The 72,089-nt window shown below is 36.0% G+C and overlaps 3 protein-coding genes across 5 annotated transcripts; 2 read left to right on the top strand and 1 right to left on the bottom strand.

Annotated features, from left to right (window-relative positions):
• Window positions 1–33,440: 33,440 nt before the first annotated feature.
• LOC140143578 (uncharacterized) lies at window positions 33,441–40,171 on the top strand. 3 transcript variants are annotated; one of them, XM_072165397.1, is made up of 4 exons: window positions 33,441–33,932; window positions 38,292–38,372; window positions 39,102–39,179; window positions 39,905–40,170. In XM_072165397.1, exons 1-4 carry the CDS (start codon window positions 33,526–33,528, stop codon window positions 39,984–39,986), a joined length of 648 nt encoding a protein of 215 aa, XP_072021498.1. In that variant the 5' UTR covers window positions 33,441–33,525; the 3' UTR covers window positions 39,987–40,170. The 3 variants fall into 3 exon arrangements, 2 of the variants coding, with proteins under 2 accessions (XP_072021498.1, XP_072021497.1); XM_072165396.1 differs by having other exon boundaries at window positions 39,099–39,179; window positions 39,905–40,150; XR_011857770.1 differs by lacking the exon at window positions 33,441–33,932 and adding an exon at window positions 34,343–34,461 and having other exon boundaries at window positions 39,099–39,179; window positions 39,905–40,171.
• Window positions 40,067–57,641, top strand: LOC140143553 (uncharacterized). Its single transcript, XM_072165376.1, has 7 exons — window positions 40,067–40,122; window positions 41,352–42,044; window positions 47,823–48,022; window positions 49,404–49,569; window positions 50,844–51,659; window positions 53,797–54,066; window positions 56,949–57,641. The coding sequence occupies exons 1-7, from the start codon at window positions 40,067–40,069 to the stop codon at window positions 57,211–57,213; spliced, it is 2,466 nt and encodes an 821-aa protein (XP_072021477.1). The 3' UTR covers window positions 57,214–57,641.
• Window positions 57,642–59,008: 1,367 nt separating this feature from the next.
• LOC140143552 (uncharacterized) lies at window positions 59,009–62,104 on the bottom strand. The gene is made up of 4 exons (XM_072165375.1): window positions 61,487–62,104; window positions 60,005–60,172; window positions 59,537–59,683; window positions 59,009–59,118 (listed from the first exon to the last, which is right to left on the bottom strand). Exons 1-4 carry the CDS (start codon window positions 62,028–62,030, stop codon window positions 59,009–59,011), a joined length of 969 nt encoding a protein of 322 aa, XP_072021476.1. The 5' UTR covers window positions 62,031–62,104.
• Between the last annotated feature and the right edge of the window lie 9,985 nt (window positions 62,105–72,089).

Raw genomic sequence — 72,089 nt, 5'->3', positions numbered from 1 at the left:
CTCCTATGTGTTTGTGGCCCCCGAACATGTTTAAAACGTAAATGCCAACCAGTTACATAAGAGAGTTTGCTTTAAATATGTTCAGGGGCCAATGACACATAGGATGTTTTTCCCACCCAACGATGTTATAGGGTGATATCTTTAGTGCTTCACCCAGCAAGTGAAGGGGTGGGTGGCCGTAGAGCCGTCTCTTACTCAGAGTGCAGTGGGTTTTTGTCTTTGAAGAGGACAGACCAGTTGAGATGGAGACTGCCAAAGTGAGTGGTGGCCACTTTTGCAAAAAGTACATATTTCTCCTTTGCTCAATCGCACTTGCTTGACTTTAATTTCCCCTTCTTCATCATCACTGTCATCGGCGCCTTCTTCACCATTATCTTCTTTTTCCCCAGCATTCCATTTCTGCTGCAGGGTACCGTTAATACCACTGGTGTTGTTTCCTTCTTGAGGGCGGTCTCTTCCTCCCTGCCGTTACTACCGACCGTTCTTTTGCTGCCGTGTATGCGATCCTGTTATTTTTCTCAGCTTTTCTTAATTCTATGCTCCCATTCTTACTACTTTTTTTTCTACTGTTAGTTTAGTCAGTGTTCCTATTGTCACTGTTGACATTATTGGCATTGCTATCATTACTTCCTGTACTGCTGCTGCCGTAACATCCGAAGATGATGGGTTCATATGTCGCCTTCATCTTTGCGCACAGGTAAGTCGCCTATACGCAGCTCTTCTTCAACAATGGCATGGTCCTCATTTCTTTTGCTGTTGAAGTAGTTGTCTTGGTAGCATGGTCATTACCATTTATTATTATTTTTTCATCATTGTTCGTTCCTTTGAACCCATAGGCCTATTCTGATTAGTCTAGCCGAGCGGCGGCTAGACTCCTGTTTCCCAGTAGTTTCTTTCTTCTTCTTCTTCTTTCTTCTTCTTCTTCTTCTTCTTCTTCTTCTTCTTCTTCTTCTTCTTCTTCTTCTTCTTCTTCTTCTTCTTCTTCTTCTTCTTCTTGCACAGCCGCCATCGGCGCTGTGCATTCTTTTTACCGCGTTCTTCTTTCTTCTTCTGTCAACATCATGTCAACATCATTAAATCAGCCATCGTAGCCACATGCTTTCAGCCATGTTGACCATACTTGGTCAGTAGAATCGTTTGGTGGTGCCACAGATGTCACATGACCAACTTCCGGTCAAATGTCATCCACTTCCGGTCAATGGCCAAAACTTGGATTTTCACTAAAAATGCTACTCCTCCCACATATTACATAGCACCGTGACGTCACTTACACACATGCATCATCTATAGCCAGTGTCTAAAAGTTCCTCACAGAATTGGGATCAAAGGTCATTAAGGGGTCACTTCCGGTAAAAGTCTGAAAAATTTGTAAAAAATATTCAAAAAATCACTGTCTTTACAAATTACATAGCAGAGAGTCGCCATTAGCACACATGCATCATTACTAGCTAGGGTCTTTAGGGTGTCTACAGTTTTGGGGTCAAAAATCAAAAAAAAATTAAACCCGGTCAAAAACCAAAATTATCAAAAATGTTTGAAATTTTTTATCTCAAAATGTAAACAGACCAGAGTAATATAATCATCATACATGAATCAGTGTTACCTGATGTATGCATGGTATTTTTATTTTGGGGGTCAAAGGTCATTAAGGGGTCACTTCCTGTTTTTAGCTAAATAACTTCAAGAATTTTTATCTCAACAACTAAACATAGTAGAATTTTTTAATTAAAAATGGAACAATGCATTTTGTCGGTGTACATAAGGGTTTTTTTATTGAGGTCAAAGGTCATTAAAGGGGTCAAAAGGTCAATCATAAATTAAAAAAATCAAAATCCATGTATAAGTTCCTATTAAGCTGAAATTCACCAGGAATATTCCTTATGACATCCTAAGCACTATGTAATATTTTTGCGGGGTCAAAGGTAATTAAGGGATCACTTCCGGTTCTCACAGATTCATTTGTCACTGCTGGCTGTGCATGCTCGCGGTCGCAGGCGAACGCAATCAGATCTCGTTCTTTCTTCTGTCAACATCATAATCAGCCAGCGTAGCCACATGCTTTCAGGCATGTTGACCATACTTGGTCAGGAGAACCGTTTGGTGGTGCCACAGATGTCACATGATCAACTTCCGGTCAAATGTCATCCACTTCCGGTCAATGGCCAAAACTTGGATTTACACTAAAAATGCTACTCCTCCCACATATTACATAGCATCGTGACGTCACTTACACAAATGCATCATCTATAGCCAGTGTCTACAAGTTCCTCACAGAATTGGGATCAAAGGTCATTAAGGGGTTACTTCCGGTAAAAGTCTGAAAAATTTGTAAAAAAATTCAATAAATCACTGTCTTTACAAATTACATAGCAGAGAGTCGCCATTAGCACACATACATCGCTACTAGCCAGGGTCTTTAGGATGCCTACAGTTTTGGGGTCAAAGGTCATTAACGGGTTACTTCCGGTCAAAAACCAAAATTATCAAAATTGTTAAAAAAATTTTATCTCAAAATGTAAACCGACCAGAGTAATATAACCATCATACATGAATCAGTGTTACCTGATGTATGCATGGTATTTTTATTTTGGGGTCAAAGGTCATTAAGGGGTCACTTCCTGTTTTTAGCTAAATAACTTCAAGAATTTTTATCTCAACAACTAAACATAGTAGAACTTTTTAATTAAAATTGAAACAATACATTTTGTCGGTGTACATAAGGTTTTTTTTCCATTGAAGTCAAAGGTCACTAAGGGGGTCAAAAGGTCAATCATAAATTAAAAAAAAATCAAAATCCATGTATAAGTTCCGATTAAGCAAATTCACCAGGAATATTCCTTATGACATCCTAAGCACTATGTAATATTTTTGCGGGATCAAAGGTAATTAAGGGATCACTTCCGGTTCTCACAGATTCGGGATCATAACTCATTTGTCACTGCTGGCTGTGCATGCTCGCGGTCGCAGGCGAACGCAATCAGATCTCGTTGCACAGCCGCCATCGGCGCTGTGCATTGTTTTTACCGCGTTCTTCTTTCTGTCAACATTTTGCAGACCCCCCCTCTTGAAATTTACAAATTGCTCTAGCTCCGACATACTTTCATGGATTTCAACCAAACTTAGACACACTCATCACTGGCACTTGCTACAAATGTCACATGATCAATTTCCGGTCAAAGATCATCCACTTCCGGTCAATGACCAAAAACGTGATTTTCACTAAAAATGCTTCTTCTTCCACATATTACATACCATCGTGACGTCACTTGCACACATACATCACCTATAGCCAGTGTCTAAAAGTCCTTCACAGAATTGGGATCAAAGGTCATTAAGGGGTCACTTCCGGTAAAAGTCTGAAAAATTTGTAAAAATATTCAAAAAATCACTGTCTTTACATATTACATAGCAGAGAGTCGCCATTAGCACACATGCATCGCTACTAGCTAGGGTCTTTAGGATGCCTACAGTTTTGGGGTCAAAGGTCATTAAGGGCTACTTCCGGTCAAAAACCAAAATTATCAAAAAAGTTAAAAAAATTTTTATCTCAAAATGTAAACAGACCAGAGTAATATAATCATCATACATGAATTAGTGTTACTTGATGTATGCATGGTATTTTTATTTTGGGGGTCAAAAGGTCATTAAGGGGTCACTTCCTGTTTTTAGCTAAATAACTTTAAGAATTTTATCTCGACAACTAAACAAAGTAGAATTTTTAATTAAAATTGGAACAATGCATTTTGTCGGTGTACATAAGGTTTTTTTTTCATTGAGGTCAAACGTCATTAAGGGGGTCAAAAGGTCAATCATAAATTTAAAAAAATCAAAATCCATTTATAAATTCCGATTAAGCTGGAATTCACCAGGAATATTCCTTATGACATCCTGAGCAGTATGTAATATTTTGCGGGGTCAAAGGTTATTAAGGGATCACTTCCGGTTATCAACAAAACCGCCTGGTGGCTGTGCTCGCGGTCGCAGGTGACCGCAACCAATCAGATCTCGTTCTTCTTCTTTCTGTCAACATTTAACATAATTTGCTCTAGCTCCTTTATTATTTGACCGATTATGACCAAACTTGGGCACAAGCTCCACTACCCCAGCCTTTACATTTGACATGACCCATTTGGGGTCAAACGTCATGCATGAGTAATTTTGGCTAAAAATGTGATTTTTACCAAAAATGCTTCTTCTCCTATAGATTACATGGTACAGTAATGAGTTTTATACATTGACCTTGGCTAGAGCCGGGGCCTATGGGGTCCTCACAGATTTGGGGTCAAAGGTCATTAAGGTGGTATTTCCGGCACATAACCAAATACCTTCAAAATGCTTCTTTTCCTACAGATTCTATGGTACAGAGATGCGACTGACACATATGCATTGACATTAGTTGGTGTCTATGGGGTCCTCACAGATTTTGAGTTCAAGGTCATACAGGGGACAAAAATGGTTGATTACTGTAAATCACTTTAAAATTCAATATTTTCTGCATATTACGTGCTGTGATCATCCGAATAATGCCAAAAGGGCTCTAGCATTATGTTCATATACGACTGTAATCAGATTTGGCTTAAACATGGAGGAGGGTCTGTTTTGGGGTCAAAAGGGTAAAATTCTAAAGTTTGTCCGATTGAAATGAAATTTAGTATATGTGATCTTGATATGATTCAAAATATATTGGAGGTCATGTCAAGGTCAGCAGAGGTCAACCAAAGGTCAAAAGGGGTCAAGTTCTAAAGTTTGTCCAATTTAAATGAAAATTAGTGTATGTGATCTTGATATGTTTCAAAATATAATGGATGTCATTTCAAGGTCACCAGAGGTCAACCAAAGGTCAAAAGGGGTCAAATTGCAAAGTTTGTTCAATTTGCATGGAAATTAGTATACGTTATGTGGATATGATGCAAAATATGTGGTGAAGGTCATTTCCAGGTCATCAGAGGTCATTTCAAGGTCACGGCTAGACTTCGCAGCCTTAGGGGAGAGCGGGGAGTGTTCGCCCTATTTTTTTCTGACCAGCCTAGCGATGTCAATTTTAAGGCTAGGGGTGACCTGATTAGCCCATATGAAAGCCCTATGTCTTAGCTATATACGGCCACAATCCCAGAACTATAGGCCTTACAATAGCAACAGGGTAGAGCAAACAAAAAAGTTTTGCAAAGTGGCGAACTTGCCCCATATTGGGGCAGGTTCGCCCATATGGTGGGGTAAGTTCACCCTAAATCACAAAAAAAGGTTTAAACATTGCATAACAATAACATATTCAATGCAAACATTTAACAAGAGTATACAGGGCATTCATTCTCTTCTGGGGAGTCACTAAATTTGTTGCAGGGGTCGGGTCAGGGTAAAATGTAGGGGTCCAAATTGAGCTTAAACGTATCATGCTTACAACTTCGGGGAGATTATGGATTAGGACATAAACGGTGGTATGAGTAATACTGATACCACATAACTTTAAAAAACATGCTTTTCAGTAGTTTTACCTTGTTAAATGGTATAATTATCAATATTTTGCATATTACGCTGAGGGGGCAGGTCCGCCCTCCAGTTTGGGGTAAGTCCGCCCGGGGAAGTTATAGGGCGAACATGCCCCATCCTCAAAAGGGCGAACGTGCCCCTTGTGCACATTTTTGTATTTTCATCAGGGTATGCAAAATACAAAATCGAATAAGGAGTTTATAACTGCATTAAATCTTTGACAAATCCCATATGTTCCCAATACAGATTTCCATTAAAACCATCTGTATTTATGTATCAATGATAATACAACATTATGAATGCAAGAAAAATTACGTTTTAGTGTAATTTTTTTGTTTTGGCTGCAGTTCGATGAACACGTCCCTATATGTCGCGTAGCTAATATGAGAAGTTTATAATAACCTACGTCACCTAATTTTGCCACCACCAAATTCCCCAATAGCCGTAGTGCTGAGAAACAAGGGGTGGGCGAACCTGCCCCCAGGGCGAACACTCCCCGCTCTCCCCTACTAATGATGCAATATATCTAGTTTCATCCTTCATTCCTGTGAAGACCACAATGTTCTTCATCTTGATGTTCATGTTAACATCTCCTCTTCTCTTTTCCTCTCCCCAGTTATGATGACTGTCGTCATCGTTACTATTGATTTTCTCCCAAATAGCAACCATTTTTGAAGTTGGCCAAAATTGTTGTTAAATGTTTCCTAGATTGTTTTTGTATGTCCCCCAAACATATTTGTCACAAATTTTGCACAATTCCAGGGTTAAGACAAACCTTAAACCTTGTTCTTTTTATACACTTCTGATGTTGAATCCGTATGTAACATGTCAATCATTATATTAGTATTAATATAAATTAGTTATCACTTTTGTCGAAACTCCTCGCACTTACCCGACTGAAAACATGGTAGTCGGTTTTGGCGAGGGGTACATTCCTTCATCTCTAACATAAGCGAAGTCAGTTGAATCGTAGTGCAGCAAACAATATAAGACTTTGACATAGTCTTTGAAATCAACTAATAACACGAATGGAAGCCCATTGAAATGTGTATGTCTACTAAGGTAAGTTGACAATATTATTTATAAGGCCTACCCAGTCGCACTGCGGTTTTTAGCGGGATCCCGCAAATGGGGCGTACCTCATCCCATTTTTTCACACTTCTGTAGTAGCAATTAGCACCTCTTGAGTTTTCCGATAAAATCAAGGATCATTAATAGTAGTGGCACCAGTCGCGGTACGCCGCAGTACGACGGACCTCTGCACTGGTGCACATTGAAAAAACAATGTTCATTGTTTACTCTGGTTTAAATCATGGGTCAATATAACTAAAAAAAGATTCTAGGGAGTGTGTGAATGTGTGGGACGAATATAACTGTTTACTGTTACAGTATTAACCATATATTGACAGTATTGGTAGCTAGTGATTTTTGCTTCACAGCCGACACATTGTGTTATCAAGGTGCTGTGTATGATGTATTGAATTCGTGTTGGAGCTGTTTTGGGGTTTATAAGATGGGTCCGAAAATTGGGTTTGATACTTTGATTTACTGATTGTATTAATAATATTAATACCACTGCACGTCGGTCTTTTTACGTGTATGACATACAGATACAATCTACACTTCTTCATGTCAAAGTTTCACAAAAAAGAAACACCCAGTTATGTTATTTCCTTATTTTGTTGAACGGATCACCGTCATTCCTCTCCTAAGCCTTTTTGGAGCGTTTAATAAAAATGGCGCCCAATGAATGTGTGGCAAAAATCGCTTGCCCCCCTTCTCGGATTGCCACAAATTGCCTGCCCCCCCCCATTCCTCTCAGGGTTGGCGATCTTCAACCAGAAAGATTAAGGTGATAACAATGCATTGTTCACCTTTTTCTGAAAACAGATAGCCTAGGCCTATTATGCGTTTGTTGGTAAAAAAATAACTTATAGGCCCCGAATTAAGCCAGGTTTTCCCGGCCCTCGGCCCTCTCCTCCTGTCCAGGCAAAAATGCCATAAGAGTAAAGTTTGTTTCATGTACATACCGTATAGACCCACACCGGTGACCCACACTTCGTTTGCAAGCAAAAACTGATGAGAAATCTTCCAAAATTATTTCCCCGTAGGCCTACATTTCGCTTACAATATGAAAAGCCGATGTAACCCCTGGGGCACTTGTAGGCCTATGTCAAAAGCGTTACGTGGATGACGCATGCATGACCATGCATGGACGTGCGAACTCATGGTCCCTTACGAGATCCCGTGGGGCATTGCTTTGCAGCTCCCTCCCTACCTGTCATGAGCCAAAGCATCCCCGGGGAAGCATGAAGTATCATAATGTCTTGTTGCTATAAACCTCAGCTCACACGAAGCCTGGTCGGAGATATCTGCCTGCCCAGACCTAGCCCTTGGCCCGATTAATATTTCGGAGAAGTTTCACTACCAGGTGCTTCATAAAACGACTTGACATGATCATCGGAAAAAAACATGTTGAAATTTTGAAAACAAGTCTCCGAGAAGGCGAGAATATGTAGCGGGCTATTTACTTCCTTGCCATCTAGGCGCTAGGCCCAGAGGGCCTGATCTAGGCCAATAATTTAGTAGCCTACCATGGCAACAGTTGATGTTATTTCTGGAATGTTGCCAACATACCCTCTATCCCGAGACTAGTATACCAAGACATCTAGTTGTAACCATGTTATTCAACAGGGTACGATGGTCTTTGTGGTCAGTGTCTGGTGTACGTGCAACCAATCACAGCGCTAGTTGGAAACAAGTTCACCTTATTATAATTTTATGAATGGGCTGTTGTCAACATATTACTCGATCCCGGGTACTTATTCCTACTGTGTCTTAATTGATCAGGTTATTATTGGAGTGCCGGGTGGTGTCCCGGGGGTTGGGTGTCAGGCTTATAAATAAATAATTGAGGGGGTCATAGGCAAGCACGTTGTTACATATAGTTTCCGTCAATATTCCTGGCCAATAAGGGGTTTTTCATTTTCTTCAGGGGGGGGGTGTCCCAAATATATATGGGGGGGCATATTTTTTTGGAAAGATTACCAACAATTAATGCAGGGAGTCACAGGATGACCACATATTCAAAAAGACTGGTTTCAATACAATTTTAACCTTTTTAGGGGCCCAGCAAACACAAAAACGTTTTAAAAACGTTTTAAATAAGTTATATTTTGGCTTTTGGTTTAGGTAAAAACGTTTTAATAACATTAAAATGTCGGGTTATATAGAGGCCATGATAACGTTTTAAAACGTTTTGTATGAAAACACACTACAACAATATTTTTTTAATGTTTTCAAAAAATGTTATTGTAAACTATTTTTGCAAACATTTTTGCCAAATGTTGTGTCAATACTTAAATAACATTATGTTAAAATAGTTGAACCCAGCAAACACAGAAATGTTCTTAAAATGTTTTTTTCAAAACCTTTTAATAACATTTAAATGTCGGGTTATATAAAGGTCATGAAATCGTTTTTAAAACGTTATTGAAAATATTTTGGGCAAACATTTTTCGCAAAATATTTTTTCAACCCCAAAATAACATTTTGTTTGAATGTTTTGTATCAAGTTTTCAAGAATGTTTTTGGAATGTTATTAAAACGTTTTTATACCCTTTATGTAACCCGACATTTAAACGTTTTCTGCAAAACATTTTTGTTTGCTGAGCAGTAGATTATCAAAAATGTTTTTAAGGTTATGAAAACGTTTTATACTCTTAATATACCCTTTATATAACCCGACATTTAAACGTTTTCTGACAACCTTTTATAACCTTTTGCGAATGATGTCGAAAACGTTTTGTGTTTGCTGGGGGTAAGGTGTAGGCCTATCGGTGGTGGTGGGTGGGGATCATTTTGCCGAAATAGGGGGGGGGGCGCAATTTTATTGACACCGACTTTTGGAAAAGTTGGGACACCCCTCCCGAAAAAATGATAGCCCCTTAACTATAGGCTGGCAATAATAATTATGAGCCCGAGGGGGGATTTCCAAACGGCTTGCCAAACATCACTTGCCGCCCCCCCCCCCACTCGGCCTGCCAAAAATTGCTTGTTGCTTGCCCCCCACCTGTCCTCCCCTTCTCGGCTTGCCAAAATCTTTGCCCCTCCCCTCCTTTTTTCCACATGTCAAATTCTTTGTGATACCAATTTGCAAACCTAAAATGGTTTATATATTGCGAGCAGGAAAATTTGCATATTTACGCATTGCCGTACTGTTTTCGCAAGCCTTTTTAGAGCGTTTTCTTTTAAAGGCGCCCCATGAATGTGTGCCAAAATCATTTCCCCCCTCTCGTCTTGCCAAAAATTGCTCCCCCCCCCCCCCGAGCCTCGGCTTGCCAACAAATTTACCCTTCCACCATGGAATGTGCATGCCTTGTACATTTTACCCTGTACATTTACCCTCATTTTGTTATTCCCTCTTTTAATGCCCAGCATGTTCTTGATCCCCTATATTTTCCAACCCCACCCAGGCGGCGGATGACATGATCGAGCCAGCAACCCGTGAAACCGCCCGGCCGTATGGCATTTTCCATATACTCGGTTTGTTTCGTGGGGTTCATTATCGAACCCCAACGGTTTTAGCTTGTATTTATATTATTTATCAACATAGGCCTATTTGTTTGTGATATTTCAAGCGTTTTAAAATTTCAAAATAATCCCATTCAATTACACGGTTGACGATGAAAATTTACTGAATTTAGGGACTGCACGTCATACACCACCTGACCCCACCAAAGTATTTATGAACACTCCCATAGTCCAAAATGCGTGCAAGCGAGACATTCGTTTTTAAATGTAATGCAATTTTCCTAAAAAGAGAAAAACAAAGATTATTTTATCAACGTCGTTTGTTGATCCCCAAAGTTTTCTTTAGCTTCCCGAAAAAATGAGGTGATTGTTAAATTTAATACAATTAATTAATTAAATGAATTGATTTTGGTGATGATGAAGAAGAAAGAAAAAGGATGGCACTTGTGAGATTCGAGCCAGGAATGTCCATTATCATATCATAGGCTAGACAGGACTAAGAGTTTTACCACAGGTTTTTTTTTTCAACGTGAAAATTAGAGTACTTATACTTTATGTGATAAATTATATAAAAACCCAGACAAACACATAAAGTTGCTTTCTTTCCGCTCCAATTCCAATTTATTTTGCATCTATTTACTTTCTCAATAATAATTTCAATTTTTATGGGCCTTTATAAATGATAAAGATCTGATAATTACCCGGGGGATAATTAATCATTATTTACAGATATCGGCACGTGCATGCATCTTCCGAATTGTATATACACGCATGAACGTCATCACAGATTTATCAATATTCAGTTTCTTCTTGTTTCTTTTTTGTAAAATTTTTCCTGCTTGTCTCACAAATATCTCCAATATCATATAACCAATAGGCCAACAAAAGCTAACAAATATCTAGAGCATTCGATTATAATGTGGATTGGAATTAAAATTTAGAGCATAAAAAGAAAATTTCGAAAGTTAATGTGACTTTCTTATAATACATAGGCCCCTATTTTGCGGGAAATGGTGCCGGCAGGCATGATTAATAATTAATGAGCTATGAAACTTCTACCGAATCACTATACGCAATGGCATCGCGCGCTATGAGGTTATTTTCTCTCATTCATTCATCAAAATGACCACGTGACCATTAATACGCCGTGATCTCGTGTCGGAAGCATGTTTTGGGCGGGGACTGATGTAGTTGGCCCCTGGATTTTATTATTATTTCTTATTTTAATATACGAACAGGTGGAACTTTTTCTGACTGAAGTAAATAGGATAGAATAGGTCCAAGAAGAGAAGAAGATCTTCTCTGGTCTGAGGAATCAAACTGTGAATATCAAGCATGCGTTTTAAATATAAAAGGCTCTGACATATTTCGATAATAAAATCAATTTTAGAAACAAAATTAGATTAAACTAGTAAATATCATATCATACACTATTTTTACATCGATTTGACAAAAAATACGAATGCATTCAAGGATTTTGAATTTTTTGGGAAAAAATTACACATTTTTGCAACGGTTATCTTGGCTCCTTTTCCTTCTCTCTCTGAAAATTAGGCAGCAACCCAGAACTGTTTTAACAGCCAGAGGGGGGGGGGCGCAGGGGACAGGAGGGCAGAGTGCCCCTGCCAAAAAATTGACATTCACGGGTCATGCATCAAGATGATATCATGCTGTCCGGTTCGCAGATGGTCCTGATTCCTTGAACTGAAGCGTGTGGGGGGTGTGTGGGGAAGTTAGGGTCATGTGAGGCAGAACTTCTCTTTTTTTTTTTTTTTTTTTTTTGGAGCGCCTTTGGGTGCAATTTTTTTCCCGGCGAAGTTGTTTTTTCAATTTTAATGTATACCTTCACAGAGCTGGGTAGGGATTTTTTTTACTCACCAGTGAGGCAGGTTGTTCAGTTCCCCCGAATGGAGTCTGATTTATAGGAGTGTAAGGTGTAAGAAATGACTGATTTCTCCGAAAATGACTGATTTCCCCCGAATGACCAACAAAAGTGCCCCCCCCCCCTTTGCGCACGCCACTGGGGTGACGGGGATGTGCGGTCACATTGACCCGCATTTTTGAACTCTCTCTCACCCAATGACCCCCTTTCTTGTTTTACTGAACTCCTTCTCACCCAATGACCCCCTTTTGTTTTCTTTCACCAATAGACCCCCTTTTTTCAAACATTTTGGGAACATTTCTGATAATCTCTCACTGGATGACCCAATTTTTTTATTATTTTTCTTCAAATCTTTTACAAGTTGTGTATCAACTTTTATATCTTGACCCAAAATTGTTCCCAGTCTCACTGAATGACCCCTTTTTTGGTCAGAATTTCCTCAGTCTCACGGAATGATTCCTTTTTTGGGGACCTTCTCACTGAAAGACCACCTTTTTTTGGGTGTCTAGGCTCTCATCGAAAGCCCCCTATTTTCGAACTGCTGTCCGCAGATTCCCGTCACTTCCAAAGTCGAGTGCCCCCCCGGGCCTACAGCTATAAAGGTGACGAAACACACTGAGCAGCAATTTTGTCACGGGAAATAATATTGAAAGTGCAGTCTTTCTAAAATATTTGTTTTGTTTTAAACGGTAAATTTTGTTTTTAAAAACGTATTTGTGGTCAATTAGAATGCAAAAAGATGAAAAATGGATTTTTATAAATTAAGGTCGGTATTCTTTTTACACTTTTTCCTTTTTCAAAATTAGGGCGGTCGATTGTGGCCAAATATAATAATGTCATTGAAAGAAAATCGAATTGGCCAAAATACTGCAGATTGTAAATGTTTTTGATTTGAACTGACTGGCAACACGAAAATCGAAGTGGCAAATGCGATGCAGATTATAATAATATTATTGACTTGTGGCTGCCAAATCCCATGCAATTGATTTAATCTGGCAATTAGGTGTGAACTGCCAAATCCCATGCAATTGATTTAATCTGGCAATTAGGATAGAGTTGTAAACACGGTCCTGATCCCGGCCAATCGAGAACAATTCACGCACAGTGGTAAACAGAATTAACAGATTAGCTCATTATACCATTGAATGCTCAAACAATGTTAATTGGGGCGGCGATTCAATCAGGAGGTGTATTGGCGATCAGATAATGACAACCTACGAAATAGAAAATTTGAATTTACTGAAAACAAGGAAATACTGTACATTGTCACAAACGTTTTCAGGACTATAATTATTTTTATTAATGAAGCTTGGTTGATCATAAACATGAAATTGATACGACTCGATTAAAAAGGTACGACTTTGAAGCATGTTTTAGATCGCCCAATGTTTTCATTTATCATGAAAAGGGGAAACCCCGACTCTGTGCGAAGCATTTTTCAAATATACTAATTAAACATTTTAATTAAGTACATTTTAAGGAATTAAGCTCATATAAAATTATATAAAAATCAGATTTTTCTCTCTTGGGAAGATTTATTATAAATATGGACTACACTTTTCAGCATAACTTCTGATTCTAAAAAAAAAAAAAAAATATGCAGGGAATACTTGCACCCTCCTTTCTAGAAATACCGCGAAACTGGAAAAGATTGCCCTTTCGCACGGGGTGTATGAAAACACGAGGCGATTGTGCAGATTTTAATGCGGAAAAGGGATTGCCGTGATGCCGTGTATTGCATGCGACGAGCGACTGATGTTTTCAGGACAGTTATCTGAAGTTCTCGTGGTATAAAAACAGTTCTATAACCCATGTAACATTACCATGAGGAATTTTATCATGCTACTATTAGGCTCATTTATTTATTGGTGTGTTGAAATCGGAAACCTTTCTAGGTTAAACCCAGGGTCTATGGTTAAACCATTTTTTACCAATTTACCAGCGATTTTAAAATGAGTCTTATTTTCAGGGTCATTTTTTAATAAAGAAATCATTAATCCAGAATGGCTCACAATCGGCTTTAAAAAGCTAAAATCCAAAAGCTTCAACCCCTGCCAGGCCATTTCCCATATAACTATGTTAATTAACAATATAAACATGATTTAAGATAAGTGAACTTGAGTTTTATACATCCAGATCGAGTAGATAGTGACAATGTTTGTTCTTCCATGCTTCCAAATAGGTATGTAAATAGATCGGTGCTGGAAGCTTACCGCAGTAAGCTTCGTATTGAGTTGATGCGATAGTGTTTATTGATCAGTCTCACACTTTTTGGTGATAAAACAGATTAGCCGATAACAACTAATTGTGTCGGCGGCCTGCGGTATAAAAAACAATAGATGCGGCGCGTCCGTTCTACTGCAGGAAACCTTATAAATAATATTGTCAGCTTACCTAAAATGATGCCTTACCATCATTAAATTATATAGAGAAGACTCTTTTATTTAGCGTTAATTACCTGTAATAGTGTCACATTCGCGATTTGACTTAAAACGGTTTAATAATACTTTAATAAACTAACATACCCTGCAAATATGTAGCCACACTTAATTATTATTTTGTTTGTTGTTCTAGAAGCAATAAAATCACAACTTTAAATTAGCTCACTTTTACGCTTTGTGTCTGATTTGACTTGACATGGCTCGACCAATCAGTGTCTCAATTGACTTAAGTGAACAGTAAAATTAAACTTGACTTGAACTGATGTATTTCGATAGTCGATTTATTTGACTTGAATGACATGCTACTCGTTACAACACTTTGATGGTCCTCTTACATCAGTATAAGAAATGAATTTAGTGAGGAGTAAATAAATCTTGGGTATATGAATCTAAAAATTGAAAACATCGTCATTTTCTAAATTGATTGTATAACTTGCTTTCGTTTGAACCAGAAATGAAGGTTAATGTTTCAAGATAATCATATAGGTATATTTACAGTTAGCAATGGTTCTCCATCAGTTCCTTCGTATACGCGTATACGCAGAAAGCCATTTGACTATTTTGAGATTCATATACCCAAGATTTATCCACTACTCTCTAAATTCATCTCTTACACTGATGTAAGAGGGCTGTTCGTGATTCCTGCAGTGTTCTATAACTTTCGCTCTGAATACTAATTCTAAGGCACAAAAGATCCTGATGAAAAGGTGCTCTTACATAGCTTTATTCCAAGACACGTGATATCACAACCGGCTATCATGCACGGGTGCCTCTATTGTGCTATTCCATCTAAAAGGTGGAAGACTTTGGAATTCTAACCAAAATCAACAGTGTGAGTCATTCCAGATCCAACCATTCAACCGAAATCAATGTTAGCTTTCCCAAATCGAACCATTTGTTATCCTTATTTCATCTTGAGTAGAAAAAAAATATCTTAACTTATTCGATCAACAGTTGGGGATGCAAGAGGTAAAAAAGGACGTGGAAGATTTTGGAATTCCAACTAAATGAATCATTAATTTGAGCCAAGCATTTTTCACATAAAGATTTGGAATAAATCAATAATCAATTTTCGGCACTACCAAGCCATTTCAGATCCATCCATTTTGGTCTTTTCATAGTATATGGTATATAATGATCACTATACCTAATCATAAAATAGATGCTACAAAATAGTATTTGCTATTAATCATGATAATATCAAACCATCAAATGCTGGATATAATGAGACTAGATGCAGTCGCCATGCTCCTTCTCCCCGCACTCTTGAACAATTTAAATTGATTTCTCATGTGTTTTTGTTGTTGTTATTGTTGTTGTTTTGTTTTGTGGGTTGTTTTTGGGGGGTATTTGTTTTTGTTTTGTTTGTTTCGTACGGAGCCCCTGAAGTGACATGTTATTTGTTTTATTTATTTATTTATTTATTTATTTATTTATTTATTTATTTATTTATTTATTTATTTATTTATTTATTTATTTATTTATTTATTTAAATTATCCGAAATAGTAAAAATATCCGGGATAAGATCTCGAGATAAGAAAATTATCCCGAGATAAGAAACTTATCCCGGGATAATATCTCGAGATCCCGAGATCTTTTTCTACCACGAGCTGTGTCCTGGCTGTATCATATACAGCAATGTCATGTGGTGCAAATTTAACAACGTACGCTTTCCATGGCCTGCACTACCAACCTCTGTACTCTACGCGATTCATTTACGCCTCTATGACGTGTTTTAATGATAGAAAACCGACTCATCTATTTTATTACTCACTTAAAATCTGATATTTATTACTTCCACTATTTAGCCAGTAATACTGGCTTTGACTTTTCACAAGACTTCTGTTGACATTGCATTTTCTCTCAACTTGGAACCATTTTATTGCATTATTTAATAATTCTCCATTTTACCTCCTTTTTACATTGATCAAATCTCTATTTACATTCTTTTTACTATTACTTTTACAGTGGAAAGTGATGCATTTCTGTATCTAGGTACACGTTCGATTTGAAATTACTTGGTACTCTAGGTCGGTGAACATGAGTAAGATTTGATCTTTCCCTAGAGAAGTCCTTTTGAGAGGGCTGCGCTTTCGGAACTCTAGCGAGCGCCATCTTCAGAGCAACTAAATAAACATGATGATGCGCCTTATATACAGCCTGTCTCAAAAAAATTGTGCAAGTGAAAAGCGCCCTCTTTGACAATTAGAAAATACCGTTGTGACAAGATGCTTACATCAACATCAAGTTTATCAAGAGTTCCTTCGTGAAATCAAAAGAATGTATCAATTACACAATACAAATTTGTTTTTACTGTTTATACTATTTTAACATGATGCAGGAATAATGATTCTCTTTTTCCACAGAAAAGATAAATAAATATTTCACATTCTGCTGTAAAATTAAATACATGTGCACGTCAATGATTTTATCATGGTAAATACTGTTCTCTTAGTCACTCAAGACATGTTAAAAGACAAACAAATATTGCACACTAAGGTCTGTATGCACAAAAGAGTTAGAGAGGGTCTAAAGTTAGACCTGGTCTAACTGGAATTAAGTTCCACCAGGAATGGTCCTTTACTCTTATTTCCTTCCTAGAGTAGCTTGTAAATTCTAAAGATTTTAATGCAACGTTCAAAAATAATACAAAATAACTTCAGCAAATGTAAAGGAAAATGTCATTTCTCATGGTACTAAATTCCACTTAGATCAGGTCTAACTTTAGACCTGGTCTAACTCTTTGGTGCATACGGACCTTATAAGTTTATATTACTTGCTGGGAGAGAAATTAGACAAAATAATGCATGCGCGCTGTTGTTGATGCGAATTATGCGTCTAATACACGAGCCCCGAAGGGAGAGTGCATTAGACGCATCAACACCAGCTATATCATTGATTTTACATGTACAGTGTGATTTTACCCTTTCGTTGTTAAATAAACATATCTCGTGATTGCAACAAGCAAATTGAACAGAACAAACGGCATTTGAGAGCTAAGACTATACGCCCTTGACATTGATGTAAGCATAATGTCACAACAGTATTTTCTAATTGTCAAAGAGGGCGCTTTTCACTTGCACATTTTTTGACAGGCTGTACACTACGGGGGGAACTGTCAAAAGGGACGTGTCATTCAGGAGGAATGTCCACTCCTTTGTCCCTGTTGAAATTGTCTGGAGTGGAATGGATATGCCAAGCTTCCATTAGACTATGCCATAGTCGATATTTGATAAATAAAAATGTTATTAATCATGATGAACGCATTCAGTTGAACTCGAAATTATACTGATATTTAGTACATCAAAATACTAGTATAAAATGGTTAAATGAAAAAGTTTAGGCAATATAATTATATTTGTGACAGTAAAAGTAAAGTATAGGCCCTACGTAGGCTTATATTATTGAATGCAACATATCATAATGGCATAATTATAATGCCACTTCAATACTGAACAATTCTAATTTTAGAATCTGCCAGTTTATTATCCGAAAAACCGACTATGGACTTTCACTTTTAAGCAGAACTTTACCCCGGGACTCACACACTTGGGAAGCTAACAAACAGAGGGCGTACGGTGACTGAAAAGATCAGTTGTGAAAATCTATCAATTGTGCACTCATTAATTAAATCAGAGTTTTAAGCTTAAATGTAATAGCCAGAGTAGTGCACAATTGGCAAGTGGACTACGGAGAAGTCTAAGCTTCCATGAACTTCCTTTCAGACGACTTGGTGTTCATGTCCAAAATTTTGGTATTGTCCCAGTCAATGTCGTGTTGGTTTTGCCACACAAGCCCAAAGCGACGGCTGATTTTTGTGTGTTGCCAGAGTTGGTGTCTCTTTGGTGTTCACTAGTTCTCTTCTTCAAAGTTATGCCAGTTTCACCAATGTAAACTTGGTCACAAGATCCACATGGAATAGAATAGAATAGATAACTCCTGGCTGGTGATCCTTGGGAATTGGGTCCTTGGGGAGTACAAGTTGCTGTTTAAGAGTATTGGTCGTTTTGAAGTAAACGCGAAGGTTTTTCTTTTTCCCTACAAACTCATGTTTGAGGGGCTGTAACTCGAGTTCTGTAAAGAATCTGCTAAAATTGAAAATACCACTGGAAAGAGCACATTCTACACGTCGAAATAAAGAAAAGAATTGTTGCAATTACTCACAGCAAACTCAAGTTATACTCATTTTAATACAACCACCCATTTTTGTAGCTGCACACGGTTTCACTTCCCAAGTAGGGCCTACCTCTATATTACAGGGTGAGTCAAAAAAAGTGCAATAGAGCAAAGAATCAATATTTATGTAAGAACCACGTTGAACTTTCCAATTATTGAAAGTTTCTATAAATGCCACACTCAATACGCACCCGTTGTGAAAAAATGAAGTCAATCATGTCACCCGTTTAATTTTTATGAGTCCTTTTGCTACGATACCCAATTTCATTATTTGTCCACGAGGTACCATGTATTTTGAATGAGAGCACACAATGCACGATAAAGGCACCAGCTCTGAAACTGACTTTAACTTAAATAAGGTTGATTTTTGCGTTATTTCAATATCTTTTTTCTGTTCAAACAAACTTTCTAACATTACTTTAAGCCCTTCATACCTCACTCGACTTCAACTCCAGTTTTTTTAATCCCAATATGTCCAACTTACGGGATATTTTATAATTCACTCCACTTCAATTTGCGCGCATTTCATTTCGACATTTGAAACAATCCGCCTACAAATGTGTATGTTTTTGATAGAGAATAAACATCACTAAAGTAAAGGTAAAATGAAAATAACAACAAATAATGTTTCTTTTCCTTAAACAAGACCAAGGAAAATAACAATTTGGGTGCTCCATTTTATTTCAATGCCAATGAGATTAATAAAATAGCAGTTGTGCCAAATCTACCTTACACAGAGTGGGCTGACATTCAAATTTTAGATGTTTCTTGGACAAATATTAAAATTAGGTATCGCTATAAAATGTGTCATAAAAACAAAACGGTAAATGCTAATTCCTTGGTTTTTTCACACAAGGTCACTAATGAATATATCATTTATAAAATGTTTTAAAACCTAAAAGGTTCAAATCAATTCTTAAATAAAAATGGATTCTTTTCTCTATTGCACTTTTTTTTACTCACCCTGTATATTGATTGGTAAGGCGCGATATTCAAATGCAAATAAAGTTTTGTGGCAGGTGTGGTTTCGATCAATAAATTTATTTCATTGCACTACATTATAATAAATGACATCATGGCACCACAATTTACCGCACGGGGGCGCACGTTTCTGTCGACGAAGTATCGTGAAACTAAGAGACCCACTGAAGTTTAATTTCGTCTCCAATTTCAAACGGCTAACCGGGTTTCATGTAAGGGAGCAGTATATAAGAATGTGAACAAGCTCAATGTGCATGGGACACTGAGGAACAAACAACCGGAAACTTCAGGCAGACCACGAACTGCTAGATCACAAGTGAACATTGCTAGAGTTAGACATGCGTTACAGCAAGACCAAAGATCAGCTCAATCCTTTACCTAACATTCCCCAATCAAGCTTCTGCTTCTGTCGTTCGTAAAGACTTAAATTGGTATCCCTACAAACTATATTACCGTCATGGACTTTGTTGAATATTAATTAAAAGCAAAGGTTGTCTTTTCAACAATACATCCTGTTAGCACTTTGCTGATTCGTCGAAATTGAAATGGATGAAAAGCGTGCAGCTACAAAAATGGGTGGTTGAATTCAAATGAGTATAATTTTAGTTTGTTGTGAGCAATTGCAACAATTCTTTTTTATTAAGACGTGTAGAATTTGCTCTTTCCAGTGCTATTTTTATTTTTAGCAGATTTCTTGCAGATCTCGAGTTACAACCCCTCAAACATGAGTGAACTTCTTTTTGACTCAGCCTGTATGTACACGTTTTTCTAGGTACACGTTGTAAGCAACTCGCACCTTTATATAATTTAATCATTCCCGCACAGCCTGCCTTACAGCAGTCTCCTAATCAGACGTACGCACACCCGACAGTACAGGCGTCTATTACAAAACGTCTACCCAGCAAACACAAAACGTTTTCGACATCATTCGCAAAAGGATATAAAAGGTTGTCAGAAAACGTTTAAATGTCGGGTTATATAAAGGGTATATTAAAGAGTATAAAACGTTTTCATAACCTTAAAAAACATTTTTTGATAATCCACTGCTCAGCAAACAAAAATGTTTTACAGAAAACGTTTAAATGTTGGGTTATATAAATGGTATAAAAACGTTTTAATAACATTCCAAAAACATCCTTGAAAACTTGATACAAAACTTTCTAAACAGAATGTTATTTTGGGGTTGAAAAAATATTTTGCGAAAAATGTTTGCCAAAAATATTTTCAATAACGTTTTAAAAACGTTTTCATGACCTTTATATAACTCGACATTTAAATGTTATTAAAAGGTTTTGAAAAAAAAAAACATTTTAAGAACATTTCTGTGTTTGCTGGGTTCAAATATTTCAACATAATGTTATTTAAGTATTGACACAATATTTGACAAAAATGGTTGCGAAAATATTTTACAATAACATTTTTGAAAACATTTCAAAATATTCTTATAGTGTGTTTTCATACAAAACGTTTTAAAACGTTATCATGACCTTTATATAACCCGACATTTTAATGTTATTAAAACGTTTTTACCTAAACCAAAAGCCAAAATATAACTTATTTAAAACGTTTTTAAAACGTTTTTGTGTTTGCTGGGTATACATTTGTGTGATTTACATGGCCTTGTTAAAGAGATAAAGATCCGGGATAATTTTAATGAATAAAGGGGACGGCCCAAAACGACATGGGGACGCGATACGCACCAAACATCATGCTGACAAATTGCTAGGTAGTAGGCCTATTAGGTAATAGGCATGATTAAAATAGGAATCCTATACAATACTAGTATAGAAGTCATTTAAAAGTGATAGTTTTAAATAACAGGACCGGTTTCGTCCCTCGGATAAACGGGGACTCATCAGCTGTAAATTATGTGGATGTGAACCAAGATATAAGTTCAGATTAATAGGCATGCATATTGTATCAACAGCATAATTATTTAGTTAATTAAATAATTAATGCCAATAATATGTAGACCTTGATATTGGCCTCCGATATAAAATATAGGCTGGAGCAAACCAATGATATCTGGTTTGAAAGGGCGAGAGAATAAATTAATATAATAAACCAATTATTCATCCATTAGTTCATATAAACATTGTAACAATGCATGATCATTTGCATTGAAATCCACCGTGCTAAGCTGGCCACTTGATAATTGTTGGTCGATGAGCGGCATGGCCTCCTGGGGTGTGTCAGGAGGGGCGGTTTGATTGATCTCAGCCGGCTCACCAAGTTGTGGTAACTTAGACTTTGGCACGTTTAAAAGCCAGTAGAGGTGGTTTCGGAAAAAGAGCATTTAATGTTGGATTTTGCTCAATTTTATGCCAATGATTTAATAGAACTTTCTTGAGTTCTTGGGTTTTGATATATGGTGTATACGTAGTTACTAACACAAGAGGGATGTTTTTCTTGTTCATGTCAGGCCTACTCTCCTTTGATTTGAGATATGTGTCCCGGTCTTCAAATTTAACTTTGCTGGTTATTTCATTAACTGTAGGCCGATCATAACCTCTTTCCACAAGTTTATCTGTGAAGAAGTTGACCTTGTTAACAAAATTGGTCTCGGATGTATGACCGCGGCAATAGCGGATTGTTTCACCAAGAACTAAGGCTGTAAAAACAGATGGGCAGTGCGCCGATTCGGGGCATAGCCACTGATGAGTTTCTGTCTTTTTCATGTTGATCTTGTGATCAAGTAGGCCGTGTTCTAGGAATCTATTTCCTTTGTAAATTTGAAGATCTAGATATGTGACAAGGTTGTCAGACGTCTCAAAAGTAAATTTCAGAGTAGGATGAGCACTGTTCATGCGTGCCTTTAAGTTCTGTAACTCGTTGCAATTACCCCGATAAAAGAGTAAAATGTCATCCCGATATCTACGATAGAATACTATGTTTGGGTCAGTTAAGATGAACTCTTTCTCAATAACGTACATGACCAAATCCGATATTTCGGGGGATAGAATGTTCGCTTGAGCCGCACCTACCACCTGAAGATAGAATTCATCATTAAACTCAAAACAGTTACGTTTGAGGATAAGTTCAAGAATTCTACGTACTAGATGTGGTGGTGGTTTCGGAATTTGGTAGCGTTTGTCTGATTTTTCCAAACGATCAACAATAATCTCAAGACATTGATCCTGTGGTATATTGGTATACAAACTTGTAACGTCCGCTGTTACTAATGTTATATCTTGCGGGAGTTTTAAGTTTGCTAGGATTTTGATAAGTTCAGGAGAGTCTTTGAGATATGTTTCTTGTTCTTGCACCAGTGGTAATAGAAAATAGTCTAAATATTCTGATAACAGTTTGGTCGGTGAACGACATCCCGATATAATTGGTCTGCCACAAAAGTCACTATCAGTGGGTTTAGGTTTATGGGCTTTGACCAGAAGGTATAGGCTTGGTACCTTGATGTCATTGTTATCAGATAATAGATATTCTCTTGCATGTTTGTCTATGCATTTCTCAGCAAACAAATCTTCAACTATTTCATGTATGTAATATACCGTATTTCATGAGTTTACGCAGAAAAATGCGCATGCGGGAAATGGTGATATCATGAGTTTGCGCATCCCAAAGCTGCTCAAACCCAGCAATTCCTTGATATGCGCAGCTCTTAAAAGCTGCGTCCTTTTGGGATTTCCTGAGTTTGCGCATCATGCTCAAACTCGGGAAATCTATGTTTTGCGCATCATGCTCAAACTCGGGAAATCTATGTTTTGAGCATCTGCGCATTCATGGGAATGTCCTAGTTTGCGCACGACCTAGTAGCTCCTAGTCTCTTTTTGCAGTCGTTTTTATAAATAAATAAATTAGTATATTTTAACCATGTTGAAAGCTCTGATGACGTTCAAAGACTATACGAATGGCAAATTGTTAAGAACAAAATTTTTAAAAACAAAACAAGAATCAGTACCGTTTGCGTGCATCGATTCATTTTGATATATATAGGCCCTATCCCGGGACCAGTATATTGGGCCTACACACAAATATTCCCACTCCGCCTCATACATCTATGCATGCCGAGGTTTACAGGTTGATGGTAGAGTCTTTTGATGGAATAGCCGGTAGGCCTAAATGTTGGATAGTGAAATATAGAGATAATGTCATATTCAGACTAAAATAGCCAGAATATTTCACTTTAAAGGGGCATTTCGTGATCCACAGCCTCATCCCCCCACTTTTCTCAAAAAAAGTTGAGATTTTTATATCACTGGAAATCTCTGGCGATATAATGTTTATGTACAAAATATTTCTTGCAGATTAATTCGTTTTGCAAAGATATCGTGAAATTTGAATTTCGTTCTGGTGCACCAGAACGAAATTACAACGCATTGTCTATGGAGCAGTGTAATACACATAATCATGCATAACTCGCAAACGCAAAATCGGAATCAACTGAAATTTTGGGAATAGGCTTTTTCGTGGATATGTACTGAAAAATGTCATAAAAAGAGGATGCTAGGATCACGAAATCCTCCTTTAATACCTTGTCATGTAGGCTTTTTTGAGTTATTATCTGTAGTTATTACTAATATTATTTGAGCATTTCATTTCAAAATACTTAGTGGATTATCCGATTTGTGTATAGGCTAGTGTGATAGGATACATCATTATAACCATATAATTTCGGATCGTGCTTGTGTGAAAAACGCACGAGTCTTATAGGGCCTACTTTTAGGCCCTATGCTACTTTGCCTTTTGAAAGATCAAGCACAATTATCAATAGTCCTGGCCCTAGCTAGAACCCGGCCTACACCGGATAGGGTAGAGATTTTGACACTTGATTTGGGTTATTGGACCTTTGAGGTTAACGAATCACAGAGGTGCTTTTGCGAAAGCGGCTGCGAATTCGAGAAATCCAAGATGGCCGCCGGCGGCCATTTTGAAAATTTTAAATTTTAGTTTTCACTCAATATTCATGTGTAATACATCATTCTATAGGTTTTTGCATACAAGGAATCAATTTCTGACATTATTTTTTATGATTGAAGGTCAGTATAACATGTTTACATTCAAAATGGCCGCCAAATGGTTGCCAAAAGATGGGGTTTTCATTAAAATGTATTTAGAATTCAATATTTTAACTTATTTGATGTTAAAAATAACCATGGGTTGCTGATATTATGGTCAGTTGTCTATGTCATTTCTATCATCTCCTGGATATGTTTAAAAATCAAAATGGCTGCCAAAATGGCCGCCAAAATCGTCTTTTTTTCATTAAAATGTGTTACAGGAGTATTATGAAGTACCAGATTTACAATGAAATGGTGCCAAACATTGTGTTCTTTTGTATTCAAAGTATCTCTCTGGTAAAGGGGTAACAATATGACATCAGCATCAATTAATATGATCTCATGGGCATGTAAACATTCAAAATGGCCGCCAAAATGGCTGCAAAAACATGATTTTTTCATTAAAATGATATTTAAAACAGCATTTTAATAGATGTTGTGTTAAATATTTTCATTGAACGCTGATATAATGTTAAAGGAGTATTTCTATCCAAATTTCTTCCTGCTCATGTGTTTTACATTCATGAAAGAAACCTAAACCCAAATTTTCATGCAAATCGGACATTCAGTTGGCGAATTATGGGCTATAACATATATTTCAATGGTCCATAGGATTGTGTGTGATACTTTCGTTGTCGACAGAATGAAATTCAAAATCGAACATTTCGGCCCGTTTCTCTAGATATAAATTATAAATTTATAAGATAAATTTGCAAGATTCCTTTGCACATGATCATTATGCACCTAGTAAGGGAGACCGGGGCAGGTTGGCCCCTTTTTCCCCACTTATCTGGAGAGCTCAGTTTGTGGGTTAGGAGGCTCTCAATTTGATACTTGAGAGCTGTTTACTCTAGGTAAATGCTAACAAATTTATATGGCTCTGTGACTTATACAAAAGTTATAGTAGTTGTAGGAGAGAGCGAAAAGAAATTTAACCAGGCCGGGGCAGGTTGGCCCACCAAACGGGGCAGGTTGGCCCTCTATGCACAACCGTGTGTTATTGCCATATTTCTTTCCAATAAAACATTCTAAAGTTACAACTGCGGTAAGATATCACCTATCATAGTTCCAAGATAATCAAAAAATAAAATTAATTTTGCGCCATCATGGGTCATTCTTGAGGAAATAGCTAAAATCAAGGAAATAACGTTAACCAATCATCTTATAAAACCCATAACGAAAAACTGAAAGGCTGTGGATAACAATTGTAATTGACTTTTTTGTTCATTATTAACTATTCTGAGTGATGAATTACTTTTTATGTACAAATTCCCAATTATAAAGAAATATGATATTGAAATATTGCTATTTCCAGTCAAAAAGTGCTCAAATAGGACAACAATATAGATTTTTTTGTACTATACTCCGCCTTTGAACAATTTTATCCATGGAACTGACTAGTGTTGGTGTGTAAATTGTATTTTGCTTCATTTGACACAAAATGGGTGAAAATGGAGAAAGTATGCATAACTCTTGCCCATAAACACAATGGGGGCAACCTGCCCCAGCACAAGTGGGCCAACCTGCCCCATAGTCTATTTTTTGTTTTCCATCAAATTCGCAAAACAGAAACAGGATGGAAAGCTTTCAACTATATGGCATTTTAAGCAAGACCCATACCTTCCAGCAACTTACAATTTACATAATGTATTATGTGCAACAATAGTGCTTTCTTTCCTTTCTTTTTTTCTCCAAAATGACCATGCAAGTAGTTTTTAAATTGATAATATTATGTCTCAACAACATGTAATTTATCTGATTTTTTAAGGAAATGGTGCCACATGAGTGCTTTCTTCGAGATCCAAAAATATCTTTGTGGCAGAAGGGTAACGTAAAATATGTCATTCAAAATTATCCCATGGGTAAGTTCAAAGAAATAAAAGTGACTCCCAAAATGGCCACCAAAATATTATTTTTTCATCAAAATCTGTTACAGCGACATCACACTAGGTATCTGGTTTTCAAGGGGATGGTGCTATAAAAGGAGAGTATTTTCCCACATAATCATTATAGCATAGCAGTAATAGGAAAACAGCATGGACTTATGGGTAATTGGGCATGTTTAAAATTCAACTTGGCCACCAAAATACTATTTTGATGTTGAGTGTAACAGTCATTTAAAAGAGTATATTATATTCTTTTAAATGACTGTTACACCAACTTTCAAGATACCAGTTTTTACAGGAGATGTCATTTTTCAGCTTCATGGCATATGGTTAACATTCTGTCGTAAAATGATTCTGCCGGCATGCTCATACCAACGGGACCCCTTATATACTAGGTGCATAATGATCATGTGCAAGAGGAATCTTGCAAATATATTCCCTTTCCAGAGAAACCGGCCAACATGTTCGATTTTGAATTTTATTCTGTCGCCAACGAAAGTATAACACACAATCCTATGGACCATTGAAATATACGGTATGTTATAGTCCATAATTCGCCATCGGAATGTCCGATTTGCATGAAATTTAGGATTTAAGATTCTTTTATGAATGTAAAAACACATGAGCAGGAAGAAATTGGGATAGAAATATCCCTTTAACATTATATCAGCGTTCCATGGAAATATTTAACACAACATCTATTAAAATGCTGTTTTAAATACCATTTTAATGAAAAAAATCATGTTTTGCAGCCATTTTGGCGGGAATTTTGAATGTTTTCATGCCCATATGAGATAATATTAATTGATGCCGATGTCATATTGTTACCCCTTTACCAGAGGGATACTTTGAATACAAAAGAACACAATGTTTGGCACCATTTCATTGTAAATCTGGTACTTTATAATACTCCTGTAACACATTTTAATGAAAAAAGACTATTTTGGCGGCCATTTTGGCAGCCATTTGGATTTTTAAACATATCCAGGAGATGATAGAAATGACATAGACGACTTATGCTTTGTTGTCACCATAATATCAGCATCCCATGGTTATTTTTAACATCAAATAAGTTAAAATATTGAATTCTAAATGCATTTTAATGAAAACCCCATCTTTTGGCAACCATTCGGCGGCCATTTTGAATGTAAACATGTTATACTGACCTTCAATCATAAAAATAATGTCAGAAATTGATTCCTTGTATGCAAAAACCTATAGAATGATGTATTACACATGAATATTGAGTGAAAACTAAAATTTAAAATTTTCAAAACAGCCGCCGGCGGCCATCTTGAACTCTCGAATTCGCAGCCGCTTTCGCAAAAGCACCTCCGTGATTCTTTAACCTCAAAGGTCCAATAACCCAAATCAAGTGTCAAAATCTCTACCCTATCCGGTGTAGGCCGGGTTCTAGCTAGGGCCTGGACTATCCTTTGTTTTCAAAAATGCTGATAATTTTTCATCTGATCCTTTAAATCTTTTGAGGAGTGTAGTATAGTATAGGGTCATTTGGTGAAAAATTTTGAAATGCTAAAAGTCTATAAGTATCCTTTCCTGTGAGTCCTTTCTTAAATGAGCATACGTATTGGAACAAAGTTGTGGTCTAAACATACTATTTTGGGTTTTTTCAGGGCCATGACATAATTAAGATTGACAGGTTACATCGGCGTTCTGGACCATCTCCTCCTCACACTGTGATGAGTTCCCCGGTCATGGGTTACAGCTCGATATATTATTAGGCCTATATAGCCTAGTACGTACATGCAGGGTCATTTGGTGAAAAGCTCAAATCCTCCAATTCTTTCCTCGAGTGTCAGGCTGGCATGATACCAATTACCAATAATTGACTCCCGGAATTGACTTGCCTTAAATAATTTCAGATACACCTAGTTTCTATTATCGTTATTATATATAATGTTTCTTTCTTTCGTTTATCATGTACTTTCTATATATGCACATCAGTGCTGACTTCTAGCAAACACCAGGCCTATTATAACATTAATCATTCTTATTTCTGAAAAAAAAGTTGCAATCTGATTTGATTGTAAATGATTGTCAGTTTTTTGATCATGATTCGCTTTGTTTTTCTTAATTTCTGTAACTTGCCTGTCAATCACGGACTAATTGCCATGAAGGATTTAATCCTAATCCGCTAATTATGCCAACAATTTCAAGGCAGAATGTTTGAACTCGAAAAATTATGTATGACTTTCTTTTTCTAATTTTTTTCTTTATTTCCTTTTCTTTCATGGTTCTTTTTTCTTCCTCATCTTCAAGTTCTTTCTCGTGTTCTCGTTAAATATTTTGTTCACGCAGACGCATTTTATTTTAATGTTCATGTATTTTGATAATATACATGCAAATGACTAGTAAACACTATCATACTAACATGTTTAGCATTTGAATCATGTCTGCAAAGTGATGGCAATGTTTCTTTGGCCTTTGCAAAATCTTTTTCTACATGCGCCATTGCGCGGTGCTCCTTTATTAAAAGGGAAATCCCTGTTTGGACACGGTCAACATGGTCGAAGCGCTTATAAATAGGCCTATAATTCTTTGTTGAATAATAGTATTTTCACGTCACGAATGCAGCATTCGCCTGTAGGCCTATACATAATAACTTTAGAATGTAAATTTGATAATAACTAAATTATCAGTTTCACCCGTATAGGCAGGGACAGATTTAAGCGGTGGTCCGGTGGCCCTGCGCCAGTGGGTTTTGCATTGGGCCAGTATAACTTCCAACAATGCTGACCCGACGGGCCATAGATATTTGAGCCTCATATAACAGTTCTCATATGAGACAAGATATAATCAGTGATTGGCATAATTTGACACAGTTTCTGCTCCATTTGTCACCTGTGTGCAATTTATAGTTTCGTATATTAATTCTTATTCTTGCATTGCATGCAAATTGGAAATAATTATATGGCCGCTTCCTACAGACCCGAATACATTTTTCAAAGAGGAAAGTTTGAAAGTTAATTCGAGTAGGGTATGCAAATGTCTTCCAAATTCTACTAGGTGGAAAATCTTTAGCGTGTTTTTTTTTTTCATTCTTTCTAAATACTATCACTATACTCCAACATGTTCAGCATTCAAACATGTTTACAAAGTGATTGCATTATATAATGCGTTATAGTGATAATATATATTTCATTTTAAACTCCATAACTCGTTATTTTTCCTGTTCACGCACCCACATAGGTCTTCCATATCTGGTAACAAATACCCAGATTTGGAAGCACAGAAGTTGGTCGTTTTATGCCGTGTGCATGGTCAGGCTGTAGACAGTATAATAGCATCCTTTAATTAGATAATTAATTAAGATCTTTGTAAAGGGATGACTTAAAAAAAAAAAAAAGAAAATAAAATATATTTCTTTCTTATTTGTTTTCTCTTTTTCAGTGACTTTCTTTAAATTTTATTCCACATTTTTGTCTTTTTTAGCCTGTATTTTCTTTCTCTATCTTTAATTCTTTCTTTCTTTTTTTCTTTCTTTCTTTCTTTCTTTCTTTCTTTCTTTCTTTCTTTCTTTCTTTCTTTCTTTCTTTCTTTCTTTCTTTCTTTCTTTCTTTCTTTCTTTCTTTCTTTCTTTCTTTCTTTCTTTCTTTCTTTCTTTCTACACTACCCCTCAATATACTTAAACATGTTCAAGATTTAAACATGTTAAAAAAGTGATTGCAATAATGTGTTTAGCGATATATTTAATTTTAAACATCATATAACTCGTTATTTTTCCTGTTCACGCTCTCACATAGGTCTTCCATATCTGGGTATATCAAATACCCAGATTTGGAAGCATAGAAGTGGGTCGTTTATGCCGTGTGCATGGCCAGGCTGTAGACTGCATGCCCTATAATAGCATCCATAAGGGGATGACTTTATTTTTCAAATTAAAAAATAAAATATATTTCTTTCTTATTTATTTTCTCTCTTTCAGTGACTTTCTTTTACTTTTAGTCCACATTTTTAACAAAACATTGCTTTGTCTTTTTGGTGTGTTTTTTTTCTTTCTTTCTAAATACTATCCTTCAATATACTCAAACATGTTCAGCATTCAAACATGTTTACAAAGTGATTGCATTATATAATGCGTTTAGTGATAATATATATATTTCATTTTAAACTTCATAACTCGTTATTTTTCCTGTTCACGCGCCCACATATAGTCTTCCATATCTGGGTATATCAAATACCCAGATTTGGAAGCACAGAAGTTGGTAGTTTTATGCCGTGTGCATGGTCAGGCTGTAGACTGTATAATAGCATCCTTTAATTAGATAATTAATTAACATCTTTGTAAAGGGGTGACTTTCTTTTTCAAATTAGAAAATTAAATTATATTTCTTTCTTATTTGTTTTCTCTCTCTCAGTGACTTTCTTTTAATTTTATTCCACATTTTTTGACAAAACATTGCTTTGTCTTTTTTCGCGTGTTTTTTCGTTCTTTCTAAACACTATCCCTCAATATACTTATCAAATTTGCAAATTAGAAAATTATAGTTCTTTCTTATTTGTTTTTTCTCTTTCAGTGACTTTCTTTCAATTTTATTCCATATGTTTTAACAAAACATTGTTTTGTCTTTTTAGCATGGATGTTATGAGTTATTGTATAATATTAAACAGTTTTGAACTGATTTTCTTTCTTTCATTTGTTTTTCTTTCTTTTCCTTCTTTTTTTTTCTTAGTGCTATAAGCACTATTCCTCAATATACTCAAACATGTTAAACATTCAAGTTTAGTGATATAGGGGCTTAGAAGTGTGATTTCATTTTAAACTTTTTTTTAAAATCTTTCGACAGCCATGGTGTTACCGTGTTACTGTCTATGATTTATTAAACATTTTCATACAAATGAAAGATGGCTGATTTAAAAAAAAAAAAAATTATCAATGATAAGAATCTGGTTATATTATAGAATCCATTGATTTTATATATATTATACAGATTCCATTGATTAATAATAGCACACCAGTCAATGATTAATACCAAAGAATTCAATATCCGAGCCATTCAGCTATTGTTCCTATTATATAACGTGACATTGCGCTAATCACCTTGTCAAGTGGACAATTGTTATGATATCCTTTCCTGTATCGTTTATCATTATTTTATTATTATAACCAATATAGTTCCCCAAAATGGTACTAATTTTGTTAGATGAACAACTAAGTAAATAATAATAAATCAATAAATGATAAAATATGTTATGATAATAAATAAATAAACAGCCTATAAATAGATAAAAGATACATTATAAATACATAATTAGAAGAAAGAGAATAATAATAGGCCCTATAAACAAATTAAATTCTCCAATGTGACTTTTATTATAATACAAATAGTCCGGCTAATATCAATAATAAAACCACAGTATATTTATAATAATATTAATAACACTAATAATTTCCTCCGTTTTGACAGTTGTACCTTCCGTGATCATGATGCAATTTAGTTTTACGTGTTGACTTCGCTCCATACGTTCATGCTCATTTCAAGGAAATTCCTAGTTTGCGCAGGCTGCTCTAACTCGGAAATTCGGCTGTTTGAGCATGCGCATATCAAAGAAATTCCCAGTTTGCGCACGCTGCTCAAAATCGGAAATTCGGCTGCGCAAACTAGGGAATTCGTTCAAATGCGCATCTTAATTAATTACGTGCGCAAAGTCGAGATATCACTGAAATGAGCAACTTTCCACGCATGATATATTTCATTCTCATTTTACGTGCAAGTTGATGAAAATCTTGCAAGATTTGAGTGCGTGGTGGTCTTTGGCCCAGAGGTATAAATTTGAAGCCTTTAGATAGTGCAATAATTTGCATATCGGATAGTTGATAATCTGAATAATTATAGATAAACCGCTTACACATGTCAGCCTTGGCTTTGATATTCGCCTTAGCTTGGGATATATGATTTGATGCTGATGTTTTCTTGACATCAACTCTGTTTTTAAGAAAAGCAAGTCTGGAATTATGCTTTCCCTTCTAGAATTTTTTTGCCATTATTGAGATGGGTGGCTTTGGTATATTTATATAATATAGGTTACACTTAAAAGATAATAAGTGATACAATCAAAAGGTTATTAGGATGATATTTTATTTATGATATGGGTAAGTAATAACCAATTGTTGACATATAAAGCAATATCTCTTTTTGGAAGTAGTGGTGGCTCTGAAAAGAGCCGTTTGGTTTATTTAGCTAAAAGGGTTTAGCACGATGATGATGACGGTAATGAGAAGGACGGTGGTGAGGACGGCGTTGGATATTCTTCTTCTTCTTGACAGCTGGTGCCTTCTTACGGTGTTCTTCTAGACGACGGAGTAGACCTTTGTGCTTAATGCCGAAAAGCTCGATGGCCTTTCCTCGTTCTTCTTCGTCGGTGATGGCTGAGAGAGCGTCTTCGGCTTCGTGAACCTCAAGATCTATTTCTGAAGTTAGATTGTCGATGATACGGATATATATATGACAAAAAGTCTGAGGGAAAGTCTGTACCCTGGGGTGGCGTAGGTTCTGTTCGGATGCGCGTTACATTAGGGACAGAACCACTGTTGATTTCAGTCACAGTCGTCTCGTGTGTCTTGATGATAGACTCACGGCGCCTGATCAAGGAATCAATGTTCGATATGGCTTTAGATACAATCTTGTAATTCCCGTTTGTTAAACGGAGGTTTCTCTCTTTTGGTTGTTCAGACTCTTTAGATGTTAAGAGGCTCTCTGCTACCGGTGTACCAACGCTGTCGGGGGCCAAAATGATATTGACCTTAGATAGGACTACACCGCCCGCTGTAACTTCTTTCTTGCCGTCTTTATTACTGCCGTCTTCTGAGCTGCCGTCTATTTTCTTGCTTGCTTCCAACTTCCCGACTTTTGCCGGTGGCTGGTATTTCTGGAACGGTGCAGGACGCTTGGACATAATGTCAGTATAGCGATGTTGCTGGTGATGTGCTCAAAGAGCAAGTGCCACATATCCGCCGGCGGCACAGGTAATATGCCGTTAATGCGGACGTGCGTGAAAGCAACTACCAGAAAATGAGGAGCTATGTGAGATGCAAAAATGGTCAATTGGACGTGGCTAATGGACGCGCGTCTGTTTTAAAACGGACGCCAAAAATGTCCAAATGGACGCAAGAAATGGTCAAATGGACGTAGAGTCACTGGGAGTGACACTCGCGTCCATTTCCAAAACGGACGCGAGAAATGGGCAAACAGACGTGCGTCCATTTCCAAAACGGACGTCAAAAAAAGCCAAACAGACGCAGCACACGATTGACTTCCGGCATCCGGAATTTGAATTTCAACCGCCGAACTCATTACTGCTGTCACTGACACTGCACCGTAAACACGTCAAATTCCACCGTCATATTTTAGTTTTATTATACAAAAGTTATAACATCATCATGTCGAGGCGTTTTGAACATCATACGACGCCAAAAAAGCGGCCTCGGAAGTCATTTCATCGAGTTTGTGATATGTTGGCAGATGACCGTGCTTCATCCCCGGCTAGTAAGAGGAGACGAATTGAAAGGTTAGTCATGTTTTAATAGTTGAAACTCATAAAGTGTCGCCGCAAAAATAACTTTAGAATAGATAAACTTCGTCATATCATAATCCCGTGGGATGATTATTTATTCAACATGATATTAATTATTACTTGGATGAGAGATGGTAGATGTAGGCCTAAACTGAAATGATCTAAACGGGGGTCGCCGGCGCGCGTCACGGGTCAGCGATAGGGCTAGGCCTGCATCATTTTTGATTTTGACTTTTTCATAATTTATACCATTTTATTTTAACGGAATAAAAGCAAAATTTAATGAGAAAAAGAAGATTTTCTAAAGAAATAATTGATCATAAAAAGAATATCGCGGCCGGGCCGTCCCGCTCCCCCTGTTTGGAAGTCATTGAAAAGCATGCTGGGAAGAGGGTTGTTGTCAAGAAAATGGCGACGTCTTTGAAATTGAATGTTTGTAAACCAACTTGTACTTAGTTGTAGTGCTTTCTAGCTAGTTGTATAGATCATAATTTGCGTCTCAATGAAAAGTACAAATTGTAAGGTAGGTTCTGGAGTATATGACTGTTGTCTGGTCTTTTCCATGATTCGGTATGGCATGTTATGGCACTGCCACTGCACATCAACATTAAACTTGCATGCTTGTAACTAGTATGTAACTTCAACTTGTATTGTAAGCTTATTAAATAATTTCCTAGTCATGCAAATGCATGTACTGATGTATTGTAGTGGTAGTGGCGATCCTGACTTCACCCTTTTAGACCACCCTCGTCTCGCTATATAGAGGACTAGATTTTTACTTTTGCTATATACAAGGTTTAGTTTTGCTTCATCATGGGATTCATGGTTAAAAAGTGGCCAGACTAGTCACGATTATCGCACTTTCAGTTTCCCACGCGTTTGAACGGGAATTGGATTGCGTACTTTTTTGATGTCTAGTGAGCAAATTTTTTCAATATTTTGAGAAAATGATGTCAAATTTTCTATTCTGTATTGTTTGGTAATAATGTCTTTTGCCAATAGTATGTTTAAAGTTGTAATTTTGTGTTTTTGATCGCAAAGATCGGATATTTTCGCTTCGATTCAATTCTGAACCCTTCGCAAGGGTGCCGATTTCGCAGAACTTTGACGATAATTTTGCCTTTTTGGACACTAAAATGCTTTCGATCCTTAATTTTGTTTCAACCGAGTCTTAAATTAGCAAGCACAATACGGTTGGTACCACTTTTATATACATTGATGAAATTTTAAAGATTTTTTTTCAAGTTTAACCGGCACAAATCGTTAAGTGTGTATTTCCCATTGACATCCAAAATGGCGTAAGCCAGTCCTCAATATACATAGGTACGGCGTACATGTATATAGGACTGGCAAGCGAGTCTAGGCCAGACAGTTTGTAGTCAAGTTTAAAGTATGAAAGATCCAGATCAGATGAATCCAGGCCAGGCAGGTGATCGGTGATCAAAAGTGACCGGAATGTTACAAAAGCATGGGCCATGGTGCTTGCAGAATGCCATGCAGTAAAATACTAAAACGTTGCGGCAATTCGTGATTGACAATTAAAAATCTGTGTGTCGTTTGTATCCTCTGCTGTCAATTTCTTATCCACTCACTAGTCCTCACATAACTTCAAAAGCTTTGTGTTGATTACGTAATGTGTGGAGGCAAGTTGCAATAAGTACAATGAAATAATGAGTAGGGCGGGCTCCGTGCGTTTCTTCTTCGTCTTACGTAACCGTATAATCAGGGTTCGATTTAGAAAATAAAATTTACATGCACAACTCTGGTTTTTTCCTCAAAATGGGCTGAATAACACAAAATTTTGCATGCACCTGGGCAAAATTCTACATGCACAGAGCCAAAGTTACATGCATTTGTGCATGTAAAACCCCTCTAAATCGAACCCCTAAATCGAAGCTTGTTGTCTGGCGCTCCAGCTGATAATACAGCAAGATAATGTAAGATAGTAAATGTAAACATGTATTTTAGCTATCTCGAGCTAACAGGGCTAGTACAGGAAACCCATACCGAAGTCATGCCTGGTAGTAAGTTAGTTAGTGGCCGATCCTGACTTTTAGACCACCCGCACTATATAGGGCTCAAATCATCAGGGGTAGTATTAAGGCCCGAAAGTCGGGGTTGTTTTCCAGTATTTTTCACTCCCGAGCTTGCAGAAAATCCAAATACATGGGCCAGGGGTAAGAGTAAGGTCCAAAAGTAGAGGGTCAAATTTCACCCCTGAGCTTGCACATTCCTATGGAGGGTGAAACATTAATATTTTTTAAATTTAGGGCGTCATTCACCCAGTGTTTGAAATATGCCACAAAAAGTTACAGGCCAGCCGGGCTTGACCTTAAAAAGTTACCGGCCAGCCGGACCAGCAACTAGATGCCAGTCAGAAAAGTTATCGGCCAGGCCAAAAAGTTACAGGCCAATGGCCGGCTGACCAGCCCTATTTCGAACGCTGCATTCACCCCCGATCGAGGGTTGACGCTACCCCTGGCTCAAATATTACGATAATAATTCATCAAGGTTTAATAAACTAAAAGTTTCATCTAAGGAGTCAACCCTTTTTAAAGGAGTATTTTGTGATCTATAGCATCCTCTTTTTATGACATTTTACAGTAGATATCCACAAATTTTCCATTAATTTGCGAGTTATGCATGATTTATGTTTTGCACTGCTCCATAGACTATGCGTGGAATTTTGTTCTGGTATACCAGAACGAAATTAAAATTTCACAATATCTTTGCTAAACGAAATAATCTGAAAGAAATTTTTTGTACATAACCAATGACCATTATGTAGCCATATAAGTTTCCAGCAGGGGTAGCGTTAACCCCCAATCGGGGGTGAATGACCCCCTAAATTGAAAAAAATATTAATTTTTCACCTCCATATATTGGGAATGTGCAAGTTCGGGGGTGAACTCTGACCCTCTACTTGTGGACCTTACTCCTACCCCTGACTAGACTGCAAAATATTTTTCACCCCCAAGATTTAATTTTTCGCCCCATGTATTTGGATTTTCTGCAAGTTTGTACTTCTTGCCTAAACGTCTATATGCTTGAAAATGTAATTATTACCGTAATATTACCGTAGTTCATAAATAAGTATTTTAGGTATAAATTTGTAAATTGCAAGTATGAATACAACATCATTCAAACGTTTAATCCCTTATAATCTTTAGGTCCAAGAAATGTGAAAGTTTGTGAATGATGTTCTCTATACGTCAGTGGAAATAAGAATTATGGTGTGCAGGGTTCCCATTAAGGGTTTAAAAATGTGCGTCATGTCACTCATGTGTGACGCAAATTTGCTGACAAGGTTGAAAAAACTTGCATCCAGGCAGATTTTTGTGCGTCCATCTGAAATTCATGATCAATCATACCGGGAAACGCAACGGCAAACCCCTTGTTGCTAGCACACGTACCCTGGGCCCTGGTCTAGTACTTCATCAAATGTTGATTGTTAAAATGGTCAGATTTGAAAACTTGCTCCGATTGTTGTCAAAATAGTCTCTAATTCTTCTTCTCAGCATAATAATTCATAATATTGGTCATAGTCAATAGGCCTATGTAATTTTTGATATGGAGCTTAATGGTCTTGACCTAATTGCATGTATAACTTTGGGAAGCAAATTCCTACATATATGTAAAACCTACATGTGTGCTACTATGGAATATTATGCCGAGAGGAACAATTTGAGACCATTTTGATAACAATCGGAGCAATTTTTCAAATTTAACCCTTGTAGAGGTCAAACCTTGACCTTGGACCATTTTGCTTATAACTTGAGAACCGTACATCACATCACAGATATGTCAAACTATACGTTTTGTGGATCCTTGTGACCAGGGGAACACGTTGGCATGGCTTATAACTCAATTTTAACAATTTTCAATTTTTTTTTCCAGTATAAAGTTTGATGACCTCTACCCGCCATCTTGGAATTAATTTAAATTGGCCCCGGATCCAAATTTGTAAAAGCATATCAAGCGCTACGTATGAGCCCATTTTGGGACTTTTCACCTAAAGTGAACAATATGTTTGCTATGATTCACCATTCTGCAGCACTATTATTCATAGGCCTAAAGTGTTACACAAGCTCAGCATTTTATAGCATTAACATAAGCCATGATAATAAAACTGTCCAACTCGCCAAGGTCTTGACCATCTAAAAGAACATTGTGATTCTGTCTTTTAGTATGTAAGGACAAGGTTACCTGCCCAAATCCTAGTATAAACATTTAGTAATTGTTGGTATTTAGCTACTGCATAAACCTGCCAGTTGACCAGGCCTACAACGGTTCTTCTCAAATTAATATAATGCTATTTTTAACTTTGTAAATTTTATCTTATTTTTTTAAAAGGAGTGCTACTGTCCAAGCTGAAGAGATTGATGTTGTAAATGTGGCTGATTGTCCCACCATTGACTCCTATACAAGATCAGAGTAAGTAAAATAACAAATCAAGACAGCTTTTAAAACACTGTAAACCAGGGCTACATGCTATTATGCAGGCCTTCATTTCTGAAAGTGCTATCTCGATTTTGCAATGCCAGATCCTTGTTATTTGTAACTCAGGGGGTAAAAAATAAAATATGGTTCATATGGAAGTGGAAACTGCAACAATTGTGAACACTCTAATACCAGCTAGTACATGTATAGGAACTGCGTGCATTGGTGGAGTTCGAGAAGTACCGGTAGCTATAGTTTCAAGCCTTCAAATAAGCAGACTGGCACCGTGAACAATTTGCTCTTGAACGTTGCTCCTGGTTCACTGGGATTTTACAAGAACCAGCCTGAGCAATATCTGAAGAAACAGGAGTAATTTTCAAATAGTATATATTTTTCTGCATCAGCAGTCCTGCACTACTGGCACAAGGAGCAACTTGTTTTCGAAAATTGTTCCTGGTTCATGCAAATTTTACCAGGGGCAATTTAAGAGAGCAAATTTGCTCCCAGCGCATGCTTATTTCAAGGCTTGGCTAGTTTACATGCATGTTTTTAATAAGGAATGATTAAATGGTGCTCATGTTTCATTTTCAATTGAATGCAGAAGAAATAGAATTTCAATTGAATTTGTTCAATGTTCATGGCAGCTTTAACACTAACAACAACATACAATGTAGATCAGATCTTTTTAAATAAGACTGTTGTATTTATTTTCTTTTAAAGGAGTGCTACTGTCCAAGCTGAAGAGATTGATGTTGTAAATGTGGCTGATTGTCCCACCATTGACTCCTCTACAAGATCAGAGTAAGTACTGTAACATAACAAATTTCTTTTTAATGCTAATTTTCTTCAAACTTTGGATAGTTCAATTTAAGGCCATGATTTTTCCGTATTACAAAATTTAAATTCCATGTTACAAATTGGATTTTCCGTGTTACATTATAAAGCACTGAAAAGTGAATACAAGCATGTTTAAAAAGTGTAATTTGTCTTATATAATTATATGTATCGGCCTGAATCTTGCATCATAAATTATAAATAATTAAACTAAAGCCATGATTTCTCTGTGATACGGAAAAACACTTGTGAAAAGCATCCGATTGAAGGATTTTTAAAATACAGTTTTTATCATTCGTAGTTGTAAGTGTATTATGGGAATTGCATGCAATGGTGGTGTACAAGAAGTCCAATGAAGTTTCTGCAATAACCCAAGAAGTAGCTTTATGTGTATGTTACCAATTAGTCAAATAAATGGCGTTCAAGTTTCATCTTCAGTTGGATACAGAAGAACTACTATTGATCAGGGCACAGGGTTGCTAGGATAAAACTGTCCCAGTTTAAACCGGGCAGTTTTAACCACTAAAAAGTAGTGTTATTTCGATTCAGAAAATGAATTTCAATTCAATTCAGATTCAATTCTTATTTTAAAATCATTTTGATGCAATTTCAATTCAATTCTTCTCTGGTTTAAATCATTTTGATTCAATTCCAACTTCTTTTAAAACTAGAACTCTTGTATTTTTTTTTAGTGCTACTGTCCAAGCTGAAGAGATTGATGTTGTAAATGTGGCTGATTGTCCCACCATTGACTCCTCTACAAGATCAGAGTAAGTAAAATACAATCATTATCAATAACCCAGCACTCCCAAAGTAGTCATAGCATTCAAAGTTCCACACTACAATGTAGTAAAATGGACTCTGATATTATTCAGGTACTTAAAAAGTGCTCTTGCAAAGAAAAAAACAGGTATGACAGCACTGATACATGTATGTTCATGTTGTGAATTGGTTAAACAATATATAATATCTCTTTTGATGTATTCCACAAGTTAAAATGAAGAATGCGCCTGGAAATTTGATTAATTATGGGTTTATTACTGAGAAAATCAAAATTCCAAATGAGAAACATGTAATAATGACTTAGGCCCTTTGTTTATGAGGGTGACGATATATATAGATTAATATTAGAGAGGCTGGAAAGGGCGTATTAGCGTAGTTTTTGGCTATTTTAGGCACATATATGCTCATAAAAAATGTTAAAAAGAAAAGCATCAAATTGTGCAACAAAATTTGCATCAAATGCTTCTTTAGCAAGTACAAATATAATTAAATACTTCTGGAGATGAGCTATAGATAAAACAAGAAATGTCCTATACCTTAGTGGTTTCTTTAAAAGGGCTAGGGGTCCCATTTTGGTTAAGTTTTGCTTTTTTTGCAATATTTCCTCACACATTTGTCCTATTGCATTGTAACTTGCATTGCTACTTGGTGGAATATGTGTCGCACAATTGGGGTCATTTCCAGGCCCCAAAAAAGTCACAAGTGTAGGGGTCAAAGGTCAAATTTCAAATTTGGTCCAATCATGCTCAAAGTTAGGGGTCAGTGGTTAAATTTCAAAATTGGTCCAGTTCAAATTCAACATTTCCAATTTAATAAAAGCTCTGATTTTGGGAGAAACTTGAAACCTTTTAATATGAATAATGAAAGGTTTATAAAAATAGAAAACATTGTTTATTGGTGTTTAAGTTACAAATGCCATTTCATTATAAAAATATAGATTTTGCTCTATTTATACCACTGTTCAGTTTTTGAGGTAACTCGACTTACGGCCCAAGATGTGACCCCTATAATTAGAACCTAAAGTCTATGGAAAGATATTTTGTGGTCTGTATTTCCAAGCTCTAATTCAACAGGAATGTTCCTTTCGACATTCTAAACATGTTTAATATATCAAAGACCCCAAAGGTCAAATTTAAAAAATTGGTCCAATCGAGCTCAAATTCAACAACAAATAATCTAATCGAGCTCTTCAACAGGAATGATCCTTAGGACATTCTAAACATGTTATAAACATTAATGACCCCATTGGCCAGGGGGATCTTGTGGTTACTAATGTATTTAAAACATGTTTTGCCTTCAATTCATGGTGCATGACCCTAATACAATTTATTCCATGTTTTGTTCTTATCTGCACAGTGACAGCAACAACACTATAGTCATACCACCTAGGAAATTTTACTTGTGTGGATTAGAAGATACGCAGAGAGTATACCAGCTGGAGAGTGGACAATGTATTCTTGCCGATTGCGACATAGGTACAGGTCACCTGAAAGCCACCCATGTAATCCTGGATAAGAAGACATTTCACTGTGTTGTAGAGGGATTGCAGACTGTCATATATCTATGTAGATGCCCGCATGGAGCCAGTCAGCGTGATCGGTTGATGCCGATGTGTGGTCTTCTTGCATCAGACTTCTATGATTTTTTATATCAAGAGACTTCTCAACAATGTTGCCATGCTGAAGCTGCAGCTAGAATTTTTGACTTTGAGAATGTTACCAGATATGTCCCCGCAGCCACTCTGCCTACACAGGTTCTTCCTAACATTCAACAGCTCTCACTTGAACCATTGTTGGTGGCAGTTGAGACGGATGCTGGACTGCAATTGCTGCAACATAACAGAACAAAGAACATTGTGTGTACATGCCAACAAGGGAAGCGTCATTGTGTTCACAAAAAACTTTATGATGAGTGGCTTGCGGAGCAGAGTATAGAGACAGATGTTTCAGCACCAACTGATCAGTTACGAGATAGACGGAGTGTGTTTATGTGTATTTCAAAGGAGAAAGTGAAGACACCACTCAGTCCAGTGCAACAAGAGCTCTACAGGTAAGATTTAGTCTAATGAAAGGCCATTAATATACCGTGCATTGGATCATATTCTAATTATCTTAAGTTGCGTTTCACGCACAGCACTATTTTTCAAAGAAAAAAAGTGTGGACGCAAAAAAGAAATTTATCATACAAATACATGTATGCTAATGTTTTAATGTAGGTATAAAATAGCGGTAAATACCGTAAATTAGTGGCACATGGCGATGAATTCTGCACCATTAACACACAACATTATGACCAGGATCGTGTGATCGTAATTACATAGTCAGGATTAGGGTTAAGTTAATATGTATAAAACATATTTAACAGATATTACAGATTTCTGCAAATAATGCATGTTATCATAATAATGTAACATCTGAAACCCACAAGTAGATCTAGAGTTGCATTTTTAGAGTAAAGGCATTATCAAACTTATTTTGGTATGTGAGTACCTCGTTATCATTACCTTGCTTGTTCACATATGAATTATCAATATATGCGGATGAAATTAATTACATTTAGTGCATATTTTTGACCATCAAACCTGATCATATTAGTTTCAAATTCCTGAGAAGTTACCAAAATGTGATGGCAGAACTGCCATATTTGGTAGTTGCGAGTGATCCTTGACCTCTGTGTCCTATTTTATGAAACTTTAGTTAGTTCTTAGGTGACTGACTTCCTAATATTTGTCTTAACTTCTTGTCCACCATGCACATTATTTTCTAAACTTAAGGTGTGTGGTATGATCGATGTCAAAAATCAAGGTTTTGATACTATTAGATAGCTCCTACTTTAATATCTCCTGCTCCTCCTAAGATTTTACACCTTATACTTTTGAAAAGGTGTGAAAAAAGCTGCCAAAGATATAAGCATTTTCTTTAATGGTTTTCTCACAATTTGTTCAAATGTACAATGACTTTTGAGCATAAAAATTAGGAACTTGAGAAAAATAGGGGCTTTATGATTAGTGCCAAAAGTTTGAGATCTTTGGCAAGTTGGGGGATCTCATACTCACCATGCTCACATTATCGATCATATCAAGCAATAAACATTGGAAATGCTAAGAATCAATTTGCATCATATTAGAAGATATTAGTGTCTTTACGAACATAGAACCTAGTAACCTACACATTTTCCACATAACAATAGAGACAGTAGATATTCTTCTAAAGAAAGATTAAGAAGAACGCCAAAAAGTCTCAAAAAGTTAAACTATACCTGTGTGTGAGAAATGATATCAATCATGCTTATAATTTTCTTTAATATATTTTTATATTTTATGCTATCATTTTTAAATGAAAGCTTTCCAGAATACAATATGTTTTGTAACACTTTGTTTATGTTTTGTACCAGTTTATGGTGATCACTGTTTCTTTTTATTTATCATGTTAGGGAAAACAGTTTGTTTGTTTTTAAACGGAACAGAACTTCACATTCTATGTGAACTGCCTTCATATTGTGTCTCTTGTGTGAATAGATCTGGAAGTGTATCAGAATTCAGAATGGGGAAGGGCACTTTTTACAGGTGAAATGATCTGGAATCACAGACATCTGCTTACAATTGAAATGCTGAATTAAAATCAAAGCTGAATTTCATTTCAATTCCATTCATTCTTCAACATGATTTCAATTCCAATCCAATTCAATTCTTCATTGCTCACGATGATTTCAATTCCAATCCAATTCAATTCATGCCCAAGCCCACTCATTTCGATTCCAATTCAATTCCAATGCATTGAAATGAAAATTGCCCAAAATTCATTTCAATTCAATTCAATTTCAATGCATTGAATTAACATTATTTGGTAGTAACTTGGACTCATTATTTTCCTATCACAATTACTTTGGTAACTAATGGGCAATACAGAATAATATCTGGCTTTGGCAATAAGTTACTTTCTTAGGAAAAAACTCATTTGGCTAAAGGGTGTACAAATTTTACAGACCAAATGAACCAAGTCATCTGCTTTGAGAAATGACATATTTTGTGTATGAATTTCATTTTTGCCCTCTTTGTGCACACTTTTGTTACATTAAATTGAACATAAAACTCATCAACTGGACTCACATTTGAGGGGCTACAGTATCGCACCTAATCCAAGGTGCATCTCAAGACTCAAGATCCACAACCTCTGGCAACACCACCTTACACATCACAGGTCAACGACCTTTTGCGGCCAAAACATCAGACGGCCTGACGATGCACCTTGGATTAGGTGCGATACTGTAGCCTCTCAAATAAGGCCAAAAAAAAATCAACCGCCCGACCCTAAATCCTGGAAAATCAGGGTCGCAATGGTTTTTTTTTTTGTTGTTTTTTTTAATTATGATTTTTACAGATTTGTTCAAAAAATCTTTTTTCACTTTAAATTAATATTTTATTGAGAGACTAGTCTTTAATTAATTGATGTCTAACAGGTACCCAGAAGTCAAAATTGACAAATGTCTCCTAATTGAAGAAGTATTATAATTTAATATTTGCGGGGATTTTTAAAAACTGAAGGTTTAAAAAAAATAAATAAATAAATCCGACCGTCCTACCCAACTTTCCCATTTTCCCACTTGAGGGCAACACAACAATATTTTTTTTGGCCTAAATGTGAGTCTTAAAGTTGATCAGTTTTATGTTCTATTTAATATTCATGACAACCTTCACAAACTTTTGTAACATGTTGAAAAACCAGAGCCATATATCTGTTCGGGGCACTCATAATTCATGGACATCTCTGATTTAATTTCAAATCTGACGGGTCAGTGATTTCACATACGGGGGTCTGTGATATCACATACGTCGAGCTTTGTTGACAGCCGGGCACTCAATGCAGCACATCGGACCGAAGCTGAATGTATTAGAATAAGCTTTTCATATGTGCAAAAATTATATCTATCTGTGCAAATTTTGACAAATGGTCCCAGAACACACTTACATTGCAATGGCCTAGCTACAACCCTGATAAGGCCTACTCACCAAATTATTCCCACTGCACTGCCACATTCACCTCGTTTGCGACTGGCTTTTGAAACTAGAGAGTATGTGATTTATGAGACGTCTCTGAAAATATGATACTGTTATGGCCACGTGTTTTGAACTCGCCACCCTTAGCGTTACATCACAAATATTATGAATTTTTACACCAATCAAGTTTCAAATTAGAATATCTCCACAACTATCAACCCTAAACTAGCAAAAGTATACATTTTGGAAAGCTGAAGGCAAAAGCAATTTAAATATACACATTTCAACTCACTGTACAGGGTGACCTTGAAGTTATACAGGGTGGAATAAAAAATCCAAATAAAAAATGGGTCATTTAATGCATTGCTTATTACTAACTTGCAGTTATAAACTGAAAGTAAACAACATTGATTTGGTTAGAGGTTAGGGGGAGCCTACTGACTCTGGAAGCAAAAAAATCACAGCTGTTTGGTAATCTCGAATACAGGGTGTCCCAAAATATGTTCAAATTTTTTACAATTCAACATATTTTGAACTGAAACATTTTACCCCTAACCCATACAAAAAAAGTAAGTCCATATTTAGATTCCTCATCAAATTTCCTCTCAGAAAATGTAAACTTTGACTTTAACTTTTGAAGACATCCGCATTGCTTACTACAGTGTTTAATATGAAAACGGGTAGTTTTGTACATAAAAGTTTGCATTTTATAGACTAAACCAATCATAAAGAGTTAAAAATGATTAAAAACAATTAGCTGAATTAATAATCTTTCAAAAGAGCTGTCTGTAGCCCATATGGATGCAAAGATATGATCAGTTGATTCAACGCACACACACCAAATCTTTATTTCCCATAGACTTTGCACATACCGCCACCGCCTCATCCGCCACCGCCTCATCCACCACCTCGGTCATTCTGAACTCAAACAACTCTAACTCCACTATCTTAGCTGATAAACAATTCTCCTTTGGAGGTCTGTTAGGGCACTTATATAGCTACAAAATGACACCAAACACACTTCAATACCTTTTGTTTAAGCAGAGATATAACAATTTGAACGAGTCTCGATTTGGAAAAGCGTAACAACACCACCATTTTTGGGTGGCAAGTTCAAAACGCGTGGCCTTATGTGACATGATGCTTCAAGAGTATTTGATATAAGAGACGTCCGTGAATTATGAGTGCCCACGACCTGATATGATTTCGGATGTGAAAGTTAGGGTTAGGACTACGTTTTCGGTAGGGTTGGGTTCTGGCTATATAAGCCTAAACATATAAAGCCCAGAATTGCAAAAAAGAAAGCCCCTGGTTTTGGGTTTGCACCCCCATATTTGGGATATTTGGGGGGTTCAGGGATTGTCAGAACTTCTGGTTTTAAAACCTAGTGCTACCCAGTGTTCTTAATTAACCGGTTAATTATAAACGGCGGTTAATTAACCGGTTAATTAACGTTAATTAACCGGTAAGATTGGTTAATTATGGTTGGAAAATATATAAATCCGAGCTTGGAATTCAATATGCCATCATACTGAAGAACATTGTGCAAGCATTTAACATGAGCAGATGAAGTGTGCTTGTCCACTTTTAGCTTTAAAACATTCCATTTTAAAAATTTTAAATTAAACTTTTTGGGTCATATCAATTTGTAAGCGCTCTTTAGCAATGCCATATTTCATTGAATTTACAACCGTATGACAAAACAGACGAAAATAGTAACTTTTTGCACATTGGCCATTGCTCATTAAAATGAGGCTAGTATATGGACAATATAAGTGTGCTCTTTCATTTACAATGACATAAAATTTGAAAAATATTGTAAGAAACACTTCAGGGTTTGACTTTAAAAACCTACATTTTGGTAAAAAAATGTGTTTGGATAGGTAGTTTTCAACAGATTTACCACACATTCACCTGCTATAACATTGAATTGCGTTATCTGTTCCCCTAATGAGTAAAAGTATTTTTAGGGGGAAGTGTTGGCTTTGGTTTGATATAAAAAAAAATTCAGATTGGAAGAAGGGAACACTTGAGGTTTTGACAAAAACCAATCACCGAATCCTATTTTCTACTAGATCTCACACAGCTCTTATGATGCTATGCACTCAACCGTGTAGTATAACACAGACTGCGTACTAGGCTAGACTCGCTGTGCTGGAAATATCGCAACTTTTAAGATTTTCACAAAATAACCATTTTCAAGTACTCATTTTGCAAAAACTTGGAAGTTTTCACTAATTATATTAAAGAATCCATAATGATCTGCAACACAATTTCATGTTGAAAAAATTATAGAAAATTGGACATTGCAAAAAAATGCAAGAAATTAAACTAAAGAAGAAAAAAAAGTAAAATTAAAAAAAATTTTTTTTAAATATATTGCAAATGCAAACTTTTGGGGGAGAAAATTCATTCATTTGGAGTGATATTAAAATGTTTAAACTTTAAAAGCATCAGAATAATTCAAAATTCATAATTAACCTATTTTACCACCGGTTAAATATGATGCGGTTAATTAACCGGTTAATTAACCGGTAAGATTGAGGTTAATTAACCGACTAAGAACACTGGTGCTACCCCTGCCACTCAAGCTATTTACACCCTTCAATTACTTTCAGAATATAGTACATTATTACAGAATAAAGCACAGCTGACAGCTCATGTGTGGCGTAATATCTTGATGTACCATACAATTTAAAGATGCACAACTTTATAAATCCATGTCATTCTTCAGATATTGCCCTCATCATAAAAAAAGTTTTGATTAATTTTAACTAAAATAACACATTTTCATGATTTATTACTATCTTGTCTATATCTCGTGCCAACAGGAAGTATGAAAGTGGACAGAAAAGCTTTCCAGTGCACCTCATTCCGCACATCAGTGATGAAACCGGATGTAAGCATGGCCATCTATGGGATTCAGCTGATCCTGTTGAGCATGGATGGGTGGTTGGGAAGGCCACAATCTACAAGGAAGGCTGTAGCATGACTCACATGTGTCAAGATGGGATAGAACAACCAATCACTGGTATGTCTTTGCATTTTGAGCATTATTTACAATATTAACATTTTTACAACAGTTTAAAAATGAGGTTTTCATGACCTTTATAATATCTGACATTTATTGTTATAAGGTAGGCACCGGAGTTTTGCGCGATTTAAAACAGCAAAATGCGCTGGCCACTTTTCAAAATGCGCCAAAAATAGGTCAAAATGCGCTAAAATGTGTGATCCCCTGTTATCAATGCAAAACACGAAAAAACATCGGTAAAACGATGGCATGTCAATCAATTACGGCCGACTTCCGGTTCATTTCCGGGTTCATTTCCAGTTTCTGGAAAAAATAAAAAATAAAGATGGCGACCATCACAAATCGTCGATCGAAATGTCGAAAGCAAGGGTAAATTTCCCCACATTATGCTTGGTTTAAAGGAGTATTTCGTGATCCTAGCATCCTCTTTTTATGACATTTTTCAGTAGATATCCACGAAAAAAGCTTATTTCCAAAATTTCAGTTGATTCCGATTTTGCGTTTGCGAGTTATGCATGATTATGTGTATTACACTGCTCCATAGACAATGTGTTGTAATTTCGTTCTGGTGCACCAGAACGAAATTCAAATTTAGCGATATTTTTGCTAAAGCTAATTAATCTGCAAGAAATATTTGGTACATAAACATTATGTAGGTTGTAAATATATATTACTTCTTGCTCAGCTTGAGAAATTAGATGGACTTACGCTGAATGTTGATGCTTGTCCAACGCATCAACAAATAATTTGTTTGACTAGTTTTCTGTAGGTTTCTAAAATATATTGTATGATTAGTGCATATTGCAAGTGTTGTTATAAAATTAGGGATGATGTGTAGTGAGTTCATTTTCAAAATTTTGTACAATAATTGTAATGTTTAACTTGGCATTTTGTGGTACTGAGTGACATGTTTTAAGGTATGGTGTAAAAGATCCACAAAAGTAACTTATTTTCACATTTTCAGTTGATTCAGAATTTGCAGGTTATGCAGAAGTGCATGTGTTACCGTGCCCAATTCACCCTTTGCACAGATCCACCATCTTGCTACCAAAAGAGGTCCTCCCTGCAAACATATGCTCAAAAGTGCATATTTGTTTCTCACCCTTTTCTAGCAATACCCTAGAAGGCTTTTGCAAAGCATGCATGGCAATTATAGCACATGTTTAACAGGCGTACGCATACGCAACACACACTTTGTGGGTCTAATGTTGTTTTGAGATGGCTGTGCAATCGGTGAATAGGCTATTGCATTTTAATTTCTATTTGGCGACAGACAGAAAATACAAATTGGATAAAGTGAGGGATGATACTGTGGGTCAAGAAGTGCCACCTTAAATGATTAGCTTAGTATTTATCAATGTTTGTATTGGTTACTCAGTTTATTACAGACCCAGCACTGGTGACTGCAACTGCAGACTGGATTATGATGGTTACCATGACCTCCTGCTCAACCTGAATAACACTGATATGGTCTACTATGGTGTCTTATTTTCTTATCTACACCACATGTTAGAAGGGAGGAACCCACTTGCAGCCTGTCATCGGTAAGTGTGTTGGTGTATGTAAAATATGTAAGCCTATGATGTGGAAATCGCTGGTTCTATACATGCAACAAGTTTATTTACAAGCATGTGTAATAAAATAAAACACTTTGTATTTTCTTTAAGGAAAAAATTAATGATGAAGCACTACATTTCTGTTTAATGTGGCACCTGAAAATACCCATGAAATTAAAGCTATGATTAAAATCATGAGCTAACTCTTCGCCTTTACTCAAGATTTTGATTCCTTAGACTTGTGCCAAGTCTTTGAATTTTGTGACTACAATTGTAAGAAAACATGCAAAAAAAATGCATGTTTTGGCCTATTTTCCTTCAGATTGCAAAAATATTCAAATTTAACCTTAATTGCCAGTTAGAACTAGCTAAATGATAAGTATTTAGCTGTTTCACTTGGCAAAACAGGATAATATTTTTTAATCCCCCAAAATTAGTGCAGTATTTTTCTGGAACAGGGAGCAAATACAATAATTGCAACTCTATACAAAAATATCATGAATTTCAATGGATTCTTTACTGTTTCAAATGTGCCGTTAATATGTGTTTATACCTTGAAAAATTTAAAGGTGTATATCATGTAGCAAGCTAAGTCAAGTACGGTACATATAAAGTCTGCACCAAAAGTAACTCAGCTGTTATAAATACACCTATAGATTCAGAACTAATAATTGTTTTCACAATATTTCCACATAGCGAGAAGGACGGTTTATTTACACACATTTTGATACCCTATTCGTCAAATGTTAATAACAAGACAGTAATATTTGGGGAAATAACCTGGTGAGTGCAGTTGAAAGTTTTAGTCTTTTTACTTCTTGTTTACTACCTGCACGTATGAACTTACACAACTGAACACAGTAGTGCTTTTACAGAAAAATACCCGAATTTAAAAGTTGCAGTTTACAGCAGTTATAATGCCAGCACTGTAAATATGTAAAGCCCACCATTATCTTTGCGCTTACTTCAAATCAATACAAATAACTACAACTTTTAAATTGGGGTATTTTTCTTTCAAATCACTGCTGTATTGTCAAAATTGGACAAATGGGGTATCAAAATGCGCGTAAATAAATCATCCTTCTCGCTATGTTGAAATATTGTGAAAACAATTAGTAGTTCTGAATCTATAGGCGTATTTTTAACAGCTGAGTTACTTTTTGTGCAGACTTTAGATATTAAAAGTATAAAAGGCATCAATGAAGGAAATATAATAGTACATATGTGTAATATCTAACTCATGTTTTCTTTTCTTTTTCCAGAGCGTACTCTCACTCCCACATATTTTTAAGCGGAACGAAATGCATCCCGCTTCATAAGTTAAGACTAGCGTGGAACTCTTTCGCACGTCTGCTAGACATTGAATGGACGACAGGTTTTGTGTGTCCCCAGTGTGGAGACCAACCCCGCATAATTGTTTGTGATGGGACCATGTTAGGCTGCAGAAAAGACCTCCTACATAGGTTGGAATGTGAGACTCCATCCACTGAGCAGACTCCTATGGTAGGATCGAAGCATAGAGATCGTGTGTATATTGCAGATGCAAAAACCAGAAAACTGTTGGCAAAGTATGCTTCTCTTTCTAAACCTGTAACTCCCTTAACTCCGGATGAGTACCAAGAACTTGTTAATGGGCTGCAGCATTTGGGATTGACATCTTTGGTGAACCTTCTTGCACAACAGAACAATGGAGATAGTCGCATAGCACCGTCATCTTTGGCATCATTTCTTAAAGACCTAGCCCGAAATGGTCCTGCAAGCTCGCTTTTACAAGGAGTATCTTCAGAAACGGTTGAAAAGTTGAAAGATTTGCTTGCCAGAAACGTTCCAATCTTTCAAAGTGAATGGTATTCGTCGCTATTTTTTGTCCAGAGGGAATTTCCGGTTATATTCAAACTTTTGTCAAAGACTCATGTTAATGGATACGTCCCAACTACAATTCAGAGACTTCTAACAGATGTGCTAAATACTTCAACTAAAGTGTTCATGCAGTCAAGTTCTCGTACATATTCGTCACCCACAGCAGAGGAGTTGTTCCAAAACACAGGGTTCTTCCCAGCTTTACCAAAACTCCACAGGTATGTTTGCATTTTGTACAATGGCGAATACTTTTAGTAAAAAAATATTGAATTTAATAATTGACTCTAAAAGGACAGAATAATGGGAGTGAACTTGGGCCTTTTCTGACTTTATTACTTCTTAATTTAAATATGTAAAACTATATTCACATTTCCTGCCAATTTGTTTTAGCTATCTTAAGCCATGTGGTATTTTACAGTAGCAAAGAGTGAAATATTAGTGGTTTATATGTTATGTTTGAAATATGTTTTATTTTGGCAGTTTTCAGTGAATGAATACATTTAGTTTACAAGTATCAAGAAATCTCAAATTCATCATGCCTTTTAGCAACTTACAACTGGCTACAATTGAAGCTTTGGTGTACAGCACGTTAGACTTCCATTATGAGGATCTTTAAAGGGACATTCACAGATTCTGAGGTGTTTTTTCCCCCAATTCTGATTTAGTGACACTACTGTATTTTCATTAAATTGGTGTCAAACCATCTTCATGGTTAAATGACTGTTTGTAGATCGCATTGAAATACACAGTAATTGACATTAATGTTCTAATACCCAGAATGCAAATTCAATCAATTTACTGTGTATTTCAATGAGAGATTCAAACACTGATTTAACCATGAAGATGGCTTGACACCACTAAGATTTCTGGTAGTTGGGAAGTTCATACCTGCATTTTAAACTTGTGTAAATTTGGTTGTGGTGGTGGACTTCCCACATGGTAAAAATTTGGTTGGTACTTCGGACAATTTTGTGTGTATTTCAATGGGATGTGGAAAAATTGTGTCAAAAAAAAAAAAGCCAAAATTCAATGAGCCATAACTGGGAAATGACAAGGAGTTGAGACCTACCGTTTGAAATGTGTTCATTTGACCATAGGGCATTGATGTAAGTGATTTAAAACAAAATCTGAGAGGGTGACCAGCCAACCCATTGGATGAGTTGAGATGGCATATTTTGCCTACATTGTCATTAATTCACTCTGCAGCTTAACACAATTACCGATTAACTTCATTATTATGTCTTCAGAATCTTGCATCCTATAATTTGGTTCATCTCAAGTTTGGTAGTGACGTAGGTGCGTATTTCGCTCACCGCAGTATCGAATCGCGCGCGTAAAGCTAAACGCCCTGAGTGTGCACGCACGCGCACAGGGGGCGGTTTGTAAGCACGCTTGCGGCGCAACCGCGAAAGAGCATTGACGTCATTACCACCAAACTTGAGGTGAACCAAATTATATACTTTGTACATAACCTGGCTGTCCGATAAATGTGTGTATCAGCTGTTCGATAAATTTGTGTATCGGTCTGTAACCATGGTAACCTCTTCATAGAATGCATAGTTCATATACTTTATATACAAAAGTCACCATGTATGTCTCTTTTGGTGTGTTTTTTTTGCCATACCATGACCAAAAATCACATTTTTGACCAAAAATCACATTTTTACCAAAAAATCACATTTTGAGCAGAAATCACAATTTTAAGCAAAGTCATGTTTTTGACCAAAAAATGTTTTCTATTTTATTTTACTAAAAATCATGTTTTTAACCAAAAAGATTCTGAAGATATAATAATGATAAAATTGACGGATACTTTAGCATGATACCTGAATTTGTTGATCTCGCTAGAGTTTTCAAATATCACGCTCGACTTCGCATGATATTTGAAAACTCTAGCTCGACTGACAAATTCAGGTATTACGCTCAATCCGTCCAATTTTATATCAAACTTGCTGTGCTGTATAATTTTTTGTCATGTTATTTGCATATTTATGAATATTAATGAGCTCATTTGCATATCTGGCCTACATTGTCATTAATCCACTCTGCAGCTTGAACGCAATCACCGATCAACTTCATTATTATGTTTTCAGGGTTATTAGGAGTTAAGAAAGCCTAGTAATGATAATATTGGATGGCTTATTTCGCATGATACCATAACATATCGGATTCGTCATACAAATATCGAACTCGCCGTTAGCTCGTCCGATATTTTTATGACTCATCCGATATGTTATGGTATCATGCTCAGCCATCCAATATTACATCAAACTTGGTATTGTGATAGTATATTTTACGAACTGCGTAATTCTAGTTTTGATGTAAAATAACAAATTTTATCATTTTTTTTTCCAGGAAAGCGACTTATACCATAGATAAGGCAGGTCAAGATTGGACATGCAGGACACAAACAGAATGTCGAAAGTATGCCAAAGGACATCCTACACTTTCTCCAGGGATTTTTACCATCTTTTGTCCACACGGTGTGTGCTATGGTTTCCAGGTCATGACGCGTTACGAATCTCCCGAGGTTCCCTTCGATATCTTTAAGACTCGCTTCAATGTGGCACCTGAAGTTATCATTTATGATAATGCATGCAGACTCCATGCTTATTGTCTTAACAGGCAAGTATCTTGTTGTTATATTCATTATTGTGCTTTTGCCGTGTTGGTTTAGTCATATTTTACCCCAGTGGGTCAATTCAGTATTCAGAAGTTACCTCATGGTTTTCTTTAAAAAAATATTATCTGGCCCATATTAACAAGGACCATACAGCTGTTTATATAGTCTGTATATCTACCTTGAGTCACTGGCACTATAGCTAAAATAAGTTTCTCGATCATGAGAGCTCAATCGGCGCACAATGACAAATGCATCAAGCGTTCAAAGCCTACCACACACGCTTTGGGTATTGCTGCATTTCCTGTGCGTGAAAAATTGATCGCGATATCATGTCATTCCACTAAACTTGCGGCATTACGCTGTGCACGCAGTACGTTCATACTCTCAGGATCAAGAAATTAATATTTTGGGTATAGCTTTAAGTTCAGCGTGTGCTGCGTTGGCTTAGCAAAATTTCCTGCGTGTACTTACATGTAGCTCCATGTTAAACACACGTAAAAGTATACATGTAACACTAAACTAACACAACACGCGGAACTTCAAAGCTAGTGCCGGTGACTCGAGGTAGATACATAGACTATAGTTCTGTTAAATTTGGCATGTTTTGAGTGTGCAAGCATCAAATTTTTGTCAACACAGTGTGTGCTATGGTTTCCAGGTCATGATTCGTTACAAATCTCCTGAGGTTCTCATTGTCTCAGGTGACTCATAATGATTCATGACCTGCAAACCATAGCACACATTGTGTGGACAAAAATTTGACACTTGCGTATTTTGTTTGTTGTTTTATTTCTTCTTTAAACTGAGACTCTCAATCAGTTGAAAACACAATTAATCATCTGTTCTCCTGGGATGCCCAGGAAGATTTATTTGATTTTTCTTTATTTTTATTTTTTATTACAAAAATATAAATGTATCAAAAATGGTAAAGAAATTAAAAAGTTGATTAAAAAGTTGATTAAAACCAGTGCTTTTTGTACAAAAACCATTTGATTTAAATTGTGATAATTTATTTAAATCAATTGAATTAAATTGTGCCAACCCTGTTAAAAATACATTCAAATACACAATACAGTGGAAACTCGTTAATACAAGCTCTGATAATACAAAAAACCTGATAAGACAAGCTTGATTTTCAGGTCCCTGGCACTGAATCCCTATGTAATATGTGATGGATAAGACAAAATCCTGATAAGACAAACTAAATTTTGTGGCCCCACAAATTTCGTATTAAAGAGTTTCCACTGTATTAAAATTGCAAATTTAGATAAATATAATGCTTACAAAATAAATCAAATTACAATGCAACTTTACAACATATTTAAAGTACTATTACGGTAATACTGCATACATAGGCTAAAATGTAGAATAAAGGATCAAATATGGGGGGCCCAAATTAAAAACCAATTAAAAATCACTACAGAAATATATCATGACCAAGGGGAATGAGTCCGATGTCGCTAATATTGTTTTTGAGATATTGGTAAAAACCAATCTTCTTTTGTTTTATAATGTTTTCAACTATTGATAAATTGCTCATAATTCAGTAACCATATGTTCGGTTTTGATGCGGTTTGCATAAAAATGTAGCAGTTGTACACTGACAGATAATGATGTAAAAAACTTCAAATTGAAAATTTCTTACATGCGACTTATTCCCCTTGATTACAAATCATCTTTGAACCAGCATAGCTTTAAAACATTAATAGTATTCAAAAGTATTGGTTGCACGGAATACAAACTAAGTAATTCATTTAATGTCAAATACAAATAAGTCAATATGGAAACTGATTGCACAAAATAGTAATAAGGCCTAGCATGATAGCACAGAAATACAACTCAAACAAATCTTGTTTTGCAAAATAAATAAATGAAGTCAAAACATGAAACAAATTAAAGAATCATAAAATTGAGAGTAGTATATTGTAGTATAGTTGCTGTGCTAATCAGGAAAGGAGATTTCAGTTTAGGATTAAATGAATTCCAGGCCTTAGCCCCTCTGAAAAAGAATAAGCATCTACCAGCTTCAATTCTGGGTTTGAAATTAAGTGCAATATTGCCGTGAGTGCTACCATGTGTATTGTGACAATGACTGGTTTTCACAGAGCTAAAAATTGTTTGCATATACTTAAACAAAACCAGCAATACATTTATTAGTTAAAAGACAAAGAGGATTCCATTAAGTTTTTCCCAGATTAAAGAAGATGGTGTCCTGACTGGAACTTTAAGAATGGCCCTCCCAGCCCTGTTCTGGAGACTGCATACTCAAATCATGCCAAATTTAACAGGATTATAAAGCTGTATGGGCCTTGAATGATCATAAACATAAATTATGCTGATTGCTGACGAAGCTAAAATATATGCGCATGTTTTTAATATATCCGCATAGGTAGTTTAAACAATTGAGAACACTAAAGAGGCTAAAACTCAATCACATCAATTTAATTTAGAACTACTCCAACAGTAACTTACATTGTATTTGATCAAAAAAAGTAATAGCCTCACCGGTAAACAGTGAAATTTTAGGTCTGGCGTATGATCCATCATATGTTATGAATAAAACAGTGTTGGCCATACTATTCTTTCTATCTGTTCTTGTGAACACACAGTTTTGCTTCCAATTTCAAAACAGCTGGTGCAATTTACCTCAAAATTTTCTGGATCTGATTATTTTGGTACATTGCGAAGTACAAAACACATGAAAATTGGTAATTGAAAATTTCAATTTTTTTGCTCACAAATTTACAGTCCCACTGATTACATAAAGTTTTCTATACAGTTTTCTATTTCAAACTTCCAAGATTGTTTGAACACATAAATGAAAGAAATATGGAGTATTGATATGTATTTTAATGTTCAATATCTGTTCTTATTTTCAATGCAGGGAACCAGAATTCTTTAGGAACAGCCTCTTTCTTGTAGACAGGATGCACTGGCATAACCACAGAAGTTGTTCATCGGGGTATAACATCGATTCATATGGGGATCTATTACAACTGAACCAGATCAACACGCAGGTTAATGAGCAAGCTAACGCTGGTTTGGCAAGGATTAAGTCACAGCTTGCTTACATGCTTCCGGATAATTTTATCTTCCACGCGGCACTCTACCTATCTTTTCGAAATGACAAGAAAAAAGCAGCTTTATAATGTACGAACAATATGATAATGTACTTAGTTACGGATTTTGTATGGATGGTGAACTGAAATTTTAAATTTTTTCTAAAGTTATTCTGAAAGTTAAAGGTATGTCTGTTTTATAGTTACAGAGTTATTGTAGTTGAATTGTTACATGCTCATTCTGATTATTCAGTAAAAGTGGACATTTATTTCCATGTTCCAAGCATCTACCGTGTGCAGAATACATGACAGCTTCTCTAATTGTAAGCTATTAAGAGAATTCAATGAGAAGACCCATGTTTGTAAATTTGCTAAATTTAGTGGGGATGACCTCTGAACTGTCAGGTTTACATATAATGTATTGGATATATGTGGTTGTTGAACTCAGACCCATGATTCTGGAATAAGATGACTTCTAACATACAGCATACTGTACCTGTTTGTATTAATAATTTATGGAGACAAATAATTTGATATATACCCTTTGACCTATAACTAGGCATCTTGGAGATACAGGTAATTTTAATTACCATTTGTGATGTGGTTGTATAATAAGATCTGTAGGATTGTACCAAGGGTATGTAGTCACTAATCTTTTTGGTTGTTTTCTATGCAAGCAAACTAATTACAAAAGATGATGAAGTAGAGATTTGAAAATGTTGATTACCTTTTCCAAAATGTTGATTTCTTTGTTTTCAAAAACATTAACTGCATACAAAAAACATCTTAACTTAAATCAAAACTGACAAAAGTGATTTCTTAAAGACACTAAAACTAATTTAGCTAAATTAACAAATAAAGTTTTCAATAGATGGAGGATTTTGATACCTCATTCAGTCCCCAACTGATACTAATTTGAATGAAAAAGTCACATCATGCCAAAATTAAGTATAAAGGTACATTTTGTGCGAAGTATAATTAGATTTATGGGATCTTTTGGTTTGTTTCCTAGATCAATTTCAAATGTTTCTTATGATAATGAAGTTAAAATACTGATTTATTTTACATTTACATGTATATACAACATTACTATGTTACTTATTTAATAGTTTACAAACATGGAATGAATATACATAATACATTGTATAGAATAAAAACAGAACTAATCAGGTTCATCACATGCTGACGTATCAGAAGAAAAACTTTCGATTTGCATTTCTGAGAAGAAAACAAGTTTCAAAGCAATTAAATTGTTCTATTTTTACTTGAAATTTTACGTTTAAATGGGTTTATAAATGTTTAAGTTATACGTCAGTATGTGAAATGGAAAGAATGTATTACATAATGTAATGTGATCTGTGAGAACCCTTCACACGGTGACATTTTTTAAAGTTTTGTAGACAAAAGACAAGAAAATTTGAACTATTTTTAGATTTAGAACATATTCATTTTGTACCTGTGACTTCAAAAAGTTCATCAAAGTAATTACTGTGAATGGTTTGAACAGATCACATCATGTATACTAAAAATTGCAGAATGAGTTACTTAATTTCCAAGTGTACAGTTTATTACTGAATGATAAAAATATAGGGAAATGCTAGCCTATATCACTGAAATGGTGATTATTATACGACAATATAAAACATGTCACATTAAAAAACAGTAATCAAGCCAACACTTTTAAATCAAATTTATATATATAGTTTCATGTGAAAAGATGGTGTTTATTTGTGTAGTGTCTCATCAAGTTAAAATACTGATTTATTTAATACATTTATGTCCAACATTGTCCCTCAAACACAACACTGTCTTTTACAAGGTGTTGTTTAAACTATGTGGTATTTTAAGATAGTCCTAGTTAAATAATATTCACTTCAAATTTACACTATGATAAATCCATCGAGTCAGCATCTTCAACATCGGGACGAATTCCAGAAATCTGCAAAGCTATCAAAACCGGGTCGCTGCTTCCATGTGCAGTGCTGTTCATCAGACCTGAAAGAGTAACAAAAGATTTGCATAACATTATTTTCAGTGGTATAGATGTTTCTTTGAGTAGTTGATAAAATGGTCTTTTTAACCACCTCAGTGACGCTCATGCTCCCACAATACATAACTGGTTTTGTGTTGTGAAAACTAAATTATACATCATTAAAATGATATTGAATATGTAAGTGATATTGCAAATATTACTCTATGACACACTTATAGGCAGTTACAGTAAATAACATTTTTCCTTGCACACATGTTACAACCTAAATGTTGTAGTAGCAGATATGTACTTATTATAAGAAAAGATTAGTGAAGCAACAAATTAATTAACTATTACTACAAATATGAGTTAAAAACCCTATAATGTTGGAATGATAGTATTTTAAACATTGTTAAATGGTATTTTCAACTTAAAACTCACCTTGATGTATCCCTATGTCCAACAGCGCGTCCTGATCAATGGTATGGTACAGAGGTTGGTTGACACTTGACTGTGATGGTTGTGCAGGCAGGCCTTGTTGAGATTGATCAGGTAGCTGAGCGGAGTCTTCATTTGGCTGTGATGCTTCTGAAATAGTTTTACAAAAGTTTATAAATTAGTCAACATTTTTTTTGTACACATGCTGTAGTAATTTGAGTACCTACATGTATAAGAATAGTGAAGCAACAAATGTTTACGACAGAGGTCTCAATATGCGGCCTGCCAACCAATTGTGTTTGGCCCTTGAATTGGTCTAAAATATAAGAAATGCAGATGTATTTGGCAACCTTGAAATATGTTTGGATCTATGGACCGTTGAACATTTCTAATTAGATAATCATATAAAAACCTATAATGTTGGTATGATAGCATTTTCTTAGAAAGCCTATGTTACAACTTAAAACTCACCTTGATGTATTCCTATGTCCAGAAGTTGGTTGACACTTGACTGTGATGGTTGTGCAGGCAGGCCTTGTTGAGATTGATCAGGTAGCTGAGCGGAGTTTTCACTTGGCTGTGATGCTTGTGGTGGCTGTACATGCTGATCACTCTGCTGCAGTAGAGCTAGTAGAGACTCTGGAAAAAAGGAGCACAAACAATTTATAATGTTAAATCAATTTAATTCGGTTAAACATGTTAGCAATCTCTATGTGAGCACTCCAACTTACACAATTTTACAAGATTTTCCAGCTTTTTTGACAATTTCCAGACTTTTTCATGAATGTGTAGTCTCATGCCTGGTTAAGCTTATTATTTTATGTTTGCATTAAAGGCCTGTTCAGTGATCCCAGTGCAAGTGGGAAAAAATATTTATAAATTGTTTAAAAGTGAAGGATAAGTTGTTCAAATTGTCAATTGGTATTTTTGGAATGAAAAATGAAGAAGTTGAAGTTGAAGCCCCATTCAAATACATGTAGCTAATTTATATACTATCAGTATATCTATTACAGATCAATCGTAAACTATTAATACATCTATGAACAATGACAAAGGTACCAAAATTTTGATGATTATTTTGATCATTTGGATGAGCAAATCACTGAATGTGCCTTTAAATACATTCCATGTATATAACTGTTCAATAGTGTTCATGTGTTGTTATAATTTAATAGGTCATGTAACCTTTCTTATATTGTCTCAAACTGTACTTTTTGATTCTGTACATAAGTAGATAGGAACTTGTTAACACAAAATGCCTGATAACACAATATATTTTAAGGTGGAATATGTTGCATTCTGAAATAATCTTATATGATTTCAGTGCTCATTAATATGTAATTTTGCCAATATGTCGCTAAAAACAATGCATAAATGTTCATGACTTCCAGAAAATGGATGCATAAATAATGGGCCAGTTAGCATTTATGAAATCAGCAATACAATACAGTAGAACAATTTAGAAATGCTTCGACTAAGTTTCAAGGCAAAATTCTGAAAATAGAAGTTTGAATTTATGCATTGATTTTGAGCAAACTGTAGGAAATTAAATATTCACAAGTTTCTTCAGTAATTTTACAACTACATCAAAACAACAAGTAAAAATTCATAGTCAATGTCATTTTCATTGTAATATTTTCAACATTGTGTACTTTGTATTTATATATATATATACAATTTTGAAATACAAATAATAAAAGATGTACAGAAATTCCTATGTAAAAGTGACCATGGTTATCTCTTTTTTTTGATGTGCTTTGATCTGTCAGATATTCCACTTTGTACCATGTCCAGACTTTTAGTGCTACTAAGAACTTTGAACCTACAATTGACGTACACATCCTCATTAAGCCTTGAAATATTCATTAATTATGAATTATAAATAATCTCAGTACTGATATGTAGAAAAAGAAATACAACAACAAATAATTGTATATGACGTTAAAAACTTACCACTTAGCAGGTCTTCGCATCCATAGAATTTGTAGCAAGCGACAAGGGCCTTCTTAAGTTCGTCTGTCCAACATTTGGCTTTTTCTTCCCGCGGGTCCCCTTTCAATGCCCAAGGAAGGTCAGCGGGCCACCATCGTGCTTTCATTTCATCTTTGCCGAATAGGGCCTTGCCCCGTTTTTCACTTTTCTTGACCAAGTCCGTCAACATATATCTCACATCGGTGTTCGAAATGTCCTTAGCTTCTGCGTCTCGGAGAACAAACAAATCGTTACGCATTCCAGATGATGATCCAGCAGTTGATGGTGAAGTAGGCGCAGGAGATGAAACCGGTGCTGAAACTATGGGTGGTTGGGGCGACAATTCCGTGATTTGGCGCGATGACGTGTCCTTGATTTGTCGCCTCTCTTTACTCCCTATGTCAGTATATTGAATTGTCAGTTCAAATCTCACATCAGACAACTTGTGGATACCTTGCAGAGCCATTAAGTCCTTCTTTATCTTCATGTACTTCTTCAAAACACGGCTGTTCAATCCTTGAGGCATAGCGGTAAATCAGTCGAAGCAGAAAATATCAATATCGGTAAAAGTAACGTACGGTATATTAAATCACGGCAGAGTACAATATCGGTAAAAGCAACGTATATTAAATCACGGCAAAATATATATTAGATGACGGCAGAGTACAATATCGGTAAAATCACGGCAGAGTATATCAAAATCAGGTGTTGTATCCTCGAACGAATGTATTCAAATGAATGATCATTGATTCTGCACGTTGGCTTTTATGCTGACTACGAGGATCTTCTTTTGCAAACTTTACCATGATTGACACTTCCAAGTTGAACTTCCCGCTTTCGGCTTGCTGCATTAATTAAAGCGGATTATCACGTCGTATGTTAATCCGAGTCTATGGTCGTATGATGTGCCGACTTCAGTAATTATTATGAATCATGTACATGTCAATCATTTTCATATGGTCGTATGATGTGCCGACTTCAGTAATTATTATGAATCATGTACATGTCAATCATTTTCATATCGTGATTTTCACTGTTTTTGTTTTTTCATTGACTCAAGAAAATATAGACGTTTTTGATGTAAAATAAATACCAAATAATTTATCATTCACCATTGCCCGAAAGTTTGAAATGGTTTTGTAATTCTGCGCATTTATTTGACATGAACATTGATAGTACAAAACATATGTGAAAGGAAGAAATGATGATTATGCACTTTGCAAAGATAAAAAAGATGGAATTACTGACATTGATATAGCGTGATACTGGTAGTCTCTCTCTCTCTCTAGGTGCCATATCCTAGGACGTTGGCGATCATGTCATGGCACAACTTTCTGTTATAGGCCATCTTCAGAAGCTGTGTCGCTTTATGTTCAGCTCTGTCACTCTATTGTTTATGTTTATTGGTTGTCTACAGTGTTTTTATTGATGATAATCATCATGATCATGTAATAATATTGATTTCAAATGAAAGACCCTGTTTTTCCTCAGTACCATATTGATATTAGAAGTTCCATCTCTGCGCAGTTTCGAAGATATCTTAAACAAATTGTCCAATTAGTCTCAAACATGGTATACCACAGTTGAGACTAACTTGTCAGGGTTTTTTTATGATTTCTTCGGAAATATTCATTTGGAACGCGTAATTTCAATATATTAATGAGAAAAATATGAGCTTTTACCTGATACCCAAATCTGCATTTTGATGGGGGATGAAGCTGTCAATCAAGTTACCTTTAATTTATGCAAAATTAACTTCCTGCTTTCATCTTGCCGCTAATCACGGCGTATTATGCAATTGTATGGCATGCCGAAATATGTTAATTGGCCCTTATAAATCAACATTGATTGACAGACGAGATACAGATTAATTATATACAGCATAATTATTAAATCATATCTGTCAATCATTTGCATATCGTGATTTGGGTTGTACTTTTTTGTATGCCTCATGAAAGAAATAAAGAAAGAAAGAACATTATAAATGTTTGAACTTACCAATCTTTTAAAAATTGATATATTTGGAAATAGAATTTTCAAAACTTCCGTATAATATAAAATGTCATCCATTTCAAGCATTCATGCAGAAAGAACATGTAGGCCTAAATGTGACTAATTCCGACATTTATATATATAGCGTGATATTGGTATCAATAATGATAATCAGTAGTAATAGGGCCTTCCAGGACCATTTCAAGGTCACACGAGCTAGGTCAAAGGTCATTTCCGGGTGGGTCATGTCATCCGTGGAAAAAAAAAAAAAGGTCATTTCCGGGTCATGGGTCATGAGGTCAACCAGAAGTGGTCAAGGTCACCGGAAATACCGCCATTATGAAAAGGTCAACCGGAAGTGCCGCCATGAGCATGAATGGTCAACCGGAAATACCGCCATTCGCGAATTTCAAAATCAAAATTTCGAAAAAAATATTTCAAAAAAATATTAATGATGGGGCGAAAAAAAAATTTAGCATATCTGAAAAATGATTTTTGAAAAAAAAAAAAAAATTTCCGAAAAACCTTTTCAAAAAAATTTCAAAAAAAAATTTTGAAATTATGACAAAATTTAAAAGTACCTTGTTTTGATGAAAAAAAGCATTTGAAATGAATTTTGAAAATGATTTTGAAAAAAAAAATCATGATGAGCAGCGAAATGAGCAAATGAGCAGGGAAATGATAAAATGAGCAGGGAATTGAGAAATGAGCAGGGAAATGATCAAAGAGCAGCGAAATGAGTCAATGAGCAGGTTATAAAAATGCCTGTTTCACCCCGTTCTTGTCATTTGGAGATCAGCTCTCGGGAGTCGCCGCATGGCTTCTATTTCAGCGTTCACAACCCACCCTTGTCACGCGTGCGACAAACGTTTCGTTCGATCATTCAACTTGAGGAGACATATGGGTTAATATTTAGGGACGGTGATACATGAAAACGATGCACGGCGAAGAGGAGGAACGCTCTGAGACGGACGATTCCGAACCCGAAATTTCGGAGCCGGATGATTCTGAGCGGGAAGCGCAAATCAGGAGAAATAGCGACGTGGAGTTGAGGATAATGCCACGCATCGAGAATGGCTTAAACGGCAAGGAGTAGCTAATCGCGAGATGAGCAATGGCCCAAAATACGAAAAGTACGTCAACGAAGGTATGGCTGCAGACCTGGCTGAAAGAAAAGGCCAATATGAAAACCGCAGGGCCGTTAAACGTGATTTTTTTTGACAGCTACGGGACATTTTTGGCACATAACGTCCATTTGAAATATGACGAAACTCATCAGGATATCGTGATCGATCTCTGAAGAGAAGACGGATAAAGGCATGGACGTAGGCAAGGCGGTAAAATAACGTTGGCTAAACATCGATCTCAATTCGCCGGGCTTTTCCAACAGGACGAAGAGGATGTCGAGATGGAAAGCGATGACTAAATCGCGTTAATCGACCGCACTTTTCTGGAAGTTGCTAATATAAATTTAAAAAGATAGAATCTTACGTTTGTTTATTTCATTTTACGTGCTCATTGACTCATTTCCATGCTCATTTGCACATTTCGCTTTGCTCATTTGCTCATTTCGCTGCTCATTGCACTGCTCATTTGCTCATTTCCTTGCTCATAGTGCTCATTTCCTGCTGCTCATTTGCTCATTCCACTGCTCATTTGCTCATTCTCCTGCTCATTTGCTCATTCACCTGCTCATTTCGATGCTCATTTGCTCATTTCGATGCTCATTTGCTCATTTTCCTGCTCATTTGCTCATTTCAATGCTCATTTGCTCATTTCAATGCTCATTCGCTCATTTCAATGCTCATCGACTCATATCACCGTCCCTAAATATTAACATCCATAAATACGTCCCTATAAATATGAACGATGGTAAAAAATCAACTTCTCGGTTCAAAATGCCGGTATTTTATTTACATTCGCTCATTCATATCCATCTGGCAATTAGCCGCGTCCTCATGATTTTTTTTTCAAAATATTTTCAAAATTTTTTTTTTGCAAATTTTTTTTTTTTTCAAAATTTTTTTTTTTTTTTTTTTTTTTTTTTTTTAAATTTTTTTTTTTGAAATTTTTTTATTTTTTCAAAATTTTTTTTTTTTTTTTTCAAAATTTTTTTTTGAAATTTTTTTTTTTCAAAATTTTTTTCAAAATTTTTTTTTGAAATTTTTTTTGATTTTTTTTTGTAATTTTTTTTTTTTTTTTTTTTTTGAAATTTTGATTTTGAAATTTTTCAAAATGGCGGTATTTCCGGTTGACCTTTCAAAATGGCGGCACTTCCGGTTGACCTTTTCATAATGGCGGTATTTCCGGTGACCTTTGACCACTTCTGGTTGACCTCATGACCCATGACCCGGAAATGACCTTTGACCTTTGACCTAGCTCGTGTGACCTTGAAATGGTCCTGGAAGGCCCTATTACTACTATAATCATCATGATTATAATATTGATTTCAAATGAAAGACCGTATTTTTCTCAGTACCATATTTATATTAGAAGTTCCATCTCGGTGTATTTTCGATATCTTAAAAAATTGTCTAATTAGTCTCAAACATGGTATGGAGACTAATTTAACAGTTTTTTGATGATTTCTTCGGAAATAGGGGTCTATACTCATTTGGAACGCTTAATTTCAATATTGCTGAGAAAAATATTAGCTTTTACCTGAGACCAAAATTTGCATTTGATGAGGTAAAGCGGGGGATGACTGTCAATCAGGAGGTTATCCACCTTTAATTTATGCAAAATTGACCATGGTTAAGTTGAACTTCCCGCTTTCGGCTTGCGGCTAATAATCACGGCGTATTATGCAATTGTATTACTTACCGAAGCTGTCAATCAAGTTACCTTTAATTTATGCAAAATTAACTTCCCACTTTCATCTTGCCGCTAATCACGGCGTATTATGCAATTGTATGACTTACCGAAATATGTTAATTGGCCCTTAATAATCAACATTGATTTGACAATGATTGACAGACGAGATACAGATTAATTAGGCCCCCTATATACAGCAAAATTATAAATCATATCTGTCAATCATTTGCATATATATCGTGATTTGGGTTTTACTTTTTTATAGGCCTCATGAGAGAAATAAAGAACATTTGAACTTGATAAATCTTTAAAAAAATGTGCTTTGACATGATTATAAACTTTATTTTCCCAGGAAAATTTGTGATCATTTTTTCAGCCCCCCTCCTCCCCGGAGGGTCAACATTTTCCGCCCCCCCTTTTGTATCAGTCCCCCTAACAAGTGTTTGTGAACGGCCCCTTAATATTAAAATTGACGGCACAACCATCAACCCTACTGATAATACTAAATTCCTTGCTGGAGTCATAATCGACAAGAATCTTAACTGGAAAAATCACATCATCAAAATCACCAAATCAGATCTCAAGAAGTATTGGTATTCTCGAAAGTCTTAATTAATTAAAGAAAGAAGTTAATTAAAGAAAGAAAGAACTTTATGATTATCATAACTTGTCAATCTTTTAAAAAGTGTACTTTGATAATAACCATATCATGATGATTACGTGTATTTTGCAAAGAAAAAGCATCTTCCAAATCTGGGTCTGTGAAATACTCAGATTTGGAAGACAATAACTGGGCATTAGCGTATGTGTGCCGTGGTATGGTGGAAAAACGAAGCACTGATCGGCACGAAATAAGATAGAAATACAAAAAGAAAAAGAAAAGAACTGGTGTTTAGTAAAGGCCTAAGTGTAAAAAAAACAGGGGTGTGCTTATTAGGTGTTTGTAAATGCAATGCCATTTATATGGTGAGCTCAAAAGATATTTTTCTGCATTATGCGCTCAACATCTATCATGGTCCATGCACGCGCACGTGCACGAAATAAGATAATAGAAAAACAGAAATAGTCTGATAATCCTACCCCAGCAGCAATGACCATTTCATTTTTATGTTTTGCCTCACGTAAACCTGAAACATAGGCCTATCCAAAGCCCGGGGGGCACTAGTCCAACTTTGGAGGTGACTCGTCATGTAGGACCCCCCTTTTCAGCGTCGCTGTCACACAAAGAAGCTCAAAGACCCCATATTTTTTACGGACACATGTTCTGTCACCCGAAGACCCCCTATTTTTTCATTTGATCTGTCACCCAACTTCGGACCCTTACAAGTTCAATTTTAACAACAACTTTCATTTATCACTTATTTTGAAGAAACAAAGAAATTTTGAATCCATTTAGAACTAGAAATTCGATTTTCGAGGTTTCTGTGGCGCTGTTTTGGCTCTCACTCAAAGATTCCATTTAAAAAAGGTAATGTATTCACCCAATGACCCCAAAATCACGCTCTCACCAAATGACCCCAACAAGAAATAGCCTAGAGTGAATAAAGAAACAAATAGATAAAAATAAAACCAACATGATCACGAGTGTATAATATTCTGCATGGTATCAGGAGTAAAACAGTAACAATATCGTAGGCCTATAGCTCATATTCGACTCACTTCAGATTTTGCAAATCTGGAACTTGTTGAAGACCGGCACGATGTACAAATGGAGGGTTAAAAGGATATTTAGGCCCTAGGTGTGCAATGAATGCCGTTTATTAGATACGAGAGTAATGATTAAAAATGCCCATAAGTTTGTAGATCTACTCAAAGTAGGCCTATCTATAAATATTTACCTCCCGGGGCACTCATATGAAATTGGTTTATGGCCTAAAAAGCCTGGTAGGCCCTATAGGGCCTATGGTTACAGGACACTTTCATATAATTTTGATGAGAGCATGATATGGTCGATCGTGGTATTCGTTGAGAGCAAAAAGTACAAATTGGGTCATTGCATAGACCCATACAGGGTAATTGGTCATTGGGTGAAAAACAGAGACGGACGGTTAATTGGATCTAATATAATTACGGGCATGGGGGAAAACATGAAGGGTTTTTTTTTTCAAATAGGGCCTATGGTCTTTGGGTGAGAGCCAAAACAGACCCACAGTAGGCTTAGCCTCGAACATTGGACTTCTAGTTTTCGCTTAATTGCTTTATTTCAAAAGAAGTCCCTCAAGATTAAAACGTGTTCCTACTGCGATAAATGAATTTGCTGTCCAAAATACGGGCCCTTGGCGATGAAAGAATAAATGGCAAAATAAGGGTTCTTTGCCGGGGTGCATCATGCATGCCGAGCATGTAGCCTATGCGTTCGAGAAAAGTGGTTCGGGGCCCAGCGATACTTTAAAAGGCGGGTCCTAACAGCTATATCCCAGATAACATGCATATTGGCCGAACGTTGGTTTTCGAACGCCAATCTTGGCATCGGAATTATTTGGCTGCCCATATTGGGCCAATCTTGGCTTACCATCGGTAATCTTCATATTGGCAGCCTAAATTGGTCCAATATAGGCCCAATATTTGGCCCAAGCCCAATCTTGGGCCCATGAGCAAATGATATTGGGCCATTATTGAACATTTATATATCGGGCCACCATCGGACCAATATCGCCATGTTTTCTGGGTTAGTATCTTTTATTCAAGTCAATATAAATTTTACCTATTTCCCTAAACGGAAAAGCACGGCCCTTCAGCTGGTCTTTTACGTGTCAACTTCCATAAACATATAAAATCGTACTAAACATTTACCGTCATTCAATGGCTAAACATTTAACATAGTAAATAATCGGTTTCCACATATATGCAGACCCATGAAGAGAAAGTCTTAAATTGATAGTGCGTGTAGGCCTTTAGACCTACCAGGAAACTTTAATTGAGTTTGATACCGCCATAAATAATAATAATAATAATAATAATAATAATAATAATAATAATAATAATAATAATAATAATAATAATAATAATAATAATAATAATAATAATAATAATATTATTATTAATAATAATAATATATAATAATAATAATAATAATAATAAATGAGTGATGATGATTGAAAACTTATCTAGCGCCGATTTCCACAGATGCAGGACCTATATATAATCAGCAGTTCGATCTGGTTTCGATATTAAATACAGAAATAAAATAAAACTTAAAAGTCTACTAATGTTAAACATGCTAACATCTGAGTTTCTGACACAGTAAACACAAAAATATTTTTAAACGACATATTTAAATTAGCAAAACACGAAATATGCGGCTCGTTTCTACATAAAAGCTCATAAAGCTTAATGCATAGAATTGAAATGAATTAATAGGTATAGGCCGTAAACGGCTGGAGATCAAGACTATCACGTTCATTTCCCACGTCCATTAGGCCATTTTTGTCACATCCATTTCCCACGTCCATTCGGTCATTCATCGCGTCCATTTCCGCGTTCATTAGGGCATTTTTACCGCGTCCATTTGCCACGTCCATTTGGCCATTTTTCACGTCCATTTGGCCTTTATTGCAAACTGGACGCGCGTCCGTTCTCCACGTCTGTTTCGTGCTTTTTGCTCTGTTACATACCAGAAATGAGCCACCTACGTTAGGAGCGCAAAGCCTTATGGGTAATCAAATTATACGATGTACCATACGTGATATATTTGAAGATGAAATTACGTAAAGATAAACGTAAAATAAACATGGCCACAGTAATTGTATAGCAGGTATATAATTAATAAAATTGCATTTTAATTTTATCAGTGATAAATATATAACACCATGCACTATCAATAATCAGTTAGATTATGGGAAGCAATATTAAACATTTGCTTACATGTGCTAGGCGATATAGGTTATCATTAAATAATGATAATGATAACAATAATAATAATATTATTATATATATGTGTATACATACTGAGCTACACCAATCAACTTGTCTGCTCTTTGGTACTGTTACAACCGGGTATCAAGCTATCTTCTGACGCCATCCTGTAACAACAGGTCATCTTATCATGGCATGATTAAACATCTATCTGAGGTATTTTATTGACCTATCCACCCTAACCAACTTTGCAAATTTTCACATATCATGAAAATTTAAGGAGTTTATCATTATTAATATTAATTTTGTGAACTCTCTTTGAAATAATATTACTTGCACAAGTTATTGTTGGTTTTGTTTATACCGTCACCATGACGGTCAGGTCAAACCCCTTGACATCTCCTCTAACACAATGATGTTTTCAAGTACCATGGTTAATTCCATCAATACTGGCAACACTGGCGCAGAAACTTGGCTATCGTGCATGTGTTACACACATGACATTGACATTATGAATGATACCGGGTATGGTTTTGAACACATCTTATCTAGTGGCATCTGTGAGTCGCATTAAATATTAATTTATCAAAATTAATACAGCCTTTACCGTTTATTTAAACGGATAGGCCTACTTTATCATTGCAAACTCACTATCACTATGATGAGAACGGCACGTGCTAATAATGTTTTATCTGTTCACTCCATACTTTCTCCCTCCCCTGCAGCTGATGAGTTCCCACTTATCTGAGGAACGAAACCGGTCCTGCTGTTTTATCTTTTAGATTACGGTTCATGGAATGTGTTACAATATAGGCCTAGCTATCACGCGGGTTTATATCATCTAATATCCGTAACATACCATGAATTGGTCTGAACTTATAACAACCTTAAACATGTATCGCAAAGCATGTATTGCAAGTGTATAGCATCATCATTGCTATACTGAGCTATGAAACGAATATATCAGGCATACCTATGCAACCTACTTTGTAGTTGAATAATGTACAATGCGTCCCCATGTCGTTTTGGGCCGTCCCTTTATTCATTTTGATTTCTTTTCCCCTTCTTATTTTATAAGTCGGGGTGACGGCTACACGGAGGTCATCAGTTTTGGTTGATCCGTGGGTTGGCAATGTCTTATCATCATTTTTCAACTACAATATCTTAATTATCATGATATCCCGACATGATATTCATGTTTCATAGCTACACCAATCAACTTGTCTGCTCTTTGGTACTGTTACAACCGGGTATCAAGCTATCTTCTGACGCCATCCTGTAACAACAGGTCATCTTATCATGGCATGATCAAACATCTATCTGAGGTATTTTATTGACCTATCCACCTAACCAACTTTGCAAATTTTCACATATCATGAAAATTTAAGGACTTTATCATTATTAATATTAATTTTGTGAACTCTCTTTGAAATTACTTGCACAAGTTATTGTTGGTTTTGTTTATACCGTCACCATGACGGTCAGGTCAAACCCCTTGACATCTCCTCTAACACAATGATGTTTTCAAGTACCATGGTTAATTCCATCAATACTGGCAACACTGGCGCAGAAACTTGGCTATCGTGCATGTGTTACACACATGACATTATGATACCGGGTATGGTTTTGAACACATCTTATCTAGTGGCATCTGTGAGTCGCATTAAATATTAATTTATCAAAATTAATACAGCCTTTACCATTTATTTAAACGGATAGGCCTACTTTATCATTGCAAACTCACTATCACTATGATGAGAACGGCACGTGCTAATAATGTTTTATCTGTTCACTCCATACTTTCTCCCTCCCCTGCAGCTGATGAGTTCCCACCCCGGTTCCCACTTATCTGAGGAACGAAACCGGTCCTGCTGTTTTATCTTTTAGATTACGGTTCATGGAATGTGTTACAATATAGGCCTAG

Source organism: Amphiura filiformis, unplaced genomic scaffold, assembly GCF_039555335.1.
Source record: "Amphiura filiformis unplaced genomic scaffold, Afil_fr2py scaffold_23, whole genome shotgun sequence".
Classification (NCBI taxonomy): domain Eukaryota; kingdom Metazoa; phylum Echinodermata; class Ophiuroidea; order Amphilepidida; family Amphiuridae; genus Amphiura; species Amphiura filiformis.
Note: the sequence above shows the minus strand (reverse complement) of the source record. Positions and strands in the feature narration are given on the sequence as shown.

Excerpts from the sequence above, each read along its gene's own strand:
- LOC140143578 (XM_072165396.1), top strand. The coding sequence starts at position 33,526 with ATGGACGCAAGAAATGGTCAAATGGACGTAGAGTCACTGGGAGTGACA. Across the intron at positions 33,933-38,291 it reads AAGAGGAGACGAATTGAAAG|GAGTGCTACTGTCCAAGCTG; the intron begins GTTAGTCATGTT and ends TTTTTTTAAAAG. Across the intron at positions 39,180-39,904 it reads GACTCCTCTACAAGATCAGA|TGCTACTGTCCAAGCTGAAG; the intron begins GTAAGTACTGTA and ends ATTTTTTTTTAG.
- LOC140143552 (XM_072165375.1), bottom strand. The coding sequence starts at position 62,030 with ATGCCTCAAGGATTGAACAGCCGTGTTTTGAAGAAGTACATGAAGATA. Across the intron at positions 59,684-60,004 it reads GGACATAGGAATACATCAAG|AAGCATCACAGCCAAATGAA; the intron begins GTGAGTTTTAAG and ends AAACTATTTCAG. Across the intron at positions 59,119-59,536 it reads GGACATAGGGATACATCAAG|GTCTGATGAACAGCACTGCA; the intron begins GTGAGTTTTAAG and ends TTACTCTTTCAG.
- LOC140143553 (XM_072165376.1), top strand. The coding sequence starts at position 40,067 with ATGGACTCTGATATTATTCAGGTACTTAAAAAGTGCTCTTGCAAAGAA. Across the intron at positions 42,045-47,822 it reads GTGCAACAAGAGCTCTACAG|GAAGTATGAAAGTGGACAGA; the intron begins GTAAGATTTAGT and ends TCGTGCCAACAG. Across the intron at positions 49,570-50,843 it reads CCACTTGCAGCCTGTCATCG|AGCGTACTCTCACTCCCACA; the intron begins GTAAGTGTGTTG and ends TTCTTTTTCCAG.